At 41.5% G+C, this 72,089-nt stretch overlaps 1 protein-coding gene and 1 pseudogene across 1 annotated transcript; one reads left to right on the top strand and one right to left on the bottom strand.

Moving 5' to 3' along the window:
* The first annotated feature begins 18,817 nt into the window (after positions 1-18,817).
* Positions 18,818-20,606, top strand: LOC122472069 (annotated as a pseudogene).
* A 4,065-nt stretch (positions 20,607-24,671) lies between these two features.
* Positions 24,672-54,949, bottom strand: LOC122471409 (integrin alpha-D-like). The gene is made up of 30 exons (XM_043559956.1): positions 54,804-54,949; positions 52,948-53,053; positions 50,078-50,181; positions 49,875-49,945; positions 49,635-49,749; positions 46,208-46,338; positions 45,403-45,548; positions 43,791-43,944; positions 43,544-43,694; positions 43,274-43,347; positions 41,842-41,971; positions 41,583-41,725; positions 41,291-41,431; positions 40,988-41,197; positions 40,157-40,287; positions 39,881-40,038; positions 38,843-38,997; positions 38,453-38,584; positions 37,559-37,632; positions 37,187-37,328; positions 35,576-35,689; positions 35,383-35,462; positions 35,198-35,281; positions 32,831-32,909; positions 32,560-32,667; positions 32,374-32,451; positions 32,057-32,170; positions 31,805-31,906; positions 31,428-31,538; positions 24,672-25,302 (listed from the first exon to the last, which is right to left on the bottom strand). The coding sequence occupies exons 1-30, from the start codon at positions 54,835-54,837 to the stop codon at positions 25,204-25,206; spliced, it is 3,471 nt and encodes a 1,156-aa protein (XP_043415891.1). The 5' UTR covers positions 54,838-54,949; the 3' UTR covers positions 24,672-25,203.
* Positions 54,950-72,089: the final 17,140 nt, after the last annotated feature.

The raw sequence follows: 72,089 nt of genomic DNA, 5'->3' as shown, positions 1-72,089 counted from the left end.
GGGGCTCGAACTCACAGACCGTGAGATCATGACCTGAGCTGAAGTCGGACGCTCAACCGACGGAGCCACCCAGGCGCCCCCAGTCCCATGAATTTTTATTTTTATTTTAAATTGTGGTAAAGTACACATAAGATGAAATGTGTCATCTTAATCATTTTTACGTGTATAGTTCAGTAGTATCAAGCACATTCCCATTTTTGTGCAACCATTCCTCCCATCCTTCTCCAGAACTCTTTTTGTCTTGCAAAACTGAACCCCTATATCCATCAAACAATGACTCCCTATTCCCATCAACTCCCACCATCTTACTTTGTGTCGCTATAAATTTGACTATTTTAGGTACCTCACCTAAGTGGAATCAAAGAGTGTTTGTCTTTCTGTACCTGGCTTATTTCACTTAGCATAGCGTCCTCAAGTTTCATCCACATTATAGCATATGTCAGAATTTCTTTCTTTTTCAGGCTGAATAAGCACTATTTCATTAGCATTTTATTTATCCATTGATGGACACTTGGATTGCTTCTATCCTTTGGCTATTGTGAATAATATCTCTATGAACATGAGTGTACAAATATCTCTTCAAGATTCTGCTTTCAGTACCTTCTGGGTACATAGCAGAAGTAGAATTCCTATGTCATATGGCAATTCTATTTTTAATTATTTGAGGAACCACCAAACCGCTTTCCATAGAAGCCACACCACTTTACATTTTCATTAATAGTGCCCATGGGCTGTAACTTTTCCATATCCTTCCCCAAACTTGTTATTTTCTATTTTAAAAAAGACAATGTTCATCCTAATGGTTGTGAGGTGGTTTTTCATTGTGGCTTTGATTTGCATTTCCCTAAATGATTAGTGATGTTGAACATCTTTTCATGTGTTTGTTAGCCATCTGTATATCTTTGGAATATATATTATATTATATATAAATTATATAATATAATATAAAATTTAATATATTTAAACATATTTAAATTTATTAAATATATAATATATATTTATATATTATAAATATTAAATATATTTAAATATATTTATATTATATATTATATATTAAATATATACATTATAAATATATTACATATGTATGTTTATTTAATGTCTTTTGCCCATTAAAAAATTGTGGTTATTGCTGTTGAGCTGTAAGAGTTCTTTAGATATTCTGGATATTAACCTCTTATCAGATATATGATTTGCAAATATTTTCTCCTATTCCATCTTTTCACTCTGTTGATGGTGTCCTTCAATGCACAGAATTAATTTTGATGAAGTTCAATTTATATATTTTTTGTTGTTGTTGTTGTCTGTTCTTTTGGTGTCATATCCATGAAATGATTGCCAAATCCAATGTAATGGATTTTTCAGGAATCCAGCTTCTCCTATTTTCAAAGGGTGTTGTAGGTTAACTAACTCACTTAGGTCTTTGAGCCATTTGAGTTATTTTTTGTACATGTTTGAGCCATTTTGAGCTAATTATAAAGATATACAATAATTGTCTCCTCGGCATTGCATCTGGGCACATGTTTGTTTATTAAATAAAATATATTTTTTCTTCTTAAGGCTAGCTAAAGAAATATTCTTGAGGAGGGTTAGTTTGTAAAGCAATAGACAGACAAAATTTGAGTATATAATACAATCCAAGGATGATAGTATGTCAGAAGGGGAAAAGACCTTGCACCATGGTCTTCATTTATTCCAGCCAATCTTTGGCTCTGAGAGCACACTCCCCATCAAGTTCACCCCTTTTAAGGCCACTCAGGCAATGGTAAGGGGCCAGCTTCAAGCTTTTAGATGTGGGTATCCAGTTTTGCCACCTTGTGCCTCTTTTTAATCCTCTCTCTTCCATCCTCAGGCAACCACTGATCTTATTTCTGTTACTATACGTTAGTTTGCATTTTAAAAAGATTTTCTATACATCATATCACATAGAATTTGTTATTTTTCATTAGGCTTCTTTCACTCAAGATAATTACCTTTATTTATTTGTTTATTTATTTATATTCAAGTCAGTTAACGTACAGTGTAGTATTGGTTTTAGGAGTAAAACTCAGTGATTCATCGCTCATATAACACCTAGTGCTCATCCCAACAACTTCCCTCCTTAATGCTGTCACCCATTTAGCAGATACCCCTCTCCCCGCCTTCTCTCCAGCAACACTGAGTTTGTTCCCTGTATTTAAGAGTCTCTTATGGTTTGCCTCCCTCTCTGTTTCATCTTATTTTTTCTTCCTTCCCTTATGTTGATCTGTTTTGTTTCTTAAATTCCACATATGAGTGAAATCACATGGTATTTGTCTTTCTCTGACTGACTTACTTTGCTTAGCACAATACACTCTAGTTCCATCCACGTTGTTGCAAAAGGCAAGATTTTATTTTTTTACTTTTATTTTTTTTTAATTTTATTTTTCAATGTTTATTTATTTTTGGGACAGAGAGAGACAGAGCATGAATGAGGGAGGGGCAGAGAGAGAGGGAGACATAGAATTGGAAACAGGCTCCAGGCTCTGAGCCATCAGCCCAGAGCCTGACGCGGGGCTCGAACTCACGGACCGCGAGATCGTGACCTGGCTGAAGCCGGACGCTTAACCGACTGCGCCACCCAGGCGCCCCAAGGCAAGATTTTATTTTGAGATTCGTCCATATTGTTGTCGGTATCAATACTTCTTTCCTTTTTATTGCTGAGTAGTATTCCATTATAATCATATGGGATTTAAATTTTTTTTTTTCAATGTTTATTTATTTTTGCGACAGAGAGAGACAGAGCATGAACGGGGGAGGGGCAGAGAGAGAGGGAGACACAGAATCCGAAACAGACTCCAGGCTCCGAGCCATCAGCCCAGAGCCCGACGCGGGGCTCGAACTCACGGACCGCGAGATCGTGACCTGGCTGAAGTCGGACGCTTAACCGACTGCGCCACCCAGGCGCCCCAATAATCATATGGGATTTAAAAATTAACGAGGTTTAAAGCATCTTATCAGAGTCAGAAGATAACTTGTAGGTCCAGTTTTAAAATTTCAAGTAGTTTTTCAAGCTTCACATCTTAGCAATATATTGTTCCACATATTAAAGAGACTAAACCTGTCCCGCTAGGACCAAAATAGCACAATTTTAAATATTAAGGACAAGCTTTGGGAATTTCTTAAGACCAAATTGTGTTACAAACTTTCCCCCAGACTTTAAGATGTTCTTTACTCATCAAAGAAAGACAAAGAAACAAGTGATGCATTGTTAGACATATTTTAACACACATCCAAATGGTGCGGCACAGCATAGAATCTTTGATCAAATGCAATCAAAGACAGGGCTAGGAGTCCATTTGCTACTATCCTTGAATCTCAGCACCCAAACTTCTCTCTTTGGAATTCTCATTGACTTAAAGCCTAAGAAAATTCTGAAAGTGATCTGAGAGACTTCTCCATAACTTAGGGTTTACATTTTATCTGAAAATATAGAAATATACACAGCTGTCAACACATGCTACTATCCTGTTGACTTATAATTTTCATCAGGATTTTCTTGTTTAATCAAATAAAAAGTAGGGAACAACACCCCCACCCCCACCCCCCGCCCACACACACACACACACACACACACACACTCACTCACTAAATGTGGAAATTAAGCTGTGTGGACCTGTGGTCATGATTTCCATTACTGAGGCAGGCAGAAGTCATTCTGGTGAAAGATGGGAAACACATCCTCCTTCACACTGATTTGAAAAAATTATTAAATGTGTTGCTTAATTTTTTTTTTAAGTATAGCTATAATGGTTCTGAGCATCCCAATCCCAATGAAGTTTGTGTGTGATGTTTTCCCACAAATGAGCAATTCTTCAACACCAACTGTGTGCCCTACAACTCAACTCAATTTGACACTATCTACCTGGAGATTCCACAGATTAAGGATTCAGTCCGACAAGACTGCCCTCTACTGCCATTTCAGATGCCGACTGTAGGTCCGGTTTGCCATTTGTGCTTCTGACCAACAGACTATAGACTGGAGGTTTCAGCAACCCGCCCCCATTGGGTTAATTTGCTAGAGCAGATCACAAAACTCATAAAAACATTTTACTTTCCAGGTAACCAATTTATTATAAAAGATATAAAGAAGAATAGTGAGACAGGAGAAATACACGTGGTAAGGTTTGGGAAAAGGTGAGAGCTTCTGTGCCACCTCCAACTTCATCACTCTCCCTAAATTTCTGTGTGTTTACCAACCAGAAGCTCTCCAAACCCATCCCTTTGGGTTTTTCTGGAGGCATTGTTACATAGGCATGATCAAATCATTGGCTGTTGGTGATTGGTTTAACCCTAGCCCCTCTTCCTTCCCGGGATGTTATTTCAGGGTGGACCTGAAGGTTCCGAACACATTGTTGTACCTACTGGCAACTAGCCCCTACCCTTAGGTGATTTTCAAAGTCACCTCAGCAATGTAACAGAAGATACCTTTATCACTGCACAGTGAAAGTGTTGTAAAACTGGCCGAACAGCACAAACTTGTCAAACCCCCTGACCGGTAAAATGGGTTCCCTAATCACCATGAAGTTTTAGAGGGGTTCCCCAGGTAGGGATAATCTTTTCTAACAGAATTTTAGCCACGGAAGAGATGCAAGCCTATCCACGAAGGAAAAGATTTGGTCCAGTGAGAAAACATACAAACTACGAGATGGAGAAGTTGTATGAAATCCATCCGTATGAACAGCTTTTCCTGGATTATACTTTGGACAAGTGGGACAAGTAAGGTAGGCCCTTCTTATGGTCTTATTAACTGTTCTCCACCAATATGGGTCCACGAATGCTGTCATTTTGTCAGTACACCAATGGCTTAATGCATGTTACAATTACAAGTATTGAGAATTTTAGAATTACTGGAATGACCAGATTGTTATTTGGCCGAAACCAGAGTTCTCTCTCTCTCTTTTTATCAAACCAATAATCAATAAATTTCCAATATTGCTTCTCCTTTTCTGTGGTCATGTTTCCCCAATTTTTTTCTGGTCAATTTTCCCAAAACTTATCATTTGGGAGAACATCCCTTTGGAACATGACAGAGATTTGGCTATTGGTCTCATTATAAGCAGCATTTTTGGTACATATATCAGTGAGGTGGCTTCTGTTGGCATCTATGGAGTTGAGTCTGGAATACCCCAGAACCTTAATAACAGCTAGAGCCACATGCAAAAGTATGACATCTAATAAATGTTGTACATACGAGCCATTTTAAATCTTATCCCCATTGGGGGTAAGGAAACCTCATTGTTTCTATAATATTTGAAAATCATGAGCTACTCCAGAGGCATACTGACTATCAGTATAAATATTTGTGGTTTTATCCTTGGCTAAAGTATAAGCTTGAGTAAGGGTGTATAATTCAGCTGTAATAGCCAAAGGTAAAAGTGCTGCAATGACTGCAATGACTTCAAAGAGAGTTGCAATAGCATACCCAGGACAATATTTACCATTTTTATCCTTTAAATAAGAACCATCAGGAAACTATGAACAACGTGTATTGGTTAGAGGGGTTATCTGTAAATTTTCATTGGGATTGAAAAGGTAACCTGCCGGTATTAAGCAGTTGTGAGGAGTTTCTTCTGGATCAAATGCAGTCCTTGTTTTGAGATCCAATTCCCTAAGTATCTAACCTGAGCCTGAGTAAACTGTAATCTTTCTTTGGAGACTTTGTGTCCTTTAAGGCCAAGAACTTTTCTGTGAAGAGGTTTGAGGAAGGGGAAGGGAGAAGCAAATCGTCTGTATACCGTAATAAATTAGAGCCTGTAGAAGATTTTATATCATCTAAATCAGCTTTTAAGATTTGTAAAGGTGGGAAGGACTCTCTGTGAATCCCCGGGGCATTATTGTCCAGGTGTATTTCTGTTCTTTCCTGTAAAAGACAAAAAACATATTGGTTATCTTTATCAACTGGAATACTAAAAATGCACTGCATAAAACAATTATAGTGAAGAGTTTGCTCTCAGTGGGAATGGATGTCAGCACATGGGGCTTATGAACTTTAGGGTACTGAGGGATAACTGTGGTTATTTGTATTTATTGCTCAGAGGTCTTGGAGAAACCTCCATCCGTGGCCATTGGGTTTTCTCACAGGTAAAACAGAGGTGTTGCAGGGACCATTGGAAGGGGTAATTAGACCTTGAGCTTTATAATCTTTTATAATGGGCTTGATGCCTTGAAGGACTTCTTTATAAGGTATTGATTATTATGGGAGGAGGTTTTAAAGGATCTATTTAAATCCTGATGGGAGATGCAGTGTAGATTCTGCCCATATAAGTTGAGGATTTTCCTGCATAAAGAGGATGGTATCAGATCTAATAAGAATAAATAATCAGTGTCCGCAGACTCAGCAATAGTACTGTCAGAGACAGAACAAACAAAAGATGTCGAATGGTCATTTAATTCCCCTAGTGGCTACTTTGGTTACAACTGTCAAGTTCTGGAATGATTTCCCCCTTTTGGGAGAGATTTTGCTATGATACTTTTCTAAGAAATCTTGGTCCGATAAATGAATAAGGGCATAAGAACAAAGGAGAAAAAGGATGGGTGTCTCTCAAGGGGCCTAGATAAAAGAAAATATGCTCAGAGGCAGGAAACTATTGAAGCTTATTAGACACCCCCAGTATTTGAGCTGTTTTAGTGCTCCAAGACAGGGACTGCTTTATATCAGGGGTGTTAAGCGCTGAGAGTGTAGGTCTGATGTCAATAAGGACAGGGAGAGATTAATTACCAATCTGAAAAGTGTTTTTTCTGAGCTGATTAAGAAGAAGGATTGGGAAGAGCCCTTGTAGTTCCCCGGACCATGTCACTGGCAATTCAGAGGGCTTTGGAAAGACTGACCAGAGGGCTGAGGATGCATGGAACATTTAAATTTGTAACAATCTCTCTCTCTTTTTAAATTCAATAATAGCAGAAAGGCTATTTGGTTTTGTTCAAGGGTCTTCATTTTCTGGAGTTGAACATTGAGAATTTTAGCAATCTTTCTTCTAGTTGACTCATGTAGGGCGTGAGTTGGTTTGCCATATTAAGTATATTTGGAGTGGGTTACTTCCCATTCCATTCTGCTCCTCTTTAACTAAAAGAGAAAAGCTTAACCCTCTGATAAACATAGAGTTAAATGCTACCTAGGTGGATTCAACATCTAAAAGAAGATCAGAATTTTACTTAAAGACAATTTAGAGTTGATTGTAATAATCATTAACACATTCATCAAGCTTTGGTGTGCAAGCCTGAATTTTGTTCTAATCAACAGGCTTAGGAAAAGTTATTGATTTTTTTTAACATGAAATTTATTGTCAAATTGGTTTCCATACAACACCCAGTGCTCATACCAACAGGTGCCCTCCCCAACACCCACTACCCACCCTCCCCAACCTCCCACCCCCCATCAACCCTCTGTTCCCAGTTTTTAAAAGTCTCTTATGTTTGGATCCTTCCCTCTCCAACCTTTCTTTTTTTGTTGTTCCTTCCCCTCCCTCATGGTCTTCTGGTAAGTTTCTCAGGATCCACATAAGAGTGAAAACATATGGTATCTGTCTTTCTCTGTAGGACTTATTTCACTTAGCATAACACTCTCCAGTTCCATCCACGTTGCTACAAAGGGCCATATTTCATTCTTTCTCATTGCCACGTAGTATTCCATTGTGTATATAAACCATAATTTCTTTATCCATTCATCGGTTGATGGGCATTTAGGCTCTTTCCATAATTTGGCTATTGTTGAGAGTGCTGCTATAAACATTGAGGTACAAGTGCTCCTATGCATCAGCACTCCTGTATCCCTTGGGTAAATTCCTAGCAGTGCTATTGCTGGGTCATAGGGTAGGTCTATTTTTAATTTTCTGAGGAACCTCCACACTGTTTCCCAGAACGGCTGCACCAGTTTGGATTTCCACCAACAGTGCAAGAGGGTTCCCATTTCTCCACATCCTCTCCAGCATCCATAGTCTCCTGATTTGTTCATTTTAGCCACTCTGACTGGCATGAGATGGTATCTGAGTGTGGTTTTGATTTGTATTTCCCTGATGAAGAGCGACATTGAGCAGCTTTTCATGTGCCTGTTGGCCATCTGGATATCTTCTTTAGAGAAGTGTCTATTCATGTTTTCTGTCCATTTCTTCACTGGATTATTTGTTTTTCAGGTGTGGAGTTTGGTGAGCTCTTTATAGATTTTGGATACTAGCCCTTTGTCCGATATGTCATTTGCAAATATCTTTTCCCATTCCATTGGTTGCCTTTTAGTTTTGTTGATTGTTTCCTTTGCTGTGCGGAAGCTTTTTATCTTCATAAGGTCCCAGTAGTTCATTTTTGCTTTTAATTCCCTTGCCTTTGGGGATGTGTCAAGTAAGAGATTGCTACAGCTGAGGTCAGAGAGGTCTTTTCCTGCTTTCTCCTCTAGGGTTTTGATGGTTTCCTGTGTCACATTCAGGTCCTTTATCCATTTTGAGTTTATTTTTGTGAATGGTGTGAGAAAGTGGTCTAGTTTCAACCTTCTGCATGTTGCTGTCCAGTTCTCCCAGCACCATTTGTTAAAGACACTCTCTTTTTTCCATTGGATGTTCTTTCCTGCTTTGCTAAAGATGAGTTGGCCATACGTTTGTGGGTCTAGTTCTGGGGTTTCTATTCTATTCCATTGGTCTATGTGTCTGTTTTTGCGCCAATACCATGCTGTCTTGATGATGACAGCTTTGTAGTAGAGGCTAAAGTCTGGGATTGTGATGCCTCCTGCCTTGGTCTTCTTCCGAATTACCTTGGCTACTCGGGGTGTTTTGTGGTTCCATACAAATTTTAGGATTGCTTGTTCTAGCTTCGAGAAGAATGCTGGTGCAATTTTGATTGGGATTGCATTGAATGTGTAGATAGCTTTGGATAGTATTGACATTTTAACAATATTTATTCTTCCAATCCATGAGCATGGAATGTTTTTCCATTTCTTTGTGTCTTCTTCAATTTCCTTCATAAGCTTTCTATAGTTTTCAGCATACAGATCTTTTACATCTTTGGTTAGGTTTATTCCTAGGTATTTTATGCTTCTTGGTGCAGTTGTGAATGGGATCATTTTCTTTATTTGTCTTTCTGTTGCTTCATTATTAGTGTATAAGAATGTAACTGATTCTGTGCATTGATTTTGTATCCTGCGACTTTACTCAATTCAGGTATCAGTTCTAGTAGACTTTTGGTGGCATCTGTCGGGTTTTCCATGTATACTATTATGTCATCTGCAAAAAGTGAAAGCTTGACTTCATCTTTGCCAATTTTGATTCCTTTGATTTCCTTTGTTGTCTGATTGCTGATGCTAGCACTCCCAACACTGTGTTAAACAGCAGCGGTGAGAGTGGACATCCCTGTCATGTTCCTGATCTCATGGGGAAAGCTCTCAGTTTTTCCCCATTGAGGATGATGTTAGCTGTGGGCTTTTCATAAATGGCTTTTATGATGTTTACGTATGTTCCTTCTATCCCGACTTTCTCAAGGGTTTTTATTAAGAAAGGATGCTGAATTTTGTCAAATGCTTTTTCTGCATCGATTGACAGGATCATATTGTTCTTATCTTATCTTATCAAAGTAATGCTGGCTTCATAGAATGAGTCTCCTAGTTTTCCTTCCCTTTCTATTTTTTTGGAACAGCTTGAGAAGGATAGGTATTATCTCTGCTTTAAATGTGTGGTAGAATTCCCCAGGGAAGCCATCTGGTCCTGGACTCTTATTTGTTGGGAGATTTTTGATAACTGATTCAATTTCTTTGCTCGTTATGGGTCTGTTCAAGTTGTCTATTTCTTCCTGTTTGAGTTTTGGAAGTGTGTGTGTGCTTAGGAATTTGTCCATTTCTTCCAGGTTTTCCAATTGTTGGCATATAATTTTTCTTTTTTTTTTTCATTCCTTAATTTTTTTTCTTTTTTCTTTTTCTTTTTTTTTTCAACATATGAAGTTTATTGTCAAATTGGTTTCCATACAAACCCAGTGCTCATCCCAACAGGTGCCTTCCTCAATACCCATTACCCACCCTACCCTCCCTCCCACCCCCCCATCAACCCTCAGTTTGTTCTCAGTTTTTAAGAGTCTCTTATGCTTTGGCTCTCTTCCACTCTAACCTCTTTTTTTTTCCTTCCCTTCCCCCATGGGTTTCTGTTAAGTTTCTCAGGATCCACATAAGAGTGAAACTGGCATATAATTTTTCATAGTATTCCCTGATAATTGCTTGTATCTCTGAGGGATTGGTTGTAATAATTCCATTTCCATTCGTTATTTTATCTATTTGGGACATCTCCCTTTTCTTTTTGAGAAGTCTGGCTAGAGATTTATCAATTTTGTTTATTTTTTCAAAAACCAACTCTTGGTTTCATTGATCTGCTTTACAGTTTTTTTAGATTCTGTATTGTTTATTTCTGCTCTGATCTTTATTATTTCTCTTCTTCTGCTGGTTTTGGGGTGTCTTTCCGGTTCTGCTTCTATTTCCTTTAGGTGTGCTGTTAGATTTTGTATTTGGGATTTTTCTTGTTTCTGGAGATAGGCCTTGATTGCAATGCATTTTCCTCTCCAGACTGCCTTCGCTGCATCCCAAAGCGTTTGGAATGTTGTGTTTTCATTTTCATTTGTTTCCATATATTTTTTAGTGTCTTCTCTAATTGTCTGGTTGACCCATTTCTTCTTTAGTAGGGTGTTCTTTAACCTCCATGTTTTGGAGATTTTCCAGACTTTTTCCTGTGGTTGATTTCAAGTTTCATAGCATTGTGGTCTGAAAGTGTGCATGGTATGATCTGAATTCTTGTATACTCATGAGGGGCTGTTTTGTGACCCAGTATGTGATCTCTCTTGGAGAATGTTCCATGTGCACTCGAGAAGAAAGTATATTGTGTTGCTTTGGGATGCAGAGTTCTAAATATATCTGTCAAGTCCATCTGATCCAATGTATCATTCAGTGCCCTTGTTTCCTTATTGAACCTGTGTCTAGATGATCTGTCCATTGTTGTAAGTGGAGTATTAAAGTCCCCTGCAATTACCACATATCAATAAGTTTGCTTATGTTTGTGATTAATTGTTTTATATATTTGGCGGCTCCTGTATTTGGCACACAGACATTTATAATTGTTAGCTCTTCCTGATGGATAAACCCTGTAATTATTATCCAATGCCTTTCTTCATCTCTTGTTAAAGCCTTTAATTTAATTCTAGTTTGTCTGATATGAGTATGGCTACTCTAGCTTTCTTTTGACTTCCAGTAGCATGGTAGAAATTTCTCCATCCCCTCACTTTCAATCTGAAGTTGTCCTCAGGTCTAAAATGAGTGTCTTATATACACAAATAGATGGGTCTTGTTTTTTTTTTTTATCCATTCTGATACGCTATGTCTTTTGTTTGGAGCATTTAGTCCATTTACACTCAGTGTTATTATTGAAAGATACGGGTTTAGAGTCATTGTGATGTCTGTAGATTTCATGCTTGTAATGGTATCTCTGGTACTTTGTGGTCCTTGCAACATTTCACTCAGAATCTCCCTTAGGATTTCTTGTAGGGCTGGTTTAGTGGTGAATTCCTTCAGTTTTTGTTTGGGAAGACCTCTATCTCTCCTTCTATCCTGAATGATAGACTTGCTGGATAAAGGATTCTTGGCTGCATATTTTTTCTGTTCATCACATTGAAGATTTCCTACCATTCCTTTCTGGCCTGCCACGTTTCAGCAGATAGGTCTGCTACTATTCTCATGTGTCTACCTTTGTAAGTTATAGCCTATTTAGCACTAGCTGCTTTCAGAATTTTCCCTTTATCCTTGTATTTTGCCAGTTTCACTCTGATATATCATGCCGAAAAATGGATTCAAGTTATGTCTGAAGGGAGTTCTCTGTGCCTCTTGGATTTCAATGTCTTTTTCCTTCCCCAGATCAGGGAAGTTCCCAGCTATGATTTGTTCAAGTACACCTTCAGCTCCTTTCTCTCTCTCTTCCTCTTTTGGAATTTATTATACAGATATTGTTCCATTTCAATGCATCATTTAGTTCTCTAATTTTGACCTCATAATCCTGAATTTTTTTAATCTCTCTTTTTCTCAGCTTCCTCTTTTTCCATAATTTTATCTTCTAATTCACCTATTCTCTCCTCTGCCTCTTTAATCTGAACTGTGGTCGCCTCCATTTTATTTTGCACCTCATTTATATCATTTTTAAGCTCTCATGACTATTTCTTAGTCCCTTGATCTCTGTAGCAATAGATTCTCTGCAGTCTATATTTTTTTAAAGCCCAGCGATTAATTTTATGACTATTATTCTAAATTCTTGTTTCCTTACATTGCTTAAATCGTTTTTGATCAATTCGTTAGCTGTCACTACTTCCTGGAGTTTCTTTTGAGGAGAATTCTTCCGTTTTGTCATTTTGGATAGTCCCTGGGGTGGCATTGAACTGCAGGGCATTTCCCCTGTGCTGTGTGGAGTTAACCTGTGTTGGTAGGCGGGGCCACAGTCAGACTCGACATCTGTCCCCAGCCCACCGCTGGGGCCACAGTCAGACTGGTGTGTACCTTATCTTCTACTCTCCCAGCGGCCAGACTCAATGTGGAGTGGCATGGCTCCTGTCTGGGCTACTTGCACACTGCCAGGCTTGTGGTGCTGCTTTGATGGGATCTGGCATATTAGCTTGGGTGGATCCACAAGGTGCACAGGGGCAGAAGGGACAGGCTTAGCTCACTTTGCCATCTGTGGTCCCCTGCAGGATGGGTCCCACAGCACTGGGAGGGAGGCAGACTTGTCAGAGCGATGGATCCACAGAAGCACATTGTTGGGTGTTTGTGCAGTGCAAGCAAGTTCAGTGATGGGAACTGGTTCCCTTTGGGATTTTGGCTGGGGAATGGGAGAGGGAGATGGTGCCTGTCAGCACCTTTGTTCTCCACAGAGCTGAGCTGTCTTCCAGGGCTCTACAACTCTCCCTCCCGGTGTCCTCTCACCTTCCCACCCTCTGAACAGAGCTGACTTTTAACATTCTAGATGTTAAGTCCCGCTGGCTGTCAGAACTCACAGAGGCCAGCCCCTCCCCTTTTGCAAGCCAGACTTCAGGGGCTCTGCCTTCCCAAGTGGGCTGCCCCTCCACCACCCTAGCTCCCTCACGCCAGTCCATGTAGCACGCACTGCCTCTCCCCCCTCCCTCATCTCTTCCATGAGCCTCTTGTCTACCCTTGGCTCCAGAGAGTCCGTTATGCTAGTCTTCTGGCAGTTTTTTGAGTTATTTAGGCAGATGTGGGTGGAATCTAAGTTATCAGCAGGATGAGGTGAGCCCAGTGTCCTCCTACGCCACCATCTTCTGAACCTCCCTTATACCAGTTTTTTGATTCTCTGTTTGGTCTTATTTTCTCCCTTTTCATTTTTCTCTTTTTATGGGACCACTGACCAGTGGGATAGAGCAGCCAAAATGAAACAACAGAGTGCATGCAAGATACACCAAAAATGCTATCTGAAGTGCCAGACCCTGGACAGTGTATGGCCCCTTTTTAAAATAGCAGTACTCTCAGTTGCAGGAAACATAACAAGCTTTTAAAACATGAAAAAGACAGAAATTTAGTCAAAATGACAAAACATAAATTCTCCCCAAAAGAAAATTCAGGAAGAAATCACAGCCAGAAAATTTCTCAAAGAGATATAAACAATATATACGAACAAGAATTTAGAATGACAGCCATAAGACTAATAGCTGGACTAGAAAAAAGTATAGAAGAATCTCTTGCTGCAGAGATTAAAAAAAACAAGAATTAGTCACCATTAATTTTAAAATGCTATAATTGAGATGCAAAATAAAATAAATACAGTGATAGCAAGGGTGGAACAAGCAGAGGAGAGAATAGTTGAAATAGAATATAAAGTAATGGAAAATAATGAAGCTGAAAAAAAAGGACAGGAAATTACTAGATCATGAGGGGAGAACTAGAGAATTAAGTCATTCCATGAAATGAAACAATATCCATATCATAGGAGTTCCAGAAGAAGAGCAATGGAAAGGGACAGGTTTATTTGAACAAATTATAGCTGAGAACTTCTCTAATCTGGGGAAGAAAACAGGCATCCAAGTCCAAGAGGCACAGAGAACTCCTTGTAAAAGCAACAAAAAACAGGTCAACACGATGACATATCATAGCAAAACTAGAAAAACACAAAGATAAAGAGAGAATTCTGAAAGTAGCTAGGGCCAAATGATTCTTAAACTACAAGGGTAGACATATATGGTTAGTAGCAGACCTATCCACTGAAACTTGGCAAGCCATAAGAGAGTAGCAGGAAATATTCAATGTGAAGAATAGGAAAAATTTGCAGCCAAGAATCTTTTATCCAGCAAGGCTATAGTTCAGAATAGAAGGAGAGATAAAGAGTTTTCCAGACAAAAACTGAAGGAATTCATCGCCAGTAAACCAGCCCTACAAGAGATCCTGAGGCGGACTCTGTGAGTGGAAAGGAGCAAAAACTACAAAGGACCAGAGACATCACAACAAACATGAAATCTACAAATAACACAATGCCACTAAATTCATACCTTTCAGTAATTATTCTGAATGTAAATGGACTAAATGCCCCAATCAAAAGACATAGGGTATCACAATGGATTAAAAAAAAAACATATCTATCTATATGATGCCTACAAAAGACTCACTTTAGACCAGAGGACACCTGCAGATTGACAGTGAGGGGATAGAGAACCATCTATCACACTAACAGACATCAAAAGAAAGCCGGAGTAGCCACGCTTATATCAGACAAACTAGATTTTAAAGCAAAGACTGTACCAAGAGATGAAGAAGGGCATTGTATCATGGCATTATATCATAATTAATAAATATATCCATCAAGAAAAGCTAAAAATTGTAAATATTTATGCCTCCACATGAAACACCCAAATATATAAATCAATTAATCACATACATAAGCAAATTTTTGGATAATAATACCGTAATTGTAGGAGACTTTAATACTCCACTTACAACAACGGATAGATAAGCCAGGCAGAAAATCAATAAGGAAATAACAACTCTGAATGACACATTGGACCAGATCACATTTTGGATAGATCACATTTTGGGTCACAAAACAATCCTCAACAGGTACAAAAAGACCAAGATCATACCATGCACATTTTCAGATCACAACGCAATGAAACTTGAAATCAAGCACACAAAAAATTTGGAAATCCCCCAAATACATGGAGGTTAAATAACATCCTACTAAAGAATTAATGAGTTAACCAGGAAATTAAAGAAGAAATTTAAAAATACATGGAAGCCAGTGAAAATGAAAACATGACAGTCCAAACCCTTTGGGATACAGCAAAAGCAGTCCTAAGAAGAAAATACATTGCAATTCAGGCCTGTCTCAAGAAGCAAGAAAGGTCCCAAGTACACAACCTAACCTTACACCTAAAAGAGGCAGAAGAGCAGCAGCAAATAAAGCCTAAAGCCAGTAGAAGTAGGGAAATAATAAAGATTAGAGCAGAAATAAATGATATAGAAACAAACAAAAACAGTAGAACAGATCAATGAAACTAAGAGCTGGTTCTCTGGAAGAATTAATAAAATTGATAACCTCCTAAAAAGAGTTATTAAGAAAAAAAGAGAAAGGATTCAAATGGATAAAATCACAAATGAAAAAGAGAGATCACAACCAACACCACAAAAATACAATACAAATTGGGCCATCTGGGAGAAATGAAAAAATTCCTAGGAACTCACAGACTACAAACACTTAAACATAAAGAGATAGAAAATTTAAAGAGATCTATAACCAACAAAGAAATTGAATCAGTTATCAAGAATCTCCCAACAAACAAGAGTTCTAGGCAAATGGCTTCCCAGGGGATTTCTGTCAGACATTTAAAGAAGAGTTAATACGTATCCTTCTCAAACTCTTAAAAAAAAAAAAGAAAGAAATGGAAAGAAAGCTTGCAAACTCATTCTACAAAGCCAGCATTACCTTGATTCCAAAACCAGACAAAGACTGCACTAAAAAGGAGAATTACAGGCCAATATCCCTGAAGAAACTGGATGCAAAAATTCTCAACAAGATACTAGCAAATTGAGGACATTAAAAGAATTATCCACCATGACCAAGTGGGATTTATTCCTGGGCTGCAGGGCTGGTTCAATATTAGCATATCAATCAGTGTGATACACCATATTTATAAAAGAAAGGACAAGAACCATATGACTCTGTCAATAGATGCAGAAAAAGCATTTGACAAATTACAGTATCCTTTCTTGATAAAAATGTTCAAGAAAGTAGGGATGGAAGAAACATACCTTAACATCATAAAAGTAATATATGAAAGGTCCACAGCTAATATCATCCTCAATGGGGTAAAACTGAGATCTTTTCCCCTAAGATCAGAAATGCAACAGGGACGTCCATTCTTTCCACTGTTGTTCAACATAGTATTGGAAGTTCTAGCCTCAGCAGACAACAAAAAGAAATAAAAGGCATCCAAATTAGCAAAGAAGTAAAACTTCCACTCTGTGTAGGTGACATTATACCTGGAAAACTTGAAAGACTCTACCAAAAAACTGTTAGATTTGATGCATGAATTCAGCAAAGTCCTAGGATATAAAATCAATGTAGAAAAATCAGTTGCATTTCTATAAACCAAAAATTAAGCAACAGAAAATGATATCAAGGAATCGATCCCATTCACAATTGCTCCCAAACCCATAATACCTAGGAATACACCTAACTAAAGAGGTAAAAGATCTGTATGCTGAAAACTTTAGAAAGCTTATGAGAGAAATTGAAGAAGCCACAAAGAAATGGAAAAAAACGTTCCATGCTCATGGATTGGAAAAACAAATATTGTTAAAATGTTGATACTTACCCAAAGCAATATACATATTCAATAAATCCCTATCAAAATAACACCAGCATTCTTCACAGAGTTAGAACAAGCAATCTTAAAATTTATATGGAAGCATAAATAGCCAAAGTAATGTTAAAAAAAAAAAAAGCTGGAGGCATCACAATCCCAGACTTTAACCTGTATTACAAAGTTATAATCATCAAGACAATATGGTATTGGCCCCAAAACAGACACACATATCAATGGAGCAGAATCAAGAACCCAAAAGTGGACCCACTAATACATGGCCAACTAATCTTCGATAAAGCATGAAAGAATATCCAATGGAAAAAAGTCTCTTTAGTAAATGGTGCTGGGAGAACTGGAAATCAACATGCAGAAGAATTAAATTGGACCACTTTCTTATACCATACACAAAAATAAATTCAAAATGATGAAAGACCTAAATGTGAGACAGGAAACCATCAAAACCCTACAGGGGATAACAGACAACAACCTCTTTGACCTAGGCTGCAGCAACTTCATATTTGACATGTCTCCAGAGGCAAGGGAAATAAAAGCAAAAATGACCTATTGGGAACTTATAAAGATAAAAATCTGCACAGCAAAGGAAACAATCAACAAAACTAAAAGGTAACCAACGGAATGGGAGCAGATATTTGCAAATGACATATTGGATAAAGAGTTAATATCAAAAATCTATAAAGAAATTACCAAACCCAACATCGCCCCCCAAAAACAATTAACCAGTGAAGAAATGGGCAGAGCACATGAATAGACACTTTTCCAAAGAAGACTTCCAGATGGGAAACAGACACATGAAAAGATGCTCAACACCACTCATCACCAGGGAAATACAAATCAAAACCACAATGAGATACCACCTCACACTTGTCAGAATGGCTAAAATTAACAACTCAGGAACCAATAGATGTTGGCGAGGATGTGGAGAAAGAGGAACATTTTTTGCACTGTGGTGGGAATGCAAACTTGTGTAACCACTCTGTAAAATTATGTAGGTTACTAGGAAATTAAAGGACTTTAAACAATGCTGATTCAAAGGGGCAGATGTATCCCAATGTTTATAGCAGAACTATCAACAATAGTTAAATTATGGAAAGAGGCCAAATGTCCATCAACTGATGAATGGATGAAGAAGATGTGGTATATATATGATGAAAAATAATTAATTCTTGACATTTGCAACAACATGATGGAACTGGAGGGTCTTATGCTAAGTGAAATAAGTCAGTCAGAGAAAGACAGCTATCATATGATTTCAGTCATACTTGGAATTTGAGAAATTCAATGGATGAGCATAGGGGAAGGGAAGGAAAATTAAGATAAAAAAAGAAAGGGAGGCAAACCATGAGAGACTGTTAAATACAGAGAACAAACTGAAGGTTGCTGGCTTGGGGGTGGATGGCGGTGGGTTAAATGGGTGATGGGCATTAAAGAGGACACTTTTTAGGATGAGCACTAGGTGTCATATATAAAAGATGAATCACTGGGTTCTACTCCTGAAGCCAAGACTACACTGTATGTTAACTAACTTGAATTAAAAAAAAATATCCCAAGAGTGCCATGTATTAATGAATATTCTACCTGCTAATAAGTCTCACACAAAATGGTGAGATACAGGGAACTCTATACTTTCTGAATGTTTTGTGAGTTTATGAAAATTATTTTTCAAAATATTTATTTGAGTTCCAAAATAAAGTTCACTCTGAGGAAAGCAGGCTTTTCTATGGACTCATCTGATTAACAAGGCATGAGATCCTAGAGGACATGAGGTCTGTCTGAGGCCTGTTAGAAAACCGAATGGAAGTCATCCAGCAGTCATTAATGAAATGGAGTCAACGTGTGCAGAAGCCCTTATAATCAAAGGCCTGTTTCCCTGCAGCAGCCCCTCATCACCAGAGAAGGAGGAAAGTACCCCAGATCCTTTCAGGACTCTTGGTCTTTGGGGCACAATACAAAATGTGTGAGAGAAGCGAGAGGAAAATCCCCTGGATCCCCGCAGGATTAATTTATTTTTTAAAAAATAACAGAAAAATACTCAACATGCCAAAGCCTTGTGAAGAAAATGAAGGAAAACCACAGAACATGCCAAAGCCTGTGACAGATCACTCTTCAGAAGATGTACCACAGGAGGTGGAAGGAAATCCTCACATTTCCAAAGAAGGTTCAAGCCAGGAAGCCTAAGGAAACATTAGAGGAGGGCTGACCCACTTGACTAGGGTTTTTTGTTTGTTTGTTTTGGTTTTTCAATTTTGCATTATTTAAATTTTGCTTAGTTCACACATAGTCTTTGCAGGAGTAGAATTTAGTGATTCATTACTTACATATAACACCCAGTACTCAACATGACAAGTGCCCTCCTTAATATGCATCATGCATTTAGCCCTACCCAAGTCACCTCCCTCCACCAGCCCACAGTTTGTTCTCTGCTAGAGTCTCTTATGATTTGTTTCCCGCTCTCTTTTTTCTTTCCCCTTATGTCCATCTGTTTTTTTCTTAAATTCCACATATGAGTGAAATCATTATGGTATTTTCTTTCTCTGATTTATTGTGCTTAGCATAATACACTTTAGCTCCATCCATGTTGTTGCAAATGGCAAGATTTTATTCCTTTTGATGACTAATATTCCATTATACACCTTCTTTACTATTTATCAGTCGATGGAAATTTGGGGTCTTTCTATAGTTTGGCTATTGTTGATAATGATGCTATAAACATCAGGGTGCATGTAACCCTTCATCTGTATTTTTGCAGCCCTTAGGTAACTTTCTAGTAGTGCAATTGCTGGGTCACAGGGTAGTTCTATTTTTAGCTTGTTGAGGAATCTCCATACTGTTTTCCAGAGTGGCTGCATCAGTTTGCATTCCCACCAACAGCACAAGAGGGTTCCCTTTCTCCAAATCTTCACCAATATCTATTTGTTCCTGAGTTGTTAATTTTAGTCATTCTGACAGGTGTGAGGTGGTGTCTCATCATGGTTTTGATTTGTATTTCCCTGATGTTGAATGATGTTGAGCATCTTCTCATGTTTCTGTTAGCCATCTGGATGTCTCCTATTCATGTCTTCTGCCCATTTATTAACTGGGTTATTTGCTTTTAGGTGTTGAGTTTAATAAGTTCTTTATAGATTTTGGATACTAACACTTTTCAGATATGTTATTTGAAAGTATCTTCTCCCATTCCATAGGCTGCTATAGTTTGTTGATTGTTTCCTTCACTGTGCAAAAGCATTTGATCTTGATGAAATCCCAATAATTTTTGCTTTTGTTTCCCTTGCCTTTGACGACGTGTATAGTAAGAAGTTGCTATGGCTGAGGTCAGAGAAGTTGGCCTGGCCATGGGTTTAAACAATTTTTTTTAATGTTTATTCATTTTTGAGAGACAGAAAGAGACAGAACACGAGCAGAGAAGGGGCAGAGAGAGGGAGACACAGAATCTGAAACAGACTCCAGGCTCTGAGCCATCAGCACAGAGCCCAACGCGGGGCTCGAACTCATGGACTATGAGATCATGACCTGGGCTGAAGCCGGACGCTCAACCGACTGAGCCACCCAGGCGCCCCTGGCCATGGGTTTAAAGAGGACATGCCTGTGAAGCATTTGGAGCCTGAAGAAATGATAAGAGGAGTAGATGAGGTGGAAATTCTTAGGGAAGAGATAGGAAGAGAAGAACAAGAAACAAGTTTGTGGTGATGCATTGGAAGCAAAGGCATTCATAGAGCCATCCTTATTCTGTATGCTTTAGGCTTGAATTCTGTTCTTGACTGATATTAAATTCTGGCCTCTGCTTTCTTACTGCCAGCATTCTCTGATGTATCTTTGACTCCCTTGTACTTTTAATCATCTGATGGAATTTTGTAAAAGAACAAAGTTTCCTTGTTACCAACATCTCACTGGACTTTGTATTTTGACCCATTCTCCAGGTCTGTTTTTCAATTGGAAAGCTTCACATATATGCATGAAAATATATTCATTCTCTTTTGTGAAGTAAAACATAACAGGTTATAAAGCAGTATGTTTAGTATCAGCTCACATTTGCAGGATTAAATGCTAAATTGTGTGTGAATGCATATGTATATACATACATACATATATCCAAAAAAATTTTAAGTTATATACAATATTAACCATGCTGTCATCTATACCATCCAGATAGTCTCAACAACACATTGATCTTTTGAGGCTTCTACTGTGGAAATGGTGGGTAGTGTACAGACCAAGTACAGGGGAGAGAGTAAGGAGCGTCCCATTGCCCAGGTCCAGCTCAAGAGTCAATTGGTGGCCACATCCTGTCAGTGACCTCCTCCAACATTCTACCCCTTGTGACTGGCTATGAGAATGTTACACACACCTCTCTGCTGCAATGTGCCCTGACTGGTCAGCAATGAGTTTCACTAGGATAGCGGCAACTCCTTTAGCAGCTATTTGCATGCACTGCAGGCAGATACCACAGTAGCAGTAGAGGCACATGCAAGAGAAAACACAGATGAAGATAATGATTCCTAAAATAAGTAACCTTTTTTTCCACCAAGAGCCCCATAATCCATACCATTTATTTATTAAGTCCCCTAGTTTTGGGGTCAGATCATTCAAGGCATTCACTTGTGTCCTCATGGGATTTAATAAAGATGATACATTAACAGACTCATCAGATATGAACACACAACACTCTTTTTGGGTTATAACACAGGTTGTCTCCTTGTGAGATAGCAATAATATACAAAGTGATCCTACTTTGGAGGACATCTTTTCTCATTAGAGATATTTCAGTATTCAGTAAATACAGGCTTTGTCAGCTATAACTTAAGTCTTGGTGGATGAATTTAGTAAGGGCTTCTGTGTGTGCTATTATGTCCTCCAGACCAATTAAGAGAACAAAGACAGCAGCCAAATGATCTTATCACTGCAAAACACCTTTCCCATCCGGCCTTGAGGAGAGGGGGGATAGCAATTTTTGTTACTGTGGGGTAAACTCTCCAATTCTCCCATGCCCAAGGAAAACCCAGGATGCAGTGTCCCAATCACCCAGGTGGAAGCCATGGCCAAAGATTTGTCCACACAACCACTGGGTCCCATTCAGGGTTACCCAACAACTATCTGGGCAACTCAACCAATCAGTCCCAAACCAGTCATTATCCTTTAAAGTGATGGAATGACTACACAGTTCCAGTGATATCTATCCCATGGCCAACTCCCAAGACCCATTTTTCAGTCTCCTGGCTAGCTAGAAAGTTGTTGGTTTGTACTTCAGGAATTCCCAGGATGAAATTTGAAACCAGTCCCAATATTGAAGGCAGACAGAGCCTGAATAAAGAGTCAGGCCACTCCAGATTGGTAGGTAGCAGAGTTAATAAGCAAGGGAAATATGAGGCTTGTCTTGGGCAGCTGCAAGAATAGTAGATCTTTGCACATGCCCACCAGAATCTTAAGTTTATACAGAGGACTTAACTAGATTGAGGCACATGTACCACCCAGATAGACTCAGTACATATTGCTTTCTAAGGCTGTGTCCTTGAAAGTGGCTCCCACAGTGGGAATGGTGGGCAGAGTATATATTCCAAGGACAGGGCAGGGGATTAGAAGACTCGAATTACCTGGGTCAACCAATGGTCACCTCCTTTCAATGACCTTCTCCACCAAAGTGCTCTTCTTGCCTTTGGGCACTATTATCCAAGGACAAAATGCCTGTAGCTATGGCAGCCATCTTGCAATGATGAGGGGGATGGTCTAAGACAAAAGCATCACAAGATAGCCGCATCTTAATGTCATTATTGAGTGACTGAATTAATGACTATATCTGGACCCCTTGTGAGAAGGCTTTTTATATACCCTTATGTATTTTGATGTTCCCTGTTACTTACAGCCAAAAACAACTTTCCAGTATAGATATTAACCTCGTTGCTGCTTTTATAGGCTTCTTGGAAATTGTGTGACTATTACATACTTTTGATATAAGAGCAACTTTAATCTATGCTACTGTAGTTTTGTTGTCTTCTCTGTATTTAATGATAAAATTGTTGCTTTGGTATGTTTTGAGAAACATGCTTCAGTTGTTCTGAGAAACCTTTGTTGCCTTATCTGAGAGGTCATTATATCATGTGAGAAAATGACACAAAAGCTTTGATAACTTCATGCCATCATTTGACAAAGTTTCATAATGGATAATGGCCTAGGAGAAAATATATATGTAACCCATTAAAATCCAATTTCAATGGTATAATATTTTCTAGATATATTTTAATTTTGGGATCAGAATAACTCATCCCACCATTCATATCCCTATACTAAATGTGCACTGGAATCTCATTCAATATTGATTTTCATGATATTATCCTAAGCAATTTACTTTTTTTAAATCACAACTTTTATGTTTCAGTGAAAAAATTTTGAGCTATTGACCCATTTTTGTGATTTGGAGATATAGCATAACACAAGAGCACCTGTGAAAAATGCAAATAAAATTAATATAAGTAATAATATGCAAATATGCAAACAGGTGAAAATAACACCTGTTGCCTTCATTTTAGGCAAGAGCCCACTGCAGTCCTTAGAGCCCATGGACAACCTTTAGGAACACAATTATTAAGGATATAGCAGTATTTCTATGAAAGTCACCAGTTTCAAATGTGTGAAATGTATGGGTTCAAAACTGTTCCTTGCTGTTTTTTTTTTTCTAAAACTTAGCACTTAGGAGACCACCAGACACCACTGTGATTCATGGAACACATTTTGAGAAACAACATTCTCAAGCTTGATTTTCATATACTCTAATCTTAAGGCCCACTCATAGTTATTGCATAGTATTTGGTCCTTCTGGAAACTCCAAAGGGATTTTGGGCCCTATAATGGTGAATGCAGGAGATATTTTTGGTTGGCAGTAAAGGGTCATTTTCCAGCTTCCCCTAAAATCACTCATCAACTGTCTCACCCTTCTGTAGTTTTAATTCAAACATCCAAATGGCCCAAACTCCTGGGAGGTGGCAGCAGCAGTGGGATCCCTCTAGGGCATGGAATAGCCTGCTATGTGTTGACTCACAACTCAATACTGGGCACTGGTTTGGCCTTTATGCTAAGATGGGTGGCATAAGAGTAAGAATGCTTATTTGGGGCGGCAGGTCTCTGATATAGGGCTTCAAAATGCCTTCTAATCACTAGCCATATGCAAATAATGACCCCTTCATTACATCCTAGGATTTGTAAGAAATATCTGTGTATTAGTCCACTTTAATGACCTTTCCAACTGAGTCCCTTCTCCTTGCCCCCACCACAGCCCATCAGCTTCCTATCGGTGACAGACTGGAGAATAGAGTGAGTAGATTAAGAAGTCAGGTTACCCTAACATAGGGACATTAATAACCTCCATTGTATTTAAATTTCTTGGCTTGGCCCCAGGCTTCACAGCAAGCCAGCATCCACCATGGTTAGTGGACACTATAGGCATCACTATATAGGACTCCCATCCCTACAGTTTTAGACCTTTGACATAGTAACCAAAAAATGTACATGCATTGTTTTGTGCAATGTGTTAAATTGTTAATGCAAACATTTAAAATACACAATTTTTAGGATAATGCTTTAGCATTTCTTCATTCACTATATTTGGAACCTCAAAAAATGTAAGTATCCTGGGCATCTTGATCTCTTGAGAGATGCTGGAGCTAGCTGAGCCAAAGTGACATTGGGGCAATACCCCTGCTGGGGTACTACTTCTCCCTCCCAGCTAGCAATGCTGACAAAGGCTGGAAGCCATGTTTACAAATTCCAATATGTAGACATTTTATTCCCAATTCAGTTTCAAAATCTGGACTGAGATTCCTGAGACAAAGAGCTGATATTGATAGTATTTTACTAGGAATTAGGACAATAGTGAGGCACAGAGCAACTCATGACGTGTGTATCAAAGCCCACCTTCTGGAAATGGAGCTGGATTCCTAATATAAATTGGAGAGTTCAATTGCCATTCTATTAAAATTAGGGATCCACCAAAGATAGATGAGGATTGTGGATTGTTTAGTACTGTACTTTAGAAAGATCATTGGTGGCTAGTGAAGAAAGAGAGACTGGAGCCTGAGGCTATTGTTCATGTATTTCTAGGTAAAAATCAAAATCAAGCCCACCCAGGGGCAATGGTGAAGATCCTGTTCTGGGGTTTCCAGTTGCAGCCTTGACAAAACAAATAGCCCTTCCCAGGCAAGCACTTTGGGTGAACACAATGCATCTCCCAAAAGGAGAAAGAAACCTGATCCTGGCCTCCCTCACACAGAGCATTTCTCTCCCTGCTGGCCTAACTTAGGTTAGAGTAAGAGGTCCAAGAAGCCTCTCACAGGAGAACAGGTCCAAGGGAGAATAGGAGGTAGTTTATTATTGGGCAACTTGATGGTCTGAGGTCCCATTTTCTGAGATAGTCTGTCCATTTGCTTCCTCTATCATTTCCTTATACTGACGTTTGAAGAAGCCAACCTGTGGAGAGGAAGGAAAAGGGAATTAGGAAATCCGGTGGAAGAGAGGAAATGAGACAACTGGGGAGGGAGAGGGATCACCATTGGAAGAGCCCCTACTATGTTCCAGCACTGCACTAGAAACGTTAGACATGCTATGTCATTTAGCCTTTACCAAAATTCTGTGAGTGGGGTGCAATCACCTTCAGAATGAGAAATCAAGACCCAGCATGGGCCAGGCACTGCCTATAGTCATGGAAGGAATCAGCGCTGGTATCCACACCAAATCCAGGTCTTTGCTTTTATGTTACAATTTGCTATGAAGGGAAACATGTAGTGAAGAAGAGGAGAGTGGAAAAGACAGGGAGAGCAATTAACAGCGTCCTGAGAATCAGATAGGAAGGCACATTCATAGGGACTAATGAGGACTGGTGATGTCATACGTGGGAAGGGATCTCTCACACGCAGCGACCTAGCAAGAATGTGCACGTAGGCCAGGGGAGGTCTGCAAACCCTGGTGCTGGTTGTGTGTTGCGATTTACCATAAACTCTGATCTGCTGTGTGGTCAGGCAGCTGTCTTCTGCAACAAGCCAGCACCAGCCACAAAACATGAAGACCCTCCATCCCTCCATGGGCATCCAAGAGGAGACCCTCCATGGGATCAGGTCATCCAAGGAACTGCGGGGCTGGGGTGGGGGGGGCGGGCGTCTGTGAAGTGGAAGGTTTTGAAACACAGTTGTGCCTGAGTTAAATCACAGAGTGCTGCACCGTTTGGCAGGCAGACAGCTCAGGCACAGACAGGGTGAAGGCTCAGGCACAGACAGGGTGATAGAAACCAGGGACACAGGCAGTGTCACTGCACATCTGTGAGGGCTTGCTGAGGAGGGGTGGCATGCATTTCCCACTCCAAAGAAGAGAGAACAGGGCCAAACCATTTTCTTGTGACACCCATCAGATTGAAACACTTCAGTGACTGAACCCATCAAATTGAACCACTCAGTGAGCCACCAAGTGGAGAATGGAGCCACTACACCAAGCCCGGTGACACTGTGCCTTGCAGGCATATCTCCATTACAGCAATTGTACCAGAGAATCAGAGAGGCAGGCCCCACTCCCAGAGGATCAGCACAAATCCCTTCACACACTAAGTCTATGGATCATTGAGGGCTGCAAAGTTTCAGCTCTAAGGGAAAAAGTGCCTAGTGCCCCATGGGGGCCTTTCTTTCTTTCTTTCTTTCATCCTTTCTTTTTGTTCTTTTATTTTTGTCTTTATTTTTGTTAGATACAGAAAGAGCAATTTTTATTATTTCATTTTAAAAATTTCTATCATTTTTAAATTATATGTATATATTTTTCTTTTCTTTTTCTTTTCTTTCCTTCTACATTTTTCTACCAAGCTTCTTGTAAAAAGCAGACCAAAACACACCTAGGATCTAGCTTCCTTTATGTATTTTATTTTATTTATTTAATTTCTTTTTCTTTCTCCAATTTTTAAAAAATTTATTTGGTTGTATTTTGATTTTTCTTTCTTTCTTTCTCTCCAAAATCACAAGATGGAGGAATTCACCCCAAAAGAAAGAACAGGAAGAAATGACAGCCAGAGATATTTAGTCAATACAGATATAAGTAAGATGTCTGAACTATAATTTAAAACAATTAAGGGTGTTGGCTGTGCCTGAAAAAAGCATAAGAGACACTAAAAAATCCCTTACTGCAGAGATAAAAGAACTAAAATCTACTTGGGCCAAAGTTTAAAATGGTATAAACTGAGATGCAATCCCAAATCGAAGCTATAAAAACAAAGATGGGTGAAGTAGAGGAGGAAATCAGTGATATAGAAGATAAAATTATGGAAAATAATGAAAATGAAAAGATGAAGGAAAGAAAGGTCATGGATGACAATGACAGACTTAGGGAACTAGGTCGCTTATTAAAATGTAATAACATCTATGTCTTGGGAGTCCCAGAAGATGAAGAGAAAGAAAACAGGGCAGAAGGTTTATCAGAACAAATTATAGCTGAAAAACTTCTTAATCTAGGGAAAGACACAGATATCAAAATCCAAGAAGCACAGAGGACTCCCATTAAATTCAACAAAAGCGGGTCATCACCAAGGCAAGTCATAGTCAAATTTACAAAATACACAGATAAGGAAAGAATCCTGAAAGCAGAAAGGAGGGAAAAGTCCTTAATCTACAAGGAAGGCAGGAATCTATTAGGTTCGCATCACATCTGTCCACAGAAACATGGCAGGCCAGAAAAGAGTGGCAGGAAATGTGCCAGGAAATATTCAACATGCTGAATGCAAAAAATATGCAGCCAAGAGGATCCTCATCCAACAAGGCTGTCATTCAGTATAGGAGGAGAAATAAGGACTTTCCAAACAAACAAAAACTAAAGGAACTCATGACCATTAAACCAGCCTGGCAGAAAATTTTAAGGGAGACTCTGAGTGAAGAGGAAAAACAGAAAGACCAAACAACAGACTACAATGGACCAGAGAACATCACCAGAAACACCACTGTACAGTCAACAAAATGGCATAAATTCATATCTTTCAATAATTACTCTGAATGTAAATAGACTAAGTGCTCCAATCAAAACACATAAAGTGTCAGAATAGAATTTTTTTTTAAAAAAAGGTATATCTATATTCTGCCTACAAAAGACTCATTTTAGACCTAAAGGCACTGGCAGATCGAAGATAAAAGGATGGAAAACTATCTATCATGCTAATGGATGTAAAAAAAAAAACACGCTGGGGTACCTATATTTCTATCAGACACATCAGACTTTAAAACAAAGAGTATAACAAGAGATAAAGAAGGGCATTAGATCATAATTAAGGCATCTATCCATCAGGAAGATCTAACAATAGTAAATACTTAGGCCCCAAATTGGAAGCACCCAAATACATAATTCAATTAATAACAAACATAAAGAAATTCACTGATAATAATACAATAAGAGTAGAGGACTTTAACACCCCCAAGGAAACAATGACTTTGAATGACACACTGGACCGGATGAACTTAATAGATATATTCAGGATATTTCATCCTAAAGCAGCAGAATACACATTCTTCTCAAGTGCACATGGAACATTCTCCAGAATAGATCACATACTGGGTCACAAATCAGCCCTCAACAAGTACAAAAAAATTGAGATAATATTATGTATATTTTCAGATCACAATGCTATGAAACTTGAAATCAAGCACACAAAAAATTTTGAAAACCCTCAAATACATGAAGGTTAAAGAACATCCTAACTAAAGAATTAATGAGTTAACCAGGAAATTAAAGAAGAAATTTAAAAATACATGGAAGCCAGTGAAAATTAAAACACAATGCAGAAAAGGCAGTCTTAAGAGGAAAATATATTGCAGTTCAGGCCTGTCTCAAGAAGCAAGAAAGGTCCCAAATACACAACCTAACCTTACACCTAAAAGAGGCAGAAAAGCAACAGTAGAAGCCAGTAGAAGTACTGAAATAATAAAGATTAGAGCAGAAGTAAATGATATAGAAACAAACAAACAAAAACAGTAGAACAGATCAATGAAACTAAGAGCTGGTTCTCTGGAAGAATTAATAAAATTGATAACCCCCTAAAAAGAGTTATTAACAAAAAAAGAGAAAGGATTCAAATGGATAAAATCACAAAAGAAAAAGAGAGATCACAACCAACACCATAGAAATACAACAATTATAAAAGAATACTGTTAAAAATTATATGCCAGCAAACTGTACCATCTGGAAGAAATGGGAAAATTCCTAGGAACTCACAAACTACAAAAACTTAAAGAGAAAGATACATAAAATTTAAAGAGATCCATAACCAGCAAAGAAATTGAATCAGTTATCAAAAATCTCAAAAAACAAGAGTCCTGGGCCAATGGTTTCCCAGGGGATTTCTACCAGACATTTAAAGAAGAGTCAAACAGAAGAGATGAACATAAGGGAAAAGAAGCAAAAATAATATAAAAACAGAGAGGGGGACAAAACATAAGAGACTCTTAAATATGGAGAACAAACAGAGGGTTATTGGAGGGGTTGTGGGAGGGGGGATGGGCTAAATGGGTAAGGGGCATTAAGGAATCTACTCCTGAAATCATCGACTATATGAACTATACTGAAACTATATGAAAGATATTGAAGAGGACACAAACAAAAGGAAAAGCCTGTATGCTCATGAATTAGAAGAAAAAAACATTGTGAAAATGTCTGTACTACCCTAAGCAATCTACACATTTAATGCAATCCTTATCAAAATACCACCAAGACACCTGTTGTGATGAGCACTGGGTGTTGTATATAAGTAATGAATCATTGGATTCCACTCCGGAAACTAATATTGACTGTATGTTAACTAACTAAAATTTAAATTAAAAATGAATTTAAAAAGTAAGTAAGTAAATAAATAAATACCACCAGCATTTTTTGCAGAGCTAGAACAATCTTAAAATTTGTATGCAACCACCAAAGACCCTGAATAGCCAAAGCAATCCTGATAAAGCAAAACAAAACTGTAGGCATCATGATTCCAGATTTCATGCTGTACTGCAAGTCTGTAGTCATCAAGACAGTGTGGGTACAAAAATAGACACATAGGTCAATGGAACAAAATATAAAACCAAGAAATGGACCCACAACTATATGGTTTACTCATCTTCAACAAAGCAAGAAAGAATATTCAATGGAAAAAAGATGGTGTCTTCAACAACGGGTGTTTGGAAAACTGGGGAGTGACATGCAAAACAATGAAATTGCACCTCTATCCTATGCCATACACAATAACAAATTCAAAATGGATGAAAGACCTAAATGTGAAACAGGAGACCATCAAAATCCTAGAAGAGAACAAAGGCAGCAACCTCTTTCACTTTGGCTGTAGCAACTTATTACTACACACGTTGCTAAAGGCAAGGGAAACAAAGCAAACCTGAATTACTGGGACTTAATCAAGATAAAAAGTTTCTGCACAGTGAAGGAAATAAGAACAAAACTAAAAGGCACCCTGTGGATTGGGAGAAGATATCTGTAAACAACATATCTGATAAAGAATTTATAAAACTCAGTAGCCAAAAAACACACAACCCTGTTAAGAAATGTGCAGAAGACATGAATAAATACCTCCAAAGAACACATCCAGATTGCTAACATGAATATGTTCAATATCCCTCATCATCAAAGAAATACAAATCAAAACCACAATGAGATACCACCTCACATCTGTCAGAATGGCTAATATTAGCGACACAAGAAACAACAGGTGTTGGCAAGGATTGGGAGAAAGGGGACCTCTTGCACTGTTGGAGAGAATACAAGGTGGACAACAATATAGAGGTTCCTCAAAAAACTAAAAATAGAACTACCCTAGATCCACAAATGCCCTATTAAATATTCACCCAAAGATAAAAAAAGACAGATTCGAAAGGGTACATGTACTGCATGTTTATAGCAGCATTATCAACAAAAGACAAACTATGGAGAGAGAACAAATTTCCATTGAACTGATGAATGGATAATGATGTAGTGTGTGTGTGTGTGTGTGTGTGTGTGTGTGTGTATGTGTACGTGTGTGTGTGTGTGTGTGTGTGTGTATATATATATATATATATATGATGGAATATTACTCAGCCATCAAAAAGAATGAAATCTTGCTATTTGCAATGATGTGGATGAGCTAGAATGTATTATGCTAAGTGAAATAAGTCAATCAGAGAAAGACAAATACCATATGAAATCACTCATATGGGGATTTTAAGAAAGAAAACTGATTAACATATGGCAAGAGGGGAAAGAAGAGACAGGGAAACAAACCACAAGAGACTCTAAGTGATATAGAACAAACTGCAGGTTGATGGAGGGAGGTGGGTGGGAGTGGGCTAGATGGGTGATGGGTATTAAGGAGGGCACATGTTGTTATGAACCATGGGTGTTGTATGTAAGTTATGAAATACCGAATTCTACTCCTAAAACCAATATTGCACTGGATGTGAATTAGATTTAAAAAATTAATAAAAATTTTGATAATAACAAAAAATAAAGAATGTGTACCTATATCCAAGGTGAGCTCTTCCCCACAATGCAGAAAGAATGGGATCAAAAACTGGTGGTATCAAAAGCAGGATGAAAACACTCACCTTGTAGAGGATGGCTGTGATGAGAGCCAGCAGCAGCAGTCCTCCCAAAGAGCTGCCCATAATAATGGGGATGGAGTTGTAGACCTCATACTTCTCTAGTACCATCTCCATCTGGAGTGGAGGTGACTTCATCAGAAAGTATCAGAACTCTTGCTGTCCCAGACTCTTTCCAGGTTCCCCAACCTTTAGCTCTCTCCCCTCCTTCCTTTACTCCAAGGGGTGACATACAGAAAAACTCATGGGTATAGGGACAACCCTCCTGCTGAGAGACCTTCATCCTTCCTCCCTCAGGCTTGTGAGTCTCCCACAAGGCACCACAGATTTTGCATTAGGAGCCCTCTTACCAGCCTGGCCACTGCCTACCACACAGTCACTACCTGAGCACTCAAGAATGCCTCTTGTCCTGGAAGCTGGGAATACATGGACCTGTTGAACGTGATTTCAGCCACACTTACAATCAATACCTTCTTCTGCAATGTCTATAAAACAGAGGGGGCACAGATGGGGAACTAGCACTGGAAAAGGCACAGAGTTCAAGAAATGTCCTGGCTGGAGGATGGACACAGACGTCATCTGGTGGCACCTGAATCCTGGGGGGAAGGGGGGGCTCTCCTGTTGGGCCTACACACCTGGCTGACCCAGTCAAAGCTGAGGTTGCCCTTCAGGATGAATTCAACTTCCTCCTGGATGCCAAAGGAGGGCAGGTCACAGCGGAACCTCAGGCAATCAGCAATGGAGCAGTTCTAGGGACAGGAGAGGAATGAAGTTGAGGAGGGTCTTAATTTAGGCAAGAACGACAGCAGAAAATAAACTCTGTCAGGCTTGGGGTCGAGAACAGATGAACAATTATAGGACATATGTATACATCTGCAACCCAGCAAGTGCATTTCCCTATATACCCCAATATGCAGCTGGTCCTGCAATGGGAATCCAGGGTCTTTCTCACCAGTACAAGACTCCCTGGAATCTGGGTCAGGAATTCAGGATGCTGGGGAGGTTCCCTCTCTGACACACAGGGGAGACTCTAGTGAGAGAGAGAAAATAGCCACAAAATGACCAACATTTCACTGGTAAGACGGTGTGGGGCACTGTGGGGTCAGACTCCGGAGCATTAGGAAAGGCAAGCAGGCACCTGTGAAGGGGCCACAACAGCCACATCCCACACAGCCACACCATTCAGCAGGATAGGAACCCAGAAATGAATGCTGATGGCCAGATCTCGCTGACTCAGGTTATTCACCTGCAGAAAATTGAGACACAACGTTATTGTGGTCCTAGAGCATCCCCAATCCTACTCCTTTCCTGGATCTAGCCCTCAGGTACACTGCCTGTCTCTTTTCCACAAGCTCCAAACATTAGCAGCACCATGGGAGGGAAGATATGGACGCTCCCTGGCTTCTCACACGATAACGATGCTCAGCTTCTTTCTTGCTCTTCTCACCGGAAGTTGAAAAGTTGAAGTACTTGGTAGATTCTTCCTGCCTGGAGAGAGAGGGCTTGTTGGTGAGAAACAGCTACGGAGCCATCCTCACTTTTGCCCCAGTCATCTTCCAAAGGCTCTGTGGGCCCAGAAGAATGCCCAGAGATATAATTACAGTCCCCACATGCCTCTGCAGACTCAGCTTCAGCCCTTCTCCCATGACTTTTGCCCCAGTCACCCAGAACTGCTAGGTTGCCCTCTGATACCCTGGCTCTTTCAAGTTCCCATAACTTTGTTCAAGTTCTTTCTTTTGCTTGGAATGTAATTACCACTCCCCTTCTGGAAAATGTCACTTAAAGGCCCAACTTAAACATTACTTATTATAACATTTAAACACTTTCCCATGAGAAGAAGGCATTCACATGGCTTTCTCCTCTAGTAGGTACATGGTTGGCCTTAGGTAATGCTTGCAGAGGCCACTGCCAGAACAAAAAAGCCTAAGGGGACTCAAGGGAATCTTGGTTGGATCACTCAGGAAAAAATGCAGTGCAAGCCCCTCCAGATGGAAAGAATAAAATAAATGTGGCTATCCTGGGGCAGCTAAGTAAATGTGAAAAAGGATGGTGCATGAACACAAGACCCTGGAGCGGACATAAATGTCCCAGGCTGCAGGTGGGTTTCCGTCCATCTATCCATGCATCCGTGGCCTTCTTCAGTAAACATTTACCCTGTGACTGGCTGTTGCTTGACTCTGGAGATACAACAGTTAACAAGCCATAATCCCTGTCTTTCCAGAGTTATCATCTAAGGTCTCAGTGGAATCAAGCAAACAAGCAACGGGACCTGCACATTTCACCAGCAGCTAGTGTACAGAAGCCAGGCCAGCCATACAGAAATTCCATGCCCCCCCCCCCCCCCGCCAGTTTTCCCACAGATGTGACTGTCAGTTTGATTATTAAGAACACAGGTTTTGGAGCCAAGCCATCTGGGTTCACATTTCAGTCTACCACTTCCTACCCAACTAATTTAAGGCAAGCTACTAAACCTCTCTGGAGCCCTGTAGTTTCTTCCTCTTTAGAATGAGGATGCTAATAACAGTGCCTGTAATAGAGTTGTGAGGCAGTTTGCAGCAATGACATAAATGTTAGAATTTATTTTTTCCCTCAGTGTGTTTGCCCTCCTCTATGCTCCTGATCCCAAATGTTTCTCTCTGTGCTTCAGTTTTTTCACCTTAAAACTTCAGTTCTAACTCTCTTTTCAAATTTGAGTAAATCACTCAGTTTCCCCAATCCTTGGAGAGGCACAGTAGTATATGGGCATGAGCACAAGCTCTGGAGCCAGACCATCTGAGTGATTCGTGGTGCTATCACTTCCCAGCTGACTGACAGGGGCAAGTTATTTAACCTCTTGATTTCTTTGTTGCTAAAAAAGGGTGGTTAACAATAACTATGTCATAGAGTTATTCGAAGGATTAAAGGAATGCAGATACGTGTCAAGTACATTTAAAATGCCTGTCATATCATTAAGTATATATAACTGGAAGCTCTTAAATTATAAGTTTCACTGTTCTCCCATGGTTAGAAGGGGAAATTAGGACACGGAGTTTGGAAGGGCAATGACACACTGTTTGATCAGCACCCCCAACCCAGTTCCCCTAAAATTTCATGTGTCAGCAGCAGCAGCAGCAGCAACAGTAGCAAACTCTGTCCCATGGCAATATTATAAGCTTCTGACCAACTCACTAAACCTCTGGAGTTTGGTGAGGTATTCAGGGCTCTTTGCTCTGCTTCCAGCCTGACCTGCCCCTGCTCCTCCACCCACCTTGAAAACTGAGAGCAACAGCCCTGCACTTGCCTCTCCTGTGGCCTGCTGCAGCCTTGGCCTCTTAGAGACTTTCCCAGCAGTTTCTCACACCTCTGCTCTCCTTCTGGTTTGGTGAAAACCTGACCTTTTATTTCCTCTGTGTGGTGACAAACCATATTCCCCACTTCAGAGTGCTAAAAAAGCCTCAATCTTAACCTAGTTAGTTTCACCTCTGCACATTCATATCTAGCACCAAAACCAGAATTGGCTTCATGTTAAAGGAAGCTTCCATCTTAGAGAAAGAGAGAGGAGTGCACAATGGTGGCAAATGTGCATCCAAATAGTAGGCCAATTCATCAGAGAAGAAGCAAGAACTGTATGGTAGATGGTATTATAGATAAATGTACGGCTGGTCACAAGTATTTCCATGTGAGGAATCAGAGGGGATAGTTTAGATACCCATCCTTTCAAGAGCAGGCTGGGCAACCATGGGAGGTACTAGGCTTAGAGGAAAGTCAGAGGTCAAGGGAGGGCAGGTATTAAATACCTGCTGATCACCATGTAGACAGCATATTTCACAGGGAGCTCCAGCTGGAAGGTGGTCTTGCTGGATGTAGGCTTATTATTCTCACTGGAGAGAGAGGGGGGGGGAGCCCAGTTGGGAAGGAATCCAAGAGAGAAATCTCAGACTGGTGCATGAGATGGAAGAGTGAGGGATACACCTGGACTCACCTGCTTACATTGGCCCTCAGAAACAACTTGTCTCCTAGGGTGGCCTTGTAGGAGACATCAAATGTGATTAGGAAGGTGCCCTGAGAGGAAAAGAATGAAAGAATGGGGATAAGGAAAGTCATGGGGGAGTGGGGGAAGAAAATGGGTAAGGACAAAGGAGGAGAGTGATGAGGATTTGGGGGGAAGCATTCACCTTAGTGCCCTCGTGGAAGATGGGATGGTTGATGCTACAGTTGCTGCTCCTCAGGCTCTCATTCCCTGTGGGCGCTGCCTCACATTCCAGTCGCAGTGGGCGCTGGTGTGGTTGCTTCCAGAGGAGGAAAAGAAATTCAAATATGTTACCCATGCGCATATGTGGGCTAGATATATAACAGTGGGGCATTGCAGAACAGTAGGGAAAAGGACAGACTTTTCAAAAAATGGTCTTAGGAAAATCGGCCTATTCAAAACAAAATAAAACAAACAAAAGAGCAAAACACATTGGATCCCTACCTCACTCCATACATTAAAATATTCCAGCTAGATAAAAATTCTTAATGTGAAAAGGCACAATTATAAAGCTTTTAAAAGATAATACAGGGGATTATCTTCATAACCTTGGAGTAGGGAAGCATTTCAGACAAGATCCACACATTAAAAAAAAAAAAAAGACAAAGGAAAATATTTGATAAAATTCAACCACAATCAAATTAAGACATTTGGCTCATCAAGAGACAATATACAGAGACTGAAAAGACTGGGAACAGGACTGTAAAATATACTTAATACATATAACTGGAAAAGTATTAGTAACAAGAATATTAAAGAGCTCTTAACAACTAGAAAACTATGGACAACTCAGTAGAAAAATAAGGAAAAGACTTGGACAAGCACTTCCTAAAAGAAGAAATCAAAATGACCAGGAAATGATTAAAATTTGCTCAACTTCATTAAATAAATGTAAATTAAAACTTCAAGGAGGTATCAACAGGTAGACAAAAATTTTAAAGTCTGACAATGCCAAGTGTTGGAGTGGATGGAAAGCCACAGGTGATGGAAGTGCAAATAGGTGGAAATGGTTTGACTTTACTTATTATAATTGAAAATATGCATACTCAATGATTCAGAAATTCCATAACTGACATACATCTTCCAAATATTATGCATATGTGTACCAAGATACATGCTCAAGAATAGTCATGGCCAATATCAGAGAACAACTCAAATGACCATCAATTGTGAAATGGGTAAATAAGTTATGGTACAGTCATACAAAGGGATTCCAAATAGCAATAAAAGTGTTTTACAGCCACAAGGAACAACATGGATGAATTTCACAAACATATGTTGAAGAAATGAATAAATATACAAGAGAACATATAACATGTTTCCATTCATATAAATTTCAAATATTGGCAAAAACTCACTGGTTTTATCTAAGAAACGGCAATCACTATTCTTACTGTGATCATCAGTTCCTAATATACTTTAGTGATTACCTTCGGGGAGAGAGTGAGGTTATAAGGAAAGGCACAGGGAGGACATCTGGGGGTGCCAGCAGTGTATTATTTCTTGACCTGATGCTAATTACATAGATATTTCATTAATATTATTCATTATACATAAGCTTTATGCACTTCTCACTCTATTTCCCTTCCTCCCTCCCTCCATCCCTCTCTGACTCTGGAACTCTGTGTGTGTGTGTGTGTGTGTGTGTGTGTGTGTGTGTGTGTTTATATTTCACCAGAGAAGAATTAAAAGAAAACTACTATAACCCAGAGCAGGGAAGAGATCCCAGCAACTGGAGCCCAAGGGAGCTATTTACCTGGGTTCCTAACACTCGTCGATAGGACAGCCCTGCTGGATAGTAGAAGTTGATCACAGTTCCATAGGAATCCTCACCTTCATTCCACAGAGTCACTGTCACATTAAGCTCCAAGGAGCTCCCTACCACCAGGGTCTGCAGGCTGGAGGAGGAAGGACAAAACTGAAAAAGAGGCTCCATTGGAAATGAGTTGGAATTGGATAGGGGGTAGGCGTGGGACTGTGGGAACTCATGAACTATTGGCTGAGAACACTCCGATCAAAATTTCTTTGTTAGAAGGAGAGCCAAAGGGAAACAAAAGTACATCTCATCCTATGAGGATGGGAGACCCAAAAGCTCAAGTGTCTAGAAATGAAAGCAGATAGAGCTCACCCTGAGGAGATGAGACTGACACTCAGGTCTCCTTCACAGAGGTGATCTTGTCCACAGTTCTTCTCAAAGGGGAGCTGCAGCAAAACAGAATATCTCTTCCCATCCATGTCTCAACCTTTCTTCATTCCCCTCATTAGGAGCACTCCTCCTAATAATGAGTAATGCTCATTATTGAGTATTACTGAACACCCACTCTGCACCCAACAGTGTGCTAGACACTGACAAGAAGTGGGGCAGTAGGGAAGGGGCAGTTAGAATATAAAAGAATGATAAGAACTTTGGTTTCAAGGGCACAGAATTTAGTTGAGGAGTTAAATCCAACTCACATTGGAACAATTATTCAACATTGTTAAGTAACAATAAGGGGGTGGGTAGGGAGTTAGAAAAACTGGAAACTACAGGTGAATTAGACATGGTTCTTGTACTTATGGAACCCACAATTCTAAAGGACCCACAAAAGTAGATGCAGATTGCTATGATTCCAGTCATGTAACATTGGTATCACCATGAAGTAATAGGAAGCCAGAGAAGTGATAGATGCTGAATGTGGTTTCCAAAAGAGTGGAAGATAAGACTGGAGCTTTGGGGACTAGAGAAGATCTTTGGGGTGGAGAGAAGGAAATGTTTTCCAAGTAGGAGATACCACATGGAAAAAGGAACAGAAGTAGGAATGAGAAAAGTTGGGAAGGATTTGAAAAATGAGAACCAGAGAGTTTATATTGAGATAAAGTGGGCACCAGCTGGGACACGTGTAAGGGTCTTAGCTAGGCTGGGCCTTGGTAACTGGGTGGAGGCAATTTGGACTTGATGTGGTTGGGAACCAAAATAGGTTTTGAAGCACACAGAGATACAGTGAAAATCAGTACATCCCTGGGATTTCGTCAGAAGACTCACAGAAGCAGTGAAGAGGTCACGTGAGCCCACAGCCAGCACAGGGCGAAGGTTCTGAGATGAGGGGATGGGCTCCCCAGCCAGGGAGAAGTTGAAGTGTAGGATGATGGGACTCAACACGTCCTCCACACAGTCCTGAGGGAGAATAGGCTTTCAAAGCCCCACTATCCTTCTCCTTACTTTCCACCACTGGCCCTTCTCAACTGCATCCATTTCCTGCTGTCCAGTCAGAATTCTGTGCAAGCTGTTCAGCCAGGTACTCTGGCCTCAACTTTCCTCTCTCAGGCCCCACTCTCCCCACCCTTTCCACCTCACCCGACAGGCAGCAGAGATGCCAGAGATTATCTTTGGGCTCCTTCTCCCCCCACCTTTCCCAGAACCCAAAGTCCTTACTGGTAAAAGCAGCTTAATGGTTTCACAGTAATCCCCCAGCCCCAGGGTTTTTCTTCGAGACAAAGTCCTGTTCTTGGTCTCATCAAAAATGGCACGAGAAATCAGGCGGCTTGGGTCCAATGCCAGATCATACCTGACAGAGCTTTGGACATCACCTGGAGCAGAATGGGAAACAGAAGACGAAAAGTCAAAGAGAACCTCTGAAGTTCTATGTTTTTTTTTTTATTCGTGCAATAAATATTTGCTGCGCACTTTCTATGGGTCATGAGATGTAACAGGTGCTGGGGATAGAGGTAGAGAAGGAGATAGAGAAATATAGCCCCAAGCTCACAGTCTAGGAAAAGAGATGAGCATGTAGGACTTAATGTCACACCATGATCAACTCAACAGTGGGATCCTCAGTTGTACCAAGGAGGGCTTGCTGGACGTCAGAGGTGCCTCCCTGGGTGAGCCTTGTCTGATCTCTGACCTGGAGGATGAGCAGGGGTTGGTGAAGAATGGGGAAGAGAAAATCCCAGACCATGAGAATGGTGGCTAAGACCAGAAGGGAGAGAGAGGATGGCACATTTACAAAAAGGGAGAGTGGGATGAGGTGAGTTTGGAAGGGCAGAGAGGAGCAAAGTCAGCAAGGACATTGTAGGGAAGGATTTTGGTCTCTCTAAATGCAAGAAGAAAGTGGTTGAAGGGTGTTAAGCAGGAAAGTAAGGAAACTAGATTTGCATTTTAGGAACAATCCCTATAGTTTCTCTATGGAGATAGGGTGGGAGCTGCAAAAAACAGACATGGGAACAGCTCAAAGTATAGGTAGGAAAGGTAGGAGGTGGCTGGGGCCAGTGGGGAGAAATGGGCAGATGTATCCTGGAGATAGAACCTATGGCCTGGGTGTGGGGAGAGGGGGAGAAAAGGGACCCAGGTTTCCAACACTGGCAGCTGGGTGGATGTGGAGGTGGTATTTGGATTCCTGGGCCCATTCTCTCCTGACGATAGGGTGGGAACCTTTATGGGGTAAGGGGCTAGATTCACTAGGAAGAAACTCACCTAACTGGTCCAGTGAAATTTTGTGGATAGTGAGACAGACTGTGGCATTTCCAGCTTCCAGAGTGGTGGGCACCTCTTCCCAGCACTGGTACACAGCCTTTGCCACCTCCGAGGGCATGAATCTCATAGTCACCCCCACATTCAGCACTGGCTGACTCCTGAGGGTGCAAAGAGGGGCTGAGGACCTGACTCTGACCTTGGGGAGGAGAACAAGGGAGGGGGCAGCTTTTGAACTGGACACACAGAGGGAAAGGGTGGGATGTGGGGAGTTATCACCTGAGCAGCAGCACCTGTCCCCGGGCCCCCACAGCCAGGTCCACTAGTCCATCCTGGGTGAGGTCCTGACCCCCACTCAGCGACTGTCCGAAATACTGGAGTGTGGGAGAGAGCTGGGAGCTTGCAATCCGCTGGCCAAAGAGGGAAAGGAGAAGTGGAAGTCAAGGGAAGGTCATTTGAAAGGTTTGAGAATAAAGATTTGGAAAGGAGAATACAGTGAATGAAAGTAGAACTGAATGGAAAAATTGAAAGGGAGAAATGAAGGGGTAGGAGTGGAAAGCAAGTGTAGTGAGACCCCAGGGATCTCAGACAGAGAGAGGCAAGCTCCTTTGGTCCAATTCATGTGAGGGTACAGGCTAATGACAAAATTAAAGCATAACAATAGAAATACAATAGGTTAATTTACTCATCACGTGTATCTTCCTTCATAAATATTTGATGAACAGAGTACTTAGTACTCTATTGAGTCATCTTTACAAGAAGCCTATGGAGTTTATCATTTAATGTTTCATAGAGGGGAACTGAGGCTCACAGAGGTTAAATCGTCACTGCCTAAGGCAACACAGCTGACATGACTGGCCAGGCATTTGACCAGGGCCTGCAATCTCTTACCCACTAAACTGCCCACAACAGATTGGAGTCTGTTTGGAGCCAAAGGACAAAAGAGAGATAATTTGCACTTAGCTGGGCCTGGTGAAATTCATGGCAATAAACCCCTAAAAGGAGAATAGCTACTACTAAGGTCCATGACAAGAGGCACAGGGCCATCAGGCACATCTAAGACATGGGAAAGGAGGTGGAACTGGAAGAGGCTTCAGAGAGGGGCCTCACCTGGCTGTGGGAGGGCCTGATGCCCAGTTCTGAGGTTCCATGAAATAGGTAGACAGCACCCCGGTTTTCTTGCTCGCCTGGGGCACCGATGGCGACGTCTGTCAGTTTGTCCCCATTCGCATCCCCCAGCACTGTCAAGGCTGCCCCAAAGCGGCCCCAGGGGTGGCCCTGCTCCCCACAGAGAATGACCTCACACTGCCACGTAGCCCTCTGCAGAACAAAACCAGTGTCATGCCCCAACCCAGACAACCCCTCCACCCCACTCCCAGGCCCCACCCATCCCAGGTCTCATCAGACACTCACCCCCTGGGGCAAGTGGCACACGGACACCTGGCCCCCCCACGCCGGCTTGTAGTAGTGTGGAGCCCCAATGAGGACAAGGTCAGAGCTACCATCTCTATCCACATCCACAGTACAGAGGGAGGCCCCAAAGTAGGAGCCAATCTGGAGGGCAGAGCGTGAAGTCACCCTGCCTGCCTGCCCCCTGCCACCAGAACCTTATCCCGTGGTCCCCCAAACCCCTTCATCTCCTCCCTCTCCATCCTTGGACACCCTGCCACCCTCATGGTCCACTCTGGATTCCTCTACACCCAACCTGGGTCCCTGCAACTTCAGCCTTTGGCTTCCATTGTCCGGACTCCCGGGTGAAGAGGACAACCTTCCCAGTATGCTGATGGCGGGGAGCCCCCAGGATCAGGCTCTTCACCCCCTTCCAAAAGGCCAGCTCAGTGGAGTAACCTGGGGTGGGGGGGCAGGCCTCAGCACAAAATCTTCCTCCCCATCCCTTAAGCTCCTGCCCTTTCCAGGCAGCTCATCTCCTCCCGCCTGTGCCCCCAACCACAGCTTTTTCTCACCCAGGTAAGAGTCCCTCATGTCCACGTTCTCTTGAGACACACTGATGAAAGTGGGGCTCATATTTTGGGGGTATAGGAAGGCACCTCCAGACCAGCTGAAGCTCCCCACAGCCCCCAGAACTGGTCCATCCTGGGAGGAAAGGATTCCAGGGCTAAGCAGTTTTGAGTCAAAACAAGGCAGCCTATTCCAAAGCAATGCCTGCTACCAACTCCACTCATTATTTGGAATTCTCTTTTCCTTCCCCAGTCCTGTCCAGCAGCTTCAATCCCTGACTCCTAATGTCTCTCTCAGTCCATCCCCAGTGCCGCTGCTCCAGTAAGTCCCAGCTCTTCTCACCCACTGCCCTTTCTGCCTCCTATTGTGTTCTTCTCTGCTCCACCCTCCTCAGTGTTAGGTTTCCTCAGACCAAATATATAGTCATCACCCAGCTGGCAACCCAAGATGGCTCCCTGTCACCAAGACCCTGAGGATGGTATCTCAGGTCCTCCCCAGACAAACCTGTGCAGTTGCTCTATGCTTTGAACACACCAAGTGTTTGACCTGGACACCTCTCCTCTCTTTCTGAGACGCAACTCCTCTCTTGGGAAGAGTCATCCTCAAAGCCACCTTCTCTGTGAGGTCTTCCTTGGCTCCCTCAGGGAGTAATAGGTGTTTCCTACTCTGCATACCTTGCTTATTGCCTTTCTAAACTTTTGACTATAGATAATTTAGAACATATACAAAAGTAGAAAGAAATGCACAATGAACTCATAAGTACCCAGGTTCAATGATCAATTCATTACCAACCTCGATTCATTTCTATGTCCCTCCAACTCACCCCCAAAACTCTTTTGAAGAAAATCCCTCTGGATATTTTTAACACACATCTGCTTTCACATAAGTCATGCTATTTTGTCATTTCTTTGGTCTGCATGATCTGGCCTTTCCCATCTCTCCACCCACTCCTTCCATGCTGCCCCTCACTTACCCTGCTCCAGCTATGCTGTCCCTTTCATCTCTCTAGTGCAGTAACCTTGTTCATGCTTCAGGACCTTTGCACTTGCCTTTTCCTCTCCCTGGAGCAATCTCTCCCCAGATTTTCCCACACCTATCCCTTTCTCATCATTCACCCTCAGTTGTTATTCCTCAGGCCTCCTCTGATCATCTCTCTTGCTCTCTTCTAACACTGAGCATAATCTGAAGATCTTTTGTTTGTGTTTATTGTCTCCTCCCACTGTATATGTGCTCTGTGTGAGAGCAGGAACCTTGGCTATCCTGTTCTCTGCCGTGCTCCTAGCACCTACATACACTGCCTATATGTCTCTCTCCAAACGGACAGTGACCTTGAGGACAGGATCTCCTTCTTATTTACTTCTGGGTCCCAGGACCCAGCACAGGGCTGGCCCAGGATTGGTGCCTGAGACCTGTTTATCAAGCATATGCTCCACCTACCATGGTGAGCACTGAACTGAAGCCTTCTTGTGACATCTCATGCTGGAAGGAGCTACTTATCCTCGACTGGGTTCCTGTGGGAAAACAGGTCACTTGGGCTCTGGGGACCATGAGACCACAAGGACTTAGAAGGAGAAGAATGAGTCTGGGTCTCAGGTTCTGGGGCACAATTTTGGGTGACATGTGAATAGGCATGGACCCTCAGAACTGTAGGGAACAATCGGGTTGGGAACCTTTGGATTCCAAGACCCAAGCTTGCCCTGTATTTACCCTCCACTGCAAAGATCTTCTCCTGCAGCTGCTTTTGGATGCTGCTGAGTGCTGCAAAGTTGTCCACCTTGAACACGTGATCCTGAGAGGGCACTGAGCCAATGGTGTTCAGCTCCTCCCTGGCAGTGGGTTCCTGGAAAGCATCTCCCACCTGTGGCAGAGAGGCAGCTGAGGAAGAGCCCACCAGCCTTTCTGCATGCGTGAGATGCAGTCTCAGTCTGAGAGAGCCACGAGGAAGAGGACGTACCCCAATGGCATAGCGAATGATGCCAGCTTTCTCTGCCAGGGGCATGACATCACTGTATTCCAGGGGGTCTTTGTATTTCTGCCCATCTGTGATGACAATGAGAATCTTCTTGGCACTTTCACGGGCACCATTCCTACTATGAAACAGTTCTTTCCTGTCAAGGAAGAAAGGGAGTTGGCTCTCCTGAGATGAAACTGATTTTGAAAAGAAATCATTTGAAGCTCTAGAAGGTCATCTGGGGAGACTTTGGTGTTCTGGTACCCTTTGACTTTACCAGGAAAAATGTTAAGAAAATGCTTCAGCTACGGGTGCCTCAGTGGCTCAGTTTGTTTGGTGTCAGACTTTGGCTGAGGTCATGATCTCACATCTCATGAGTTGGAGCCCCACATGGAACTCTGCACTAACAGCCTAACCAATCTCTCTCAATCTCTCTCTTTCTCTCTCTCAAAAATAAATGAAAACTTAAAGAAAATAAATAGTCTCAGCCCTTTATGAAAGCCATACAATGATTATTAAGAACAATAATAAATGTACTCCTATGTCTTGTTCTAAAAATCCTGCCATTATGGAACCTCATTTCCAGGAGACAGTGTGGTTCGGAGTAGGAGCTTTGGATTCAGACACTTGGTCAATTGCTTTACCTCCCTGAACCTCTGCTTGTCTTCGTGGAATATGAGAATAAGAATTGTGCCATAGCTCATCTTCAATGTTGGCCCCAGTGTGCCACATCTGATTCCCTTCCCATATTGAATCTGACCTGTGACTTGTTTTAATCAGTAGCATGAAATGGAAATGACACTATTCTAGTTATGGGCTTAAAAAGCCTTGGTAGCTCTTGCACTTTGGGGAGCAAAGTTGGTAGGGGAATGCCTTGTTCAGCATTTCTCCAGCACCACCCCTAGAGTGGTACCCTGGGGTGCACAAGTCAAAGATCCCAGACATTCACCCAGTTCTTTCCCAGAAGAGCCACATCTTCTGTTCTGGCCCCACCACCTAAGCCATTTCTTCATGGTCTGCCTAGCACCCAATGCTGGACAGGCACATGGTAAGCACCCAGTTAATGCAGAGAACTCACATAAATGAGGATGTTGGGGTAGAGGGATGTGAGTGAGGAGACAGGCAGAACACACTTGGCAACAATTCCTGACTCTCTGCCAGGGATGTCAAAAAGGGGTGCACCATTTTCTGGATAAAACTCTAACCACTTGTCCAGCACTTCATGTTCAGAAGCACCTCATGCATCAGATCTCATGTAATCCTTACAACCAAGATGTACGTTTATCCTTATTTGACAGTTTACTGAGACTTAGATTCAGTAACTTCCAGTGTTGCCCAGGTTATCAGCAGGGAGCCAGAATGAGAACTCTGATTGTCTGAACCAAAGCTTATGTCTCTGCTGCCCCAGGTGGAGTCAGAATCTAGCCAATCCAAGGCCGGCAGAGAGGAAACACACTGCAGAAATCCCACACTATATCGGGGGGAACACTCCAGGGAGGACAGCCCCTCCACTCCCCTTTAGAGCCCCTTTCTCCAGAACTTCCTAGAGCTGTGCAGACCAGCATGAGGAAGTGGTGTGGCAGTGTGTCCAAATGAGGCAGAAGGGAGAACTTACACTACTTTCAGGATGCCTGTGGCTGTAAAAGTCAGGCCTTTCAGTTGTCTGATGGGATCCACGAGGCTCTGAGGGCTTGAGCTTCTCTGGAATTTAGTGAAGGTGAAGTGGATCTCCAGATGGTTGGAGTACTGCATGAGTGAGAACTGCAAAGACCAAGAGGAAGGCCCTGGGTCTCAGGAGTTATTTTTAAATTAACTTTTATTTTGGAATAATTTTGGATTTACAATTTCCATGTATTTTTTGAGGCTAAAACCCAGGAGGAAATTGACCCAAAAAAAACTAGGAAATCAGAACCAAATAATGCTTTTTTCATACTTTGGAAATACTGCAATATTTGTTAAAATAAGATTTTTTAAAAACTTTCATAACATATGAAATAAACTTGTAGGCTATATTTCCTCACTTCTCAAGAATTCATACACACATGTACACTAATTAGTGAGAAATAAAATAAGAGAAATCATGAGTTGCATGGAAAACACAACAAAGAAATCATTAAGTATTTGGCCAAGGTATCTTCAGTCTAATTTCATAGCAAAACTATTTTTGCAATCCTTTCAATGCTTTTTAACAGTAAAAAAAAACCATATTTCCTGGGCCATATAAAGAGATATTAAATGTCACAGGGGAATTTCCTCAGGTAAGGGCACAAATCAGCCCTGCACTGAGACCTTAGCCTTATCATGGCATAGGTCCACTGAGCCCACCCCCAGCAATGCCAGGCCTCCTCCTAGGTTGGCCTTTCCCAAAGGCAGCCACCACCACCCCAGCACTCCCCAGGTCTCAGGGACCCAATCTTCACCAGTGTGTTGGTGCCCTCAAACTGTCCCATCACAGCTATGACAAAGTCCTTCATCTGCTTAAAGTCCCTTTGGTCAATACTTCCAGAGCCATCAATCAGGAAGACAATGTCCATCTCTTGACTTGGACACTCTGTAGAGAAGGAGGAAGGAATCAGAGATGCTAGTGTGGGGCTCAGCCATCTCCCAGGACCCAGAAACCCTTTCTGCTCCACAGACTTACAGTGTCATTCCTGGATTAGGAATCAATTCCCACCAAGTTTCCAGCACCCTCCACTGCCCAAAATTTAAGAAACCAACCAACCAAACAAAGAGAGAGAGACAGAGAGAGAGAGAGAGAGAGAGAGAAACACAAAGAGAGAGGCAAACAAGAAACAGACTTTTAACTATAGAGGACAAACTCTTGGTTACCAGGAGGGAGGTGAGTGGTGGATGGGTGAAATAAGTGATGGGGATTAAGGAGCACACTTGTCATGATGAGCACCAGGTGATACATGGAATTGTTGAATCACTATTTTGTACATCTGAAACTAATATAACACTGTGTGCTAACTATACTGTAATTAAAATTAAAACTTTATTTTAAAAAGCATTCTAACCACAAAAGAAAAATCTGTTGCCCAAGCCCCTTCCCCCTCATCAGGGTCCCTATTGCTTCCCACCTTCCACAAGGCCTAGAACATGGAGGAGGAAGGATAGGACAGAGACAAGGTGGGCTCCTCATTCGCTTAGTCAACAAATATTTATTGAATACACACTCTAGGAATGTTGTAGAGCACAGGGGAAAGCAATTTATGAAAGTGATTCAGAGTGTGTATTCTGAGCATGCCTGGGCTCAAATCCCAGCTCTTGCATCTACTAGTGGTCAATTCAAGCAAGTTATGTAACTTCACTGGGCTTCAGTTTTCCCCGTCTGTAAAATGGAGATAATAATAGTGCCTAACACATGGACTAGGATAAAAAGTAATATGTGTATAAAATGCTTAAGATTGGTCCTGGCCCCCCATAAAGGTTAGCTCCTATCACCATCATCACCATGTGCCAGGCATTGTTTCAGGCCCAAAAACACACCTGCATGGATGCTAAGTTGTGCCACCAAGACACACCCCCTATCAGGACGGAGGTGCTTATTATCAGCTGCAGGTAGTTGGCTGTTGATGGCTCCCAGCTGATAACTAAGCATCAGGAGTTGCCCACAGTTACACTTCCTGCTCCTGGGGGCAACCTGCATGCAGTCATGTTCCAAGCTTCTCTGAGTTGGCTGAAGCCTCTGTTCTGATCCATCACAGTCCACCCTCTTTCTCTAATGAGTCCTGCTTCCTTCATGCTCTCAGAAGTATTGCTGCTGAGAATATTCCCAAATGAGACACAGAGTTCATTTCTCAGGAAATCTGGTCTAAGTCCATAGTTTTAGAAAAGATACCATCCCTGCCTTCATGGAGTCCACACAGGGTAAAGGCACACCTTATACCCATGAACAAATAAGACATTTCAGACCAACCCCAAACTCACATAAAGTGTGTGGCTTGTGTAAAGGACACAGTTGGTGCCTCCACCAGTACCCCACATCCTGTGTTGCTCTCAGTGTGGTAGGAGATCAGGCCACCACAGACAGCAATGAAGCATGATGCTGAACTGTGGCAGCTGGACTCCTGCCACTGAAACAAAAATACTTTCTCCTCACTCCCCACACCTCCCCCATCTCGCCTATTCAACCAGCTGGTGCTTCACCCATGCTGAAAAGAAATGGAAGATCACTTTCCTCTCTGCTTCCTTGACCAGAAAATTCAGCCCTCCACATGGCTGGCCAAGAAGCCCTAAGGTGCTCCCCTTCTCACCTGTTATCTTCCAACAGCTGGGTAGCTGAAGTTCCCTGTCCCCACATCTTTCACTTGTGTGCACTTGTTAGCTGGACCACAAAACCACCCACCATATCCTCTCTCAGGCCAGCCCAGTGGCAAGTTCCCTCACAATATCACTTATGTTCTTTGTTCCTTTTATTATATCCACTGGGCTCCCAACAGCAGGCACCAGGCTATAGCTGAGCACTGCCTGAGAAAAGACAGGTTAACATCAGGAAAGGTTGGTTTCATCTCTGAGCTTTGTTACTTCCAAACAGTGGGAACTCAGCTCTCTAAGACTCAGTTTTCTTGCTTGTGAGACAGGGATCATCCTGTCTACCAACCAGAAACTATGAGGATGCAATAAAAATGCACATCACACATCCAGCACTGTCTGGCATGCAGTCCCTTCATCCTCTACTCAAACTTGCCTTGCTTACACCAGGCTTATGTGCCTAAGTTGCATTTTCAACAAGCATCCCATCTCATGAGCCATGGAGACATCTAGAATAAAGGAGTTATGTCCTAGTGCTGAAATGCCACATCCTCTATTTTGACTGCACAGACATCCAAGGCAGTTCTTGGCACCCCCAAGATCCTGGACACCCCTCCTCCACTCTCTCTGTCCCCTCTGTAGACTCTGCTCTCACAGTTTGATTGAGAGGTGTTTCTGCTGCTATTTCACCTTTCCCTAAAATCCCACCATGCCTGGTATCATGGCTTCTCTAGTCCAAAGCATTGCTCTCAGTCAGCACCTCGAGTGCCCCTGGCTCTCACTTGGAGCCCAGTATCTCTTCTGATGCCACAGAGAAAAGAGTTTACCTGTATCTTCCTCCTAGTCTAAGCACATGGTTCTAGCTGGCTAGAATATCAGTCATAACAGTAGTCACATATTATGTGCCAGGCAGAGGTCTAAGTGTGTGTACGTGTATATATATATATATATATATATATATATATATATATAATCTTTTAATCCTCATAACCACCTCGATTATTAAGACACAGTTGACCAAAGAGGAAATGAAAACCAGGGAATTAGGTCACTTGCCCAAGGACACAGAAGACAGACTTATTCAGAATGACTCTCAGAGAGATGATATTCAGTGTCCCTGGCACCACTCTCTGTGGAAGACATCAGCAACAAAATGTGCATCACATTTTCCATGGCCCTAACGTTTGCTCCCTTTAGAAACTCATCAGTGAGTGATCAGGAATGGCCTCATACTTGGATCCCTGGATCTATCATCCTCACCACATTTTCGACCATCCAAGGCCTTTCCTTTGAAAGCCCAAGAAGCATCTCTGCACCTGTTGGCAACTGTGAGGTCCTCATGCCTCCTGTTGCCAGCACGCTGAAGCTCCCTTCCACCTCATCCAAACCTTTTCCCCTCGACCAGCTTAGAGAACCTGTTGTAAGCTGCCCTTCTTACGAGGCCAGACCATGTTCCCAGACCTTCTTGGGCTCACTGAGGCCTCTGGGAAGATGCCATGATCACAGGAAGCCAAGACCATTGTCTCAGGCTCTACCCACTCCTCTGTGCCAGTATGTGTATAAAACAGAAATGCTGTCTCTAAAGGGACCTACTTGGCAGGGCAGCAGGCACTGTCCGAATGGTCTGCAGGTGGGAGCCCAACAGGAAGCAAAAGCCTTCTGCATACATATTCTCCCCACAGGCTCTGTGCATGGTTGGGCCGCAGGCCTAGAGGCAGAGACCTGTGTGAGCAAAGGGGCCCCAGAATTCTCCATATTCTTCTTCCCCAGCCCAAGCCTCCTCTGGCCCCTGATCCTGCCCTTGTGACCCTTCTATGACCCAGAGAAACTCACCAGCAGCCAGGAGCGATTGGTGGAGGCTGCCAGGGACAGGCCCAGGGACATGTTCACGGCCTCTGGTGGTGCTGAGGGCAGATACACATGATCATACTCATGGGCACACCTTCATTTGGGGGGAGAATCAGGACTAGAGGCCAAGGAGAGACATTCTTGTACAGGAGGATTGAGGGCCCCAATTCCCAGGTGGAGTCACTCACTGTGCAGTGATATAGGTTGACATAGGCCAGTGGCAGCTGCACAGTCATACAACCGTCCTGTCCGGTTGACCGCCACCACCTCCAGGGGGGCTCCCACCACGAGTCTGGAGGCACAAGCATGACATATAGTTGTATGAGGGGTAAGGACACAGGGCACTTCAGGTGAGGAAGTATCACCATGTAACAAGGAAGTGAGAGTTTGAGAGGGAAGCTCTTGGCATTTGCCACTCATGAGGCTATTCAAAAAGGAGAGCTTCATTTTATTTATACAAATGGTTTGAGTGCTGTTTTTTAACATTAACCAAAAATAAATATATTCAAAAGAAAAACATTTTCCAGCCATGAGTAAGTGCATTTTGTTTCTGGGGTACCATCATTCTGAGCCACCCAAGAAATAGATCACCTCAAGTTACATGGAAAAAAAAGAATTAAAAAAATTTTTTTTAACGTTTATTTATTTTTGAGACAGAGAGAGGCAGAGCATGAACGGGGGAGGGTCAGAGAGAGAGGGAGACACAGAATCGGAAGCAGGCTCCAGGCTCTGGGCCATCATCAGCCCAGAGCCCGACGCGGGGCTCGAACTCACAGACCATGAGATCGTGACCTAAGCTGAAGTCGGACACTTAACCGACTGAGCCACCCAGGCGCCCCAAAAGAATTTTTTTATATTAAATATAACTTATTGTCAAATTGGTTTCCATACAACACCCAGTGCTCAATCCAACAGGTACCCTGGAAAAAAATTAAAGGTTATTTATTTTTGAAAGAGAGAGAGCATGAATGAGCTGGGGAGGGGCAGAGGGGAGGGGAGACAGAATCCCAAGCATGTTCCGTGCTGTCAGCACAAAGCTGAATGTGTGGCTCTAAGCCACAAACTGTGAGATCATCTCCTTAGCCAAACTCGGATGCTTAGCTGACTGAGTCAGCCAGGCACCCCTACATGGAAAAATTTTAAGCCATAAAGTATCAAAACAAAAAGATTATTCTGTAATTAATTGGATAATTTAAATATAACATAAGCAATTTGAGTTGGACAACTTAAAGCAAAAGCATCAGACTCCATATCAATATCTACAGTCATATAAGTGCAAAAATTTATTTATAAAACCTTTTGAGAGGAGAGAATTTTTTAATTTTAAAAAAATGTTATCTCTGCCAATAATCTCTCCACTCAGATGAGAAAACTAGACAAATATTTGTGTGTTTTTAACTAATTAGCCAGGCAAACCACATTAGGTTAACATTTAAATCTTCCTTCTAGAAAGCTATTCCTTTATGGAAAGCTGAGATCCTTGTGGGTCTAACACTTGCTGATGAAAACCTAAATAGATGGTTAGAGATGTAGCAGTTTGGGACCTGCTGGCATAAATGGATGAGCAAACTTTTCATCTACATGTTTTTCTTTACCCTATCTATTCCTGATTCATAGGCTTGGTCTTTTCAGTGTTTGGGTTGTGTTTCAACAGACAACAGGAAAAACAATAGCTTTGTAGCAATCAGCATGTCATCCAGTCTATATATTTACTTTTTTGTAAATACTGGTGAACAGCAGTCAATCAATAGTTTATAGATGTGTGTGTGTGTGTGTGTGTGTGTGTGTGTGTGTGTAACTGATGGTGATGGAAGTGGGACAGTGGCTATCTTTGAATTTGTTGGATTTTGAGTGATCAGAAAAGGCCTAAGGGAATCCAGGGGAGTGGACCTGAGGATGTTCTGTACCTGGATCCAGGCGGCAGCTACCTGGGTATACACATATGAAAAATTTATTGAGTTGGACCTTCCAAGATTGGGCACTTCAGTTTTTGCCCTGTATATTTCAAAATAAACAAATAAACCAAAAAAAAAAAAAACAACCATAACTCTGACATCTGGCATTTTCTTCCATGCCCCAGCCTGCCAGCTGGGTGAGGAAGGGGGATGGATGTGCTTTTAGAACTCAGTGACCTCAATATGCTACTTCTTGGCCAATTAAATCTTCTTGTATTCTCAGGCTCATTGCCAACTTGACCTCCTCTGTGAAGCCTTCCTAGAATTCCCTCCTGGGTTTGATCTCTTCCTTCTTATGCCTCCAGATTTCCGTTATACTTGCATCACATTGGGATTTTAACAACTTGGGTCCCTGCTGCTGGGACCTGAGAATGTGAGTTTCTGGAAGCAGGGTGAGGTACATAATTGACAGTCCCAGTGTGAAATAAAAATGTGGGCCTTTTGTTCTGGGAGAAAAAAAGTTTTTTTCCCTTTTTTTTCCTCCCCATGATCCTCCTCTTTACCTGTCCTGTCTTTACCTGTTTGCTACTTAGTGTTGAATTCCCCAAGGCACAGGGATTTTCCCAGGGCCAGTGCAAACCCCACAGACTGGGCAAACTGTGCACAGCCAACCTTGACCTTGCCTAACTCATCCCAGGGGCTGAGGGCAGCAGGGGTCACTGGATAGGTGTGGGGAAGCAGGAAGCTAAGAACCACTCCACAGAAGGCTAGACTGCATGTGAGCCAAAGCTCCAAGCCTCCAGCACATCTCCACTTCCCCATCAATCTTAATGACCACACACAAATGCTAAGATCAATTCTTAATAATTTCAAGAAGACTGCAAAACATTATTACAAGTGCAAGGGTAACTGTACTGGTCACTTACACTGGTCACATGCCACAAAGCGAGACCTGTCTGGAGGAGATTCAAGATCTCCCTCCTGAAGGAGTGTCTTGTCCAGAGTTTGTGGCCCTTCCTGGGACCGTGAATAGTTGGTAGTAGTGGTGTCAGTGGTGTCAGACTTTGCCCATGCTGCCCTTCCTCCAGATACCTCCTAACCCATGTTCATCCATTTGCCTGAAGGCTGAAGGGGTGAGGGTGGGGAGAGTGGGCAGGGCTTACCTCGATCTGCCAAACTGGGCCACACTCTGTCCAAAGCTAACTCCATCCTCTTGAAAGACCATGGGCTCCTCCACATCCAAGTTGAACCCATAATAAGAAGCAATGACTGAGGAATATGGAGAGGGAAGTGAGGGTGGGAGGAACAGTCAGAGAAGCCTCATCTCCTCTGGATACCTGACTTTTGGGATCTTGATGCCCACCCCAGTCCAGCTCATCTTCCCAGGAGAAGGGTGTTCTTTTTGTTTCCTGATTTGCCATCTGTGTGGCTCCTGTCTCTCCCTTCCTCAACAATAATCAAAGCACAATACAAAGGGCAACAATCCAGAGAAATGCCCCCTCAAGGATATTTCAAAGGACATGTAAAACCTGAAATTGAGCCTGTCACCTCATGGTATGTTAGCTCAAGAATGTCCCTTATGATAATACAATTCATTTCCTAAACTGAGACCTTCTGAGAATGAAAGGGACACCATTAATAATTACATCATGGTCCACCCTAAGGTCCAGATGGGGAAACAGACTTAGAATTTTTTGATTAATTATTTATTCTTATGTGTTTCCCATGCCCCCCTTCCTTGGTGCTAGGCTCTAAGACAACAAGGACTGCAACCATCTTGTGTTGCTGCCTGAGGCAGTGCCTGGCCCTTAACAGGTGACTAATTACTATTTGTTGGCTGACCCAGAACTGCACAGGAAGTCCCTGGTATAGCCAGGATTCCAACCCACTCTCCTGATCCTTCACATTCTCCTCTCTGGTGACTAAGCTCAAAAACCTCAGTGGAAGGCCCCCTACATTTCAAGGGCTTTTCCCACAACTCTCACTCCCAGACAGCAGGTTTCTTCTCCATTTCTACTAGAATTCCCAGCTGTCTCTGGATTGAGGAGTCAACTCCAACCCCAAAGTAGGGAAGCTCTAAGAATATAAAGCATTAGGCCAGGATGTGACAGGCAAGGTCCAAACAACTGAATCTTGGGGTTCTGGGAAAAGGCCAGATGTTGAAGGTGCCATAATCCTACCATGGCCACATGCAAGGGAGCTTCACATCCCAAATCTCCTCAAAGGATGATTCTATTTCTGAGTCTGAAAAAAGAACCTATGACCAGACAAGTAGGGTGATGCCAAAAGTCTCAGACTGAAATGTCTCAGAGGCCAAGAGGGTGACATCAGTGAGTGAAGTGGGTGGTGTGAGTACCAGGGAATTATGGGCACTTAGAGCATGTGGCCCTTTTAAAGGAGGTAAGCATTACCAGGGTCTAGAATTCAGAGCTCCAGACCTTCCCATTTCTCAAGAGAAGCTGAAAGCCTGGATTTTTGTGTGGAATCTGATTTTTGACTGACACACAAATGATTTCAAATGACACAGAAATGTGATCCTGTTACAGGTTCAGTTTCTGGACTATTCTCTTGGCAGTCGTGGAACAACCTACCTGAAATCAAAACCAAGGACCAAGGATGAGATATCCAAAGTTTCCCCTCCCTAGTGACTTCTATGGCCTTCCCCCCTGGGGCTCTGAGGCTGACTCCTGTCAACCATACCACCACACACACACACACACACACACACACACACCAGGGGCCTGACAGAAGGTGGGGGGAAGCCTTGGGGAATGTGGAGACGTAGCTTATTCTCCACCCAAACTTAGCCTATGAGTCCATCTTATCTCATCTTTGCTCAGGTTATGACCCTCCCCTGATTCCAGGCCATTCCTCTTTCCACACCAGAATCTAGACACTAAGACACTCCCTTGCCTCACCTCCTCCACAGAGCTATATGAGCTGACCACCAGCCCCAGAATGCCCTATCAGACAGAGACGCCCCCGCCCAGACCTCTTCCAGCTCTGAGGCCCCACTTACCACCTAAGAGGAGCATAATTCCAAAAGCCATCATTGAGCAGGGTATTGAAGGAGGCGTGAAGAGCTGAGCAGTAGAGCACTGAAGGATGCTCAGTGTCCTCGGGGAGAATTAAAATAATGACTCAGGCCTTCAAGTGACAGAAGGAGGGGCATAGTGAGGAAGTCTTTGGTTAATCATAGAACAGAGGCAAGGACAGGAGGCCAAAGACACTCTTGGGGAAAATCGCCCATACTCTCCCACTGCCACCACCTTTAGAGATCTGGCTTCCTTGTCCAGGGCTTGGCTTTCCCAGAAGTCCACCCTCCCCCATCCCTTGAGACCCAGTTGATACCCAGGGAACTCTGGGACCCCCTGGGGCCCAGAAACCAAAGTGCATATGACTGAAAGAGGGTGAAACAGATGGCTACAGAGCCCCCACTTCACGGATGTGAGCCTGGAGAACGGCAGACCTCCACCTCAGATAGCAGTGTTGGGGGGTGTAGCAGGAGTTACAGTGTTGTTTATAAAACCAGACTCCATCGAGAGGAAAATGGATAATCAAACTGGTAAATGGGCTTAGTAGCCATAAAAGCGCTTACCAGTCAACAATAAAAGAGAAGAGACTACAGATAGGTGTAAGAACATGGATGAATCTCAACTTTGTCATAAGTAATAGAAATCAGACACCAGACTGCAAAATGTTTGATTCGTTTCACATGAACAGGCAAAACTAATCTGTTAAGGATAGATATAGAACAGTGATTGCCTCAGTTTTGAGGTGGAGAGGAAACTTCTGACATTTGTTAAAATTAACATTCAACTCTTGATATTTTAATATTTAATACTTTAATATTTTAACATTTTTAAATGTGGAAAAGATAGATAAATGTGTGGTTGTTATTTATTCTCTGTAATATTCTTTGTGTTTTGAATATTCTATAATTAAGCATATATGAATGTTTCTCAAAAACATGAAAAAAAGGTACTGAGTATAGTACCAGGAATAGAATTAGAAGGCTAAAATATATGACAAAATCCCTAACTATGGCATGTTATTTTAAGTATATATGTGACAGTTAAAATACTAAAAATGTAGTTTACATGTCAACTATAGACAATATAAAATCATCTCTAAACAAAAATTTTAGGTCAATTTATTGCGTTGATATTTAATATACAGAAAAAAATTAAGTAGATGGTGGGAAGGGCACTGATGCAGGGAATGGGGCCAAAGATTATGTATGATTGCTGGCTTTGAGGCTGATTTACCTACTTCCTGCAAAGAATGTCAAGGACAGTTGAGCAACAAGCTTCTCCCTCTTGTGCTAAGGTGTCTGTAGCAAACAGCACCCTCTCATCAGTTCTGTGAACCTGTGAACTTCTCTCTGTGTTTGGAACCACAAAATAATTTTTGGTGGTCTTCCTTAACACAAAATGTAAAGATATCTTCGTGTCCTCCATCTATAGCACACCTCATCTTTTAGACACAATCTCAAATGAATTAACATTTCATACATAATCTTTAATTTGGGACTTCCTTTCCCAAGCAAAGCTTGAGGGTAACTAATATTTCGCTGATTTCAGCAACTGTAAAGATTTCCAATTTTGCTCAATTTTATTATCACTTGTCTCAGCAAAAGTTTTTCTGTTTAGTTTCCACTCATTAAAAAACAACAACAATAAGGGCATATTGCAAAAAGATATTCAAATATTTATGAAAACCACACAGTGCCACAAAAGTATCTTTCTCCTAGGCCTGTTAATGAGTTTTCCTTCAACAATTGCTGTAGGTTGATGTTCCTCAACTCTAGTATCTTCAGGGCACTTAATAGGGGTTCCACACTTAGCAGAACCACCAACTCTTTGTAAAACTTTTAAAGCTTTTGATATGATAATTTATAATAAACATATATTTGGTCTTTGTCTTCTCTGGCACAGAGCTCCTAAAATTCTTAGAATTCCTAAGTTATAAGAACAATATAAGTGTCTCATGTTACAAGGGGACCTTGGGGAAGCAACTAAAAATGGGAATTGGTCACAGTGACTGAGTGGCTCAGTTAGTTGAATGTCTAACATCAGCTCCATCATGATCTCATGGTTTATGAGTTCAAACCCCATATTGGGCTCACTGCTGTCAACGCAGAGCCCGCTTCAGATCCTCTGTACCCCTCTATCTCTGCCCCTGCCCCACTCAGTCTCTCTCTCTCAAAAATGAATAGATATTTATTTTAAAAATGTGACTGGCTGCCAGTAGAGCCAGTCATGGGATTAGAGGTTTGGAAGTTTCAGTCCCACCTCCCCAATTTCCTGGGAGGAGAGAGGGGCTGGAGATTGGGTTCAATCATCAATGAGCAACGAATGATTTAATTAATCACACCTATGTAATGAAGCCTTCATAAAAATCCAAAAGCACGGAATTCTGGTAGGCAAAAACATGGAGATTTGGGGAGAATGCCATGATTGGAGAGGACATGAAGGCTTCATGCCCTTTCCCTATACCTTGCCCTAGGCATCTCTTCCATCTCACTGTATGTGAGTTATATCCTTTTATAATAAATCTGTAATTTGATAAGTAAAATGTTTTGCCGAGTTCTGTGAGCTACTCTAGGAAATTAAACCCAAGAAAGGGGTCGTTGGGACCTCCAATGTATCAGAAATGGGTGAGAAGCACATGTGTTGTATACTGGTTTAATATGATTTCAAATCCCCTTGTTTATAACCAAGACAAAATAAAATTGCTTTTAGAAGTGAAGTTGTTTTCATCATCAAAGGCAAGGGAAACAAAAGCAAACATGAACTATTGATACTTCAAGATAAAAAGCTTCTGCACAGCATGGTAACATTCAACCAAACTAAAAGGCAGCCTAGAGAATGGGAGAAGATATTGGCAAATGACATATCTAACTAAGGGTTAGCACCCAAAGTCTATAAAGAACTTATCAAACTCAAAACCCAAAAAACAACCCAGTTAAGAAATGGGCAGAAGACATGAATGGACACTTTTCCAAAGAAGACATCTAGATGGTAAATGGACACATGAAAAGATGCTCAACATCATGTATCATCAGGGAAATATAAATCAAAACCATGATGAGATAACACCTCACACCTGTCTGAATGGCTGAAATTAAACACAAGAAACAACAGGTGTTGGGAGAAAGGGGAAACTTCTTTGCACTGTTGGTGGGAATGCAAACTGGTGCAGCCACTCTGGAAAACACTATGGAGGTTACTCAAAAAACTAAAAATAGAGGGGCGCCTGAGTGGCGCAGCTGGTTACACATGTGACTCTTGATCTCGGTTCAGGTCATGATCTCACAGTGTGTGGGTTCAAGTCCCACATCAGGCTCTGTGCTAATGGCAGAGCCTGCTTGGGATTCCGTCTCTCCTTCTCTCTGCCTTTCCCCAGCTTGTTCTCTCGTTCTCTCTCTCTCTCTCTCTCTCTCTCTCTCTCAAAATAAATAAGTAAACTTAAAAAAAAAAAAAAAACTAAAAATAGAACCCGGCAATCACACTATAAGGTATTTACCTAAAGGATAAAAAAATACACATTCAAAGGGGTACGTGCACCTCAATGTTTATAGCAGCATTTTCAAATATAGCCAAACTATGGAGAGAGCCCAAATGTCCATTACCTGATGAATGGATAAAGAAGATATATATCTATCTATATACATACAATGGAATATTACTCACCCATCAAAAACAATGAAATCTTGCCATCTGCAATGACATGGATAGAATTGGAATGTATTATGCTAAGCAAAATAAGTCAGAGAAAGAAAATACAATATGACTTCACTTATATGTGGAATTTAAGAAACAAAACAGATGAACATATGTAAAGGGGGAAGAAAGTGGAGAGAGGAGAAAAAAACCATGAGAGATTCTTAACAACAGAGAACAAACTGAGGGTTGACAGAGGTAGGTGAGTGAGAGATGGGCTAGATGGGTGATTGGTATTACAGGGGGCACTTGTTGTGATGAGCACTGGGTATTGAATGTAAGTGATAAATCACTGAATTCTACTCCTGAAACCAATATTGCATTATATGTTGGCTAACTAAAATTTAAATTAAAAAAGAAATAAAGTTGTTTTAATATAAAAATAAAGGAGTTGTGTCAGTATATCATTATCTCATCTCTTCTCACTGATATGAACTTAGTAGCTAACCTGCTGAAGGGCCCTGCTGAAGAAGGATTACTAGTCAAAATATGTGAAGAAGCTTCCTGGGCTGTTCATTTTAGCCATTCTGACCGGTGTGAGGTGGTATGGGAACACTTTTGCACTGTTGGTGGGAATGCAAACTGGTGCAGCCACTCTGGAAAACAGTGTGGAAGTTACTCAAAAAATTAAAAATAGAATTGTCCTATGACCCAGCAATAGCACTGCTAGGAATTTACCCAAGGGATACAGGAGTGCTGATGCATAGGGGCACATGTGCCCCAATGTTTATAGCAGTGCTTTCAACAAGCACCTAAATGTCCATCAACTGATGAATGGGTAAAGAAGATGTGCTTTATATATACAATGGAATACTACTTGTCAATGAGAAAGAATGAAATCATGCCATTCGCAACAATGTGGATGGAACTGGAGGGTGTTATGCTAAGTGAAATAAATCAGTCAGAGAAAGACAGATACCATATGTTTTCACTCACATGTGGATCTTGAGAAACTTAACAGTAGACCATGGGGGGAAGGGAAGGGGAAAAAAGAGTAACAGAGAGAGGGAGGCAAACCAAAGAGACTCTTAAATACAGAGAACAAACTAAGGGTTGATGGGGTGGGGGAGAAGGGAAAGTGGGTGATGGTCATTGAGGAGGGCATTTGTTGGAATGAGCACTGGGTGTTGTGTGGAAGCCAATTTGACAACAAATTATATTTAAAAATATATATGAAGAAGCAACTCTCAGAAGGGGACATTTAAACTACAAATACCAAGAGTTTGTGAGGGATATCCATGAGTATTTAGTCTGAGCAAGGCTACAATTTACTGATCTGAATAGCCTTCTGAAGACCTTGGGGAAATTAACTCCTGCCATGGTAAAACTAGCAATGGTGAAAGCCATGCAGCAACTCTGTGAAGGAGATCATCTTGCCCACCTACACCTTGGCATCTTTTCCTATCAACATGCTGTAGTAACCAGGGAATTTTACTTTCGCACTGGCAGCTGGACATCAGTTCTTGGTTGGCTAAACTGTCTCTGCTGATTATCAACTCTATAAAGACACACCACAACTAAACTTGGATTCTACTCCTTTCATCTCCCCTCACCTGGAACAATAGTGTGACAAATCCATCATTGGTTTGGAGTATGTTATTTCTTTTTTTTTAATGTTTATCTATTTTGAGAGAGAGAGAGAGAATGAGCAGGGAAGGGAATGAAAGAAAGAGAGAGAGAGAATCCCAAGCAGGCTCTGTGCTGTCAGCACAGAGCCCAGTGTGGGGTTCAATCCCCCAAACTAAGATTATGACCTGAGCTAAAATCAGGAGTTGGGTGTTTAACAGACTGGGCCACCAAGGCACCCCTGCAGTGTGTTATTTCTTTAATGACTTATTAAGAGACATTATCCTGCATGTTATTGGCTTGTGAAATTCCCACAGTTAAATAAATTGCTGGCAAAGATGAACTTAGTTTCTGAGGGTTAATTCTCCCCCAAACAAAATAATTGGCATAATTAGTACACAACATTAAGTAATAATATTTGAAGCAGTCAGTGCTGTGGGTTATATCATACCCATTGCAAATTTGAAATACAGATTGACAACTTATGTTCAATTCATAATTGACCAAAACCTGATAAAGCCCATTATTGAACTGGCAAAGTTTAAATTAAATATGCTATTTACCATCTATGGCATTCTATGGAAATTATAAACAGCCTGTGAATAGACAAAATTTATAGAGCTATTATAGTTTGGGTGCTAACATTGATCACAATAATTATCGTAATACTGCTTTACCATTATGAACATTTTGGCATGCTTTATTAAACACCTTTAAAATGAAACTTAGAGGGTACCTGCAGGGCTCAGTCGGTTAAGCATCAAACTTCAGCTCAGGTCATGATCTCATGGTTCATGAGTTCAAGCCCCACATCAGGCTCTCTGCTGTCAGCACAGAGCCTGCTTTGGATCTTCTGTCCACTTCTCTCTGCCTCTCTCTCTCTCTCTCTCAAAAATAAATAAACATTTTTAAAAGGTAAAATAAAACTTTGAACACTGTTGTGAAAGACAAAAGGGCAATACCAAACATCTCTCACCTATTAACCATACACAAATTACTCAAGGGGGTGGTTTAGGGGTAGATTGGATTATATATTAACTTCTGAGGACTCCTAGAGTCTTATTTAAGATTTAATCTGGAAAGAAACTCCAGATGTTGGCCTCATTTCCCAACCCAGTGAGTTATATCTTATATTTAAAAGACCAAAGAAGGAAGACATCCCAATGCTCTTCTTAGGAACATTAAATAACATAGATACCAATAGATGGGGGGGGGGGAAGTGATATAAAAGTAGTACAAAAAGTGACCCCAGAGTAAAAAGAAGTCCAGATCCTTTTGTTCCTAAAAGTACCAATCCACAGCCTGAGAACAATAATTATTTTGACCTTTTCAGCCCTGGTAACTTTAACTTACTAAAAGTTAAACCCATGAAAATAGACAAAACCAAAACGAATGATAATATGGAACCAGTCAGAGTCACGGAGGAGAAATCTTATACTAGATAAGAAATGACAAAAAAATAGGAATTCCAATAAACTGATTTAGACACAGAGACCCAGCACCTATTAGATTTATGGGTCAAATGAGAGCATATTCTGACCCTCACAGGAACAGAGGGTGTGCAACCCAGACCGATTACCACTGATGCTAAATTTAATCAACATTTAGGGCCTTTTGAGAAAATAATACTAATTTACAATGACCTTCGTTTGACTGGGTAGCAACAACTGAGACAGTAAGATACCGTCTATCTGATGCCATCCCTCAAAACATCTCAATGGAAAGTAGCATGGGAAGCTACTCATAAAATAATGAAATTAAGGTATTGGCTATGATTTGAGAAGGGACAGAAACTCTTACTGCTACATGTGGAAGTAACAGAAGAAATTTAAAAGGTCATCCTAAAAACTAAAATAGCTAAATACCTAAATAGCTAAATACCTAAAAAACCTAATAGCTAAAAACTTCCCTAACATGGGGTAGTAAACAGACATCCACGTCCAGGAAGCACAGACAGCTCCAAACAAAATGAATACCAGGAGGGCCACTTCAAGACAGAGCCCAAGTGTCCATTGATGGATGCATACACACATGCACACACACGATGGAATATTATTCAGCCATTTGGGTGCTAACACACAAATGATATGGATGGGGCTAGAGAGTATAACGCTAAGTGAAATAGCCAGAGAAAGACAAATATCATATGATTTCACTCATATATGGAATTTAAAAAACAACACAAACAAGAGAAAAAAATAAAAGAGAGAGAGAGAAAGAGAGAAATCAAGAAACATACTCTTAATTATAGAGAACAAACTTATGGTTACTGGAGGAGAGATGGTAGGGAGTGGATGAAATAGATGATGCAGATTAAGGAGTCCACTTGTCATGATGGGCACAGGATAATGTATGCAAGTGTTGAAACACTATGTTGTACATATGAAACTAACACAGCACTGTATGTTGACTATACTGGAATTAAAATAAATATTTTATTTTATTTTATTTTATTTTATTTTATTTTCATATATGAAATTTATTGTCGAATTGGTTTCCATACAACACCCAGTGTTCATCCCAAAAGGTGCCCTCCTCAATACCCATCACCCACGCCCCCTCCCTCGCACCCCCCATTAACCCCCAGTTTGTTCCCAGTTTTTAACAGTCTCTTATGCTTTGGCTCTCTCCCACTCTAACCTCTTTTTTTTTTTTCCTTCCCCACCCCCATGGGTTCTTGTTAAGTTTCTCAGGATCCACATAAGAGTGAAACCATATGGTATCTGGCTTTCTCTGTATGGCTTATTTCACTTAGCATCACAATCTCCAGTTCCATCCACGTTGCTACAAAAGGCCATATTTCATTCTTTCTCATTGCCACGTAGTATTCCATTGTGTATATAAACCACAATTTCTTTATCCATTCATCAGTTGATGGACATTTAGGCTCTTTCCATAATTTGGCTATTGTTGAGAGTGCTGCTATCAACATTGGGGTACAAGTGCCCCTATGCATCAGTACTCCTGTATCCCTTGGGTAAATTCCTAGCAGTGCTATTGCTGGGTCATAGGGTAGGTCTATTTTTAATTTTCTGAGGAACCTCCACACTGCTTTCCAGAGCGGCTGCACCAATTTGCATTCCCACCAACAGTGCAAGAGGGTTCCCGTTTCTCCACATCCTCTCCAGCATCTATAGTCTCCTGATTTGTTCATTTTGGCCACTCTGACTGGCGTGAGATGGTATCTGAGTGTGGTTTTGATTTGTATTTCCCTGATAAGGAGCGACGTTGAACATCTTTTCATGTGCCTGTTGGCCATCCGGATGTCTTCTTTAGAGAAGTGTCTATTCATGTTTTCTGCCCATTTCTTCACTGGGTTATTTGTTTTTCGGGTGTGGAGTTTGGTGAGCTCTTTATAGATTTTGGATACTAGCCCTTTGTCCGATATGTCATTTGCAAATATCTTTTCCCATTCCGTTGGTTGCCTTTTAGTTTTGTTGGTTGTTTCCTTTGCTGTGCAGAAGCTTTTTATCTTCATAAGGTCCCAGTAATTCACTTTTGCTTTTAATTCCCTTGCCTTTGGGGATGTGTCGAGTAAGAGATTGCTACGGCTGAGGTCAGAGAGGTCTTTTCCTGCTTTCTCCTCTAAGGTTTTGATGGTTTCCTGTCTCACATTCAGGTCCTTTATCCATTTTGAGTTTATTTTTGTGAATGGTGTGAGAAAGTGGTCTAGTTTCAACCTTCTGCATGTTGCTGTCCAGTTCTCCCAGCACCATTTGTTAAAGACACGGTCTTTTTTCCATTGGATGTTCTTTCCTGCTTTGTCAAAGATGAGTTGGCCATACGTTTGTGGGTCTAGTTCTGGGGTTTCTATTCTATTCCATTGGTCTATGTGTCTGTTTTTGTGCCAATACCATGCTGTCTTGATGATGACAGCTTTGTAGTAGAGGCTAAAGTCTGGGATTGTGATGCCTCCTGCTTTGGTCTTCTTCTTCAAAATTCCTTTGGCTATTCGGGGCCTTTTGTGGTTCCATATGAATTTTAGGATTGCTTGTTCTAGTTTCGAGAAGAATGCTGGTGCAATTTTGATTGGGATTGCATTGAATGTGTAGATAGCTTTGGGTAGTATTGACATTTTGACAATATTTATTCTTCCAATCCATGAGCAGGGAATGTCTTTCCATTTCTTTAAATCTTCTTCAATTACCTTCATAAGTTTTCTATAGTTTTCAGCATACAGATCTTTTACATCTTTGGTTAGATTTATTCCTAGGTATTTTATGCTTCTTGGTGCAATTGTGAATGGGATCAGTTTCTTTATTTGTCTTTCTGTTGCTTCATTGTTAGTGTATAAGAATGCAACTGATTCTGTACATTGATTTTGTATCCTGCAACTTTGCTGAATTCATGTATCAGTTCTAGCAGACTTTTGGTGGAGTCTATCGGATTTTCCATGTATAATATCATGTCATCTGCAAAAAGTGAAAGCTTGACTTCATCTTTGCCAATTTTGATGCCTTTGATTTCCCTTTGTGGTCTGATTGCTGATGCTAGAACTTCCAGCACTATGTTAAACAACAGCGGTGAGAGTGGGCATCCCTGTCGTGTTCCTGATCTCAGGGAAAAAGCTCTCAGTTTTTCCCCATTGAGGATGATGTTAGCTGTGGGCTTTTCATAAATGGCTTTAATGATCTTTAAAAAAATTTTTTTTCAACGTTTTTTATTTATTTTTGGGACAGAGAGAGACAGGGCATGAACGGGGGAGGAGCAGAGAGAGAGGGAGACACAGAATCGGAAACAGGCTCCAGGCTCCAAGCCATCAGCCCAGAGCCCGATGTGGGGCTCGAACGCACAGACCGCGAGATCGTGACCTGGCTGAAGTTGGACGCTTAACCGACTGCGCCACCCAGGCGCCCCTATGATCTTTAAGTATGTTCCTTCTATCCCGACTTTCTCAAGGGTTTTTATTAAGAAAGGGTGCTGGATTTTGTCAAAGGCCTTTTCTGCATCGAATGACAGGATCATATGGTTCTTCTCTCTCTTTTTGTTAATGTGATGTATCACGTTGATTGATTTGCGAATGTTGAACCAGCCCTGCATCCCAGGAATGAATCCCACTTGGTCATGGTGAATAATTCTTTTTATATGCCGTTGAATTCGATTTGCTAGTATCTTATTGAGAATTTTTGCATCCATATTCATCAGGGATATTGGCCTGTAGTTTTTTTTTTTTTACTGGGTCTCTGTCTGGTTTAGGAATCAAAGTAATACTGGCTTCATAGAATGAGTCTGGAAGTTTTCCTTCCCCTTCTATTTCTTGGAATAGCTTGAGAAGGATAGGTATTATCTCTGCTTTAAACGTCTGGTAGAACTCCCCTGGGAAGCCATCTGGTCCTGGACTCTTATTTGTTGGGAGAGTTTTGATGACTGATTCAATTTCTTTGCTGTTATGGGTCTGTTCAAGCTTTCTATTTCCTCCTGATTGAGTTTTGGAAGAGTGTGGGTGTTCAGGAATTTGTCCATTTCTTCCAGGTTGTCCAATTTGTTGGCATATAAGTTTTCATAGTATTCCCTGATAATTGTTTGTATCTCTGAGGGATTGGTTGTAATAATTCCATTTTCATTCATGATTTTATCTATTTGGGTCATCTCCCTTTTCTTTTTGAGAAGCCTGGCTAGAGGTTTGTCAATTTTGTTTATTTTTTCAAAAAACCAACTCTTGGTTTCGTTGATCTGCTCTACAGTTTTTTTAGATTCTATATTGTTTATTTCTGCTCTGATCTTTATTATTTCTCTTCTTCTGCTGGGTTTAGGCTGCCTTTGCTGTTCTGCTTCTATTTCCTTTAGGTGTGCTGTTAGATTTTGTATTTGGGATTTTTCTTGTTTCTTGAGATAGGCCTGGATTGCAATGTATTTTCCTCTCAGGACTGCCTTCGCTGCGTCCCAAAGCGTTTGGATTGTTGTATTTTCATTTTCGTTTGTTTCCATATATTTTTTAATTTCTTCTCTAATTGCCTGGTTGACCCACTCATTCGTTAGTAGGGTGTTCTTTAACCTCCATGCTTTTGGAGGTTTTCCAGACTTTTTCCTGTGGTTGATTTCAAGCTTCATAGCATTGTGGTCTGAAAGTATGCATGGTATAATTTCAATTCTTGTAAACTTATGAAGGGCTGTTTTGTGACCCAGTATATGATCTATCTTGGAGAATGTTCCATGTGCACTCGAGAAGAAAGTATATTCTGTTGCTTTGGGATGCAGAGTTCTAAATATATCTGTCAAGTCCATCTGATCCAATGTCTCATTCAGGGCCCTTGTTTCTTTATTGACCATGTGTCTAGATGATCTATCCATTTCTGTAAGTGGGGTGTTAAAGTCCCCTGCAATTACCACATTCTTATCAATAAGGTTGCTTATGTTTATGAGTAATTGTTTTATATATTTGGGGGCTCCGGTATTCGGCGCATAGACATTTATAATTGTTAGCTCTTCCTGATGGATAGACCCTGTAACTATTATATAATGCCCTTCTTCATCTCTTGTTACAGCCTTTAATTTAAAGTCTAGTTTGTCTGATATAAGTATGGCTACTCCAGCTTTCTTTTGGCTTCCAGTCGCATGATAAATAGTTCTCCATCCCCTCACTCTCAATCTAAAGGTGTCCTCAGGTCTAAAATGAGTCTCTTGTAGACAGCAAATAGATGGGTCTTGTTTTTTTATCCATTCTGATACCCTATGTCTTTTGGTTGGCGCATTTAATCCATTTACATTCAGTGTTATTATAGAAAGATACGGGTTTAGAGTCATTGTGATGTCTGTATGTTTTATGCTTGTAGGGATGTCTCTGGTACTTTGTCTCACAGGGTCCCCCTTAGGATCTCTTGTAGGGCTGGTTTAGTGGTGACAAATTCCTTCAGTTTTTGTTTGTTTGGGAAGACCTTTATCTCTCCTTCTATTCTAAATGACAGACTTGCTGGATAAAGGATTCTCGGCTGCATATTTTTTCTGTTTAGCACACTGAAGATCTCGTGCCAATTCTTTCTGGCCTGCCAAGTTTCAAAAGAGAGATCAGTCACGAGTCTTATAGGTCTCCCTTTATATGTGAGGGCACGTTTATCCCTTGCTGCTTTCAGAATTTTCTCTTTATCCTTGTATTTTGCCAGTTTCACTATGATATGTCGTGCAGAAGATCGATTCAAGTTACGTCTGAAGGGAGTTCTCTGTGCCTCTTGGATTTCAATGCCTTTTTCCTTCCCCAGTTCAGGGAAGTTCTCAGCTATAATTTCTTCAAGTACCCCTTCAGCACCTTTCCCTCTCTCTTCCTCCTCTGGGATACCAATTATGCGTATATTATTTCTTTTTAGTGTATCACTTAGTTCTCTAATTTTCTGCTCACGCTCCTGGATTTTTTTTTATCTCTCTTTTTCTCAGCTTCCTCTTTTTCCATAACTTTATCTTCTAGTTCACCTATTCTCTCCTCTGCCTCTTCAATCCGAGCTGTCGTCGTTTCCATTTTGTTTTGCATTTCGTTTAAAGCGCTTTTCAGCTCCTCGTGACTGTTCCTTAGTCCCTTGATCTCTGTAGCAAGAGATTCTCTGCTGTCCTCTATACTGTTTTCAAGCCCAGCGATTAATTTTATGTACTATTCTAAATTCACTTTCTGTTATATTATTTAAATCCTTTTTGATCAGTTCATTAGCTGTTGTTATTTCCTGGAGATTCTTCTGAGGGGAATTCTTCCGCTTGGTCATTTTGGATAGTCCCTGGAGTGGTGAGGACCTGCAGGGCACTTCCCCTGTGCTGTGGTGTATAACTGGAGTTGGTGGGCGGGGCCGCAGTCTGACCTGATGTCTGCCCCCAGCCCACCGCTGGGGCCACAGTCAGACTGGTGTGTGCCTTCTCTTCCCCTCTCCTAGGGGCGGGATTCACTGTGGGGTGGCGTGGCCCGTCTGGGCTACTTGCACACTGCCAGGCTTGTGATGCTGGGGATCTGGCGTATTAGCTGGGGTGGGTAGGCAAGGTGCACGGGGGCAGGAGGGGCAGGCTTAGCTCGCTTCTCCTTAGGTGATCCACTTCAGGAGGGGCCCTGTGGCAGCGGGAGGGAGTCAGATCTGCTGCCGGAGGTTTGGCTCCGCAGAAGCACAGAGTTGGGTGTTTGCGCAGAGAGAGCAAGTTCCCTGGCAGGAACTGGTTCCCTTTGGGATTTTGGCTGGGGGATGGGCGGGGGAGATGGCGCTGGCAAGCACCTTTGTTCCCCACCAAACTGAGCTCTGTCATCCGGGGGCTCAGCAGCTCTCCCACCCTTTGTCCTCCAGCCTTCCCACTTTCTGAGCAGAGCTGTTAACTTATGACCTCCCAGACGCTAAGTCGCGCTTGCTGTCGGAACACAGTCTGTCCATCAGGCCCCTCCGCTTTTGCCAGCCAGACTAGGGGGCTCTGCTTGGCTGGTGAGCCGCCCCTCCGCCCCGGCTCCCTCCTGCCAGTCTGTGGAGCGCGCACCGCCTCACCATCCTTCCTACCCTCTTCCGTGGGCCTCTCATCTGCGCTTGGCTCTGGATACTAGGTTCTGCTAATCCTCTGGCGGTTTTCTGGGTTATTTAGGCAGGTGTAGGTGGAATCTAAGTGATCAGCAGGGCGCGTGGTGAGCCTAGCGTCCTCCTACGCCGCCATCTTCCCGCTCTCCTCGCCAAAATAATTTCTAAAAGAAAATACTCCAGAGTAATTAACAGGCATTAACTACCCAAGGAATGGAACAAATAGGAAGTTCAGGTTCTAAGGAGCTGCCTTGTTTGTGCCAGTGGCCCCACGCTAGCTCTTTATTAATTGCACCACCTGGGATGCTGATAGCTTTGGAATTCTGAGCCATGCAAATATATATTACCGAACTGAGCTTTGGAACATTTCAGGTCTGGCATGGAATGCAGTTTTTACACGTCTTGTGGTTCAGAAATCCGATTTCACAGCTTATCTTCCTTTAGATGAAAGTGTTTATGGTGTGTCTGGAGCTGGAGTAAGTTCCTGCAGGTGCCCAAGAGCAAGGGCCTCCTCTCTCCTCTCATTAATTTGCTGATGCCTACACTGATGCAGCAGTGAGATACTGGGGAGAGAGCTAAATTGTAGTGATTTTAGAATGTGTATGACTTAAGCCATCATAAACTAAAACTAAGCTGCCATATCCATAAGATGTTATATATGAACCTCATGGTAACCACTAACCAAAAACCTATAATTGATACAAAACCATAAATAAAGAGAAAGGATCCAAGTGTTACAATTAAAAAAGTCATCAAATCACAAGGGAAGAGGAGAGAGGCTGGGAAGATGGTGGAGTAGGAGGACCCTAAGCTTTCCTCCTCTCCTGAATACAATTAGATAACACTTAAATCAATATAAATAACCCAGAAAAATGACCTAAAAATTGACAGACTCCACAACTAAAGGTGGAGAAGAGGCCACATAGAAGAAGTTAGGAAGAATGGAGACACAGTTTGGGAGCAAAATGGACCATGGCCACCCACAGTTAGAGGGAGCTGAGGTCACAGAGAAGGGTGAGAAATAGGCTATCAAATTGGAGAGTCCATATGGAGAAGATTAATCCCCTTAACATTTGGCTTTAAAAGTGAGAGGGGCTGTTGTAAGTTCTTACAACCATCAGAACTTAAAGCATGGGATTTTAAAAACCCATGAGCTTGGCTTTGAGAGAGCCCTGAGTGAATTAGGAAGCTGAGTGAGTCCCTGCCCTTAAAGAGACAGTATGACAAACAGCTCCTGCAGATACAGCATAGAACCAGCAGTTTGAAAGCTGCCTGGGACTAACTTGAGACTTATTTACTCATTTCAGAGCATGGCCTAGAGAGGCAGGGATTGTGGAGAGACCCTACCAGGACCAAAGGAGCTGGTAGGTGCCATTTCCCTCTCCACATCCCAGCATAAACACACAGCCACCTTCAGAAACCAGCTTAGTGCTGACAATCACTTCCTAACTTACTTGCTCCAAGCCCACCACCTCCCATGCTTCAACAGATCCACCCTTTCCAATCATGCTTGCCTTAGTCCTGGAAATGCAGGACCCCTCCCCCAGAAGACCAGCACAAAACCCACCAACACCTCATTAACAAATGTGAACATTTTGTGGGACCTTGGTTCCAGCAGTGGCAGTGGTGGCAGTTCTCAATTTACAAGCAGGCCATTGTACACCTTGTTAAAATGTACCCTATTAGGCCCAGGGCCAAACACTTCCCACAACAGGCAAAGGGAGCTTCTGCAGACAATTGGACTAAGGAAAAGGAAGGCTAGGACTCAATAGCAGAGCACACACAACACATAGGAGACACTCACTGAAGCACAAAGCCCTGGGGAACAGGGGGCACTGCACTAAAGGGCACTACAGGATTTATTCTTCATAAAGCCATTACCTTCAAGAGCAGAAGACATAGCTGACTTTCCTAACACAGAGAAACAGACACAAAGAGTTAGGTAAAATGAGGAGACAAAAGAATATATCACAAATGAAAGAACAGGACAAAACAACAGCAAGAGACCTAGGTAATACAGATATAAGTAATATTCCAGATAAAGAATTTAAAGTAATGATTATAAAGGTACTCACTGGCCTTGAGAAAAGAGTGGAGGACATCAGTGAGACCTTTAACAAAGAGTTTTTTAAACGACCAACTTGAGATAGAGAACACAATAAATGAAATAAAAATATGCTCAATTAAATAAATAGCAGGCTAGAGGAAGCAGAGGAGTGAATTAATGACCTGCAAGGCAGAGTAATGGAAGTTAATCAAGCTGAGCAAATGAGGGGAAAAAGTATGTAAACCAGAATAAACTGGGGGAACTCAGTGACTCAATCAAGTGTAATAACATTCACGTTATGGGCATTCTTTTTTTTTTTTTTTTAATTTTTTTTTCAATGTTTATTTATTTTGGGACAGAGAGAGACAGAGCATGAACGGGGGAGGGGCAGAGAGAGAGGGAGACACAGAATGGGAAACAGGCTCCAGGCTCTGAGCCATCAGCCCAGAGCCCGACACGGGGCTCGAACTCACAGACCGCGAGATCGTGACCTGGCTGAAGTCGGACGCTTAACCGACTGCGCCACCCAGGCGCCCCACGTTATGGGCATTCTAGAAGAAGAAGAAGAGGGAGAGAGAAAAGAGGGCAGGACATTTATTTGAAGAAGTAATAGCTGAAAACTTCCCTAATCTGGGAAAGGAAACAGATATCCAGATCCAGGAGTCACAGAGATCTCTCCCCAAAAAAAATCCACCCAAGGAGGTGCACACAATGACATATAGTAACTAAAATGGCAAAAGGTAGTGATTAAAAAAATTTTTTTTGAGCAGCAACAGAAGAAAAGATAGTTATATACAAGGGAAATTCCATAAGGCTCTCAGGAGATTTTTCATCAGAAACTTCCCAAGCCAGAAGGGAGTGATATACTCAAAGTACTGAATAGAAAAAATCTGCAGCCAAAAATATTCTATCCAGCAAGCTTATCATTCAGAATAGAAGGAGATATAAAGAGTCTCTCAGACAAAAACTAAAGGAGTTTGTGATCATTAAACCAATCCTACAAAAAATATTAAAGGGGATTCTTTGAGTGGAAGGGAAAATGAGAGTATGAAAAATAAATATAGCCATAAAAATCAGTCAAGGGATTAACAAAATAAGAGGATGTGATATATGATACCATATACCTAAAACCAAGGGACTGGGGGAAGAGGAGTAAAGAATGGGCTCAAATTTAAGTGATCATCAACTTAATATAGACTCATATATGCAGAAGATGTTATACAAATCTATGATAACCACAAATCAAAAACCAGTCATAGATATGCAAAGAATAAAGAGACAGGAATGTAAGTATAATCACTGAAGAAAACCAGAAAACCATAAAAAAGAGAGAGAGAAGAAAAGCTCAGAGAAAAACTATAAAAACAACCACAAAAAAGTAACAAAATGGCAATAAACATATATCTATCAATAATTACTTTGAATTAAAAGGACTAAAAGCTCTAATCAGAAGACATAGAGTGACAGTGTGGATTAAAAAACAAGACTTGGGGCGC

This window comes from Prionailurus bengalensis, chromosome E3 (assembly GCF_016509475.1).
Source record: "Prionailurus bengalensis isolate Pbe53 chromosome E3, Fcat_Pben_1.1_paternal_pri, whole genome shotgun sequence".
Taxonomy (NCBI): Eukaryota; Metazoa; Chordata; class Mammalia; order Carnivora; family Felidae; genus Prionailurus; species Prionailurus bengalensis.
The sequence above is the reverse complement of the archived record's forward strand: the minus strand, read 5'-3'. Positions and strand labels throughout refer to the sequence as shown.

Coding starts and splice junctions, on each gene's coding strand:
- LOC122471409 (XM_043559956.1), bottom strand. CDS start 54,837: ATGATGGCTTTTGGAATTATGCTCCTCTTAGGTG. Junction 41,726..41,841: donor CATGAGGGACTCTTACCTGG/GTGAGAAAAAGC, acceptor CCCCCACCCCAG/GTTACTCCACTGAGCTGGCC. Junction 31,539..31,804: donor AGGCATTCTTGAGTGCTCAG/GTAGTGACTGTG, acceptor CCTCCACTCCAG/ATGGAGATGGTACTAGAGAA.